A 72,089-nucleotide genomic window follows, 5' to 3' on the forward strand; every position below is an offset into this window, starting at 1 on the left:
ATAATTAGGGATGTAGAAAAAGTAACAAGTACACATCATATCATACCAGCAAAATGTGAACGAACGGATGAAACAGAGGAGCATTGACCCCCTCAGGCCTCTGCCCCCCGCCAAAGCATAGCACAACAAATGAAGCCTCTCAATTTCTACTCTCTCGTTAAGTTGGGTCAAGAGGTGGATAGACTTGGAGCTTGCATCCATCCCTCATCTAATTCTGCAACTGTTGAACCATCTTTTCCAATGTTGGACCAGGATATAAAACTTCCACATTCCAAATGGCAGTCAACCAACGTAGTTCTTCAGGGGGCATAAAAAAAAAATCACAACACTCGATGATCATACGTTGAAGCCTTGGCATTTCACCTTTCCCCGTATGGCAATGTACAACTTGCATTTTTGCCATTTTAAAGACTTCAAGTTGACAAAAACTACTTTCATCACAATCGAGGGTGATCTGATGATGGCCATCTCCTACTACTTTGAGTATTCGAAGGTTTGTAAGGCTACCCAACACTCTCATCACGCCACCACCAAATAAATTTGTGCCTACAAATATGGTTATCTTTGTGAGTGTCAAGTGGAATGAAGTTGGACTTGAAAGCAAAATAAGTTCATAAATCTTCATAGTTTGTAGATGTCGCAAGGGATGGAGGCTTGACAAAAGCCCTGACTCCGTCCATCTTATAGAATGCAATTCTAATTTTCGTACATTAGGAAATCTGGCCTTAGCAAAGAGACTCTCAATGTCTTTATTTATAGCTATACCAGTAAGGACTTGAAGATTCGGTAAAGTGACTGTATTGTCAGTTCTTGGTAGAGATGTTGGCCCATCCAAGTACAAATGTCTTAATTTTTGTAACTTCCATATCCCTTTAGGCAAGCTGTAAGGTTGAATTTATTCAACCATCTAATTGGCTTTATTCCATGCCAAATTTGCTTGTAATTCAGCATTTAGTAGCCCTGTATTTAGGTGGGTTTGATGTAAGGGTAGTGAGTGAGATAGAGTGAAGATTGCTCAAGAGTGTGCAAGAAAACAGAGACTCGCGGCTGGGACTCGCGGGTGACTCGCGGCTGCAAGCCGTCAGACGCAGCACACGTGCCAAGCATGCTGGAAGGTGAACAGTCATGCAAGCTGGAGCACTAAGGGCCAAGCATTCACCAACTGCTTGGAAAGCTTCTCACGAAGGTTTGAAAGCCCTAACTCCCGTACCCAATCCTATAAGAAAATCACCCCAAACGCAAGTGACGTGTGGGTGAAAAAGGGTACTCATGCATAAGCATTACAATATGTCCATGCATTAATACTTCCTATGCTTTGTGACAATGTTTGTTTGTTTTGCTTGCTGTTTTTGCTGTTGGTTGTTTGCTTGTCTACTTGTACATATTTTTAATTTTGTCTTATCAATCTTTTTGTTTCTTGTGTCAAAAATCCAAAAATCACATAAAAATTAGAAAATCAAAAAGCTTGATTGACTTTGTTGAGTTTTTGTCTCAAAACTTGTTTTGCCTTGTACCTTTGTGCTAATGGCTTTGTGCATTTTCGAGCATTACTTGTTTTCATGCACTCATATCACTGTGGAAAAAATCTTGAAATCTATGTGATTGTTGTAAATAGATCTTCAAACTTGTCATGAATGATTAGTGAATGGTTATGTTGATCTTGAGACATGCATAGACTTGTGTCTATATATCTTCCCACTCTTTATTTTTGTTTTGCTAAAAAGAGCTCACCAAATGTAAATCTCCAAATGAAAAGAGATATTGAGCTGCAAAAGCCTGTCGCACATTCTAGTATTCGACTAGGAAAAAGGGTAAGCGACTTTATATTAAAGAAAATGTTTATTCAAAAAGCCAAAGGCTTGTTCATTAATGTGAAATGTGAAATATCACTCTCACAATGAGAGGTGATTGCCTCAAAAGATCAAAAAGATCAAATGTTATGATTAAAAGTGGAGTCAAATGTAAAGCTCCAAGTTAAGTTATCAAGTTGTGTGGGAGGTCATATATACATACTTCTATAATTGAGATGGGTCACATGATCTAGTGCTAATTGTGTATGTCTTGGTTGAATTGATCATTGAAGCTTCACATTAGACTAAGGACTATCTCATTGTTGATATCTACACACAACACACAAGTTTATGTTCAATAAATGCCATATTCTTTTGTGTGATTGTACTTGATGAAATGTGTTTTCACATGCTCAATCTTTGTTAAATCAAGCACAAAAAGATTTTTGAGTGTTTTAGGTGTTTTTGGAAAGTATTTTGTTTGAAAAATCTGAAAACTTCAAAAATCCAGTTTTGCCCTGTTCTGGCGGCTAAGTCGCGGGTATGTCAAGTCGCGAGCCTCAGTTGCGTCCTCGCGGGTCATTTTTGGCGACTTGATCGCGAGTGGAAGGTCCGTTCGTGAGGGTTACTCAGAGATTTTTGCTGCTCAGCTCGCGATTCACTCGCGGGTAGACCTTCCAGTTGCGAAAAACACTTAGAAGAATTTTTCAAATTTTTGTCTTTGAGTGTCTTGGCGGCTTGAACTGGCGACTGTGTGGCGACTTAATCAAGTCGCGAAAAACGCGTGTTTGGCAGAAACAGGAGCAGTTTTTAAATCTTTTTCAGTTTTCCCTCGAACATTTATGACTGTTCATCTTCTCTCTAAACTATCTCCTTTCCAAACACTCAGTGAACCCATTTTCAAACCTCATTGGTGCTTCATTTCTTATCCAAATCATCAAGAAAAGGTATGGGTTTTGCTTTCTCAATCTCATTTTACCTTTTCCTGGATTTTTTTTTGTTACCGTTTGGATTGATATTGTGTTCGAAATATTTCTCTCTTTGTTAAATGGGTATGGCGTGTTATGTCTGCTATTGTTCTCATCTATTTACATGTTGAGTGGTCACAATGTGTTTTTCATTGTTCTGATATTTGCCTGTTATTGAGTCTGAAAATCTCTTCTTAAATGGGTTTGGTGTTTATTTGACTTGCTCATTTCACATGCTTGAGTATTGATGTTGGATTTCGGTATTGGTTACTGAGTTTTTTTTTTTACATAATGTGTGTCTCTCAACCATGTGCTCTAGTTTGGATGATTTGTTACTTCATGTTGAAATTTTTTCCATGTTCTTATCTCTTGTGGAGTGTTTTATGATATCTGCTCTAAATGTTCGAATGCTGTATCTGTTTGCATATCATGGTCATGGTAACCTGTCTCATTGACAGTTTTGTTAGTGTTTTGTCTTCCTATGCCTTTGTGCACTTTCACCATTTTGCTGCACCTGTCATTTTGTGCTCCTTTGTATTGTTGGAAGTTTGGTTGGGTCTGCACTATCTTCAGTTTGTATTTATGTATTGAAATTTTTTTTGCACTAAATCTTGTTGACATTTATCTTGTGTGGTACTGTTGTTTGGTTCTTTGCTGTGGGCCTGTTTTCTTGCAGATGTCTCGTCGATCTTCCAGGGGTAAAGACATTGTTGCTGACGAATCAGCAACACCAGTTGCTAAAAGGACTCGACTATCATCTCAGGCATCTCAAGACCCCAATGAGGATAGGTTCAGACTTCCGCTTAACTCACACGTCTACTCAAACGTTTTTGACAAGTCAACTACTATAGTGGAACGGGTGGTAGAGTTTAAAACCTTAGGGACCACTTTTATCCCTCGAATCTTTGAGAAATGAGATTGGGCAAACTTGTTTGGGAACTTTGATGATCCAATGGATGAGCTGGTTAAAGAATGCTTCTCCAATGCAACTGATCTTAGAGTTCAACTCATTTTCTGGGTCAGAGGAACAGAGTTTAGCGTTTCCCCAGACTCCATCGCAGATCTTCTCGGCATCACCAGACCTCAGAATGTGAATCTAACTCCTTACAATGAACGAACTCCAGAAGTTGAAGAAATTCTACAAATCCTAGGATCCGATCATGAAGTATCCAGTGCAGGAACATCCATCAGCACTGCAAAGTTTGCACCAGAGCTGACTACACTGAAGTTGATCATGTTCACCAATCTCTACCCACTGTCCAACACTACATTCATCAATCTTGGGAGAGCTCTATTCCTTTGTGACCTTATTACAGGAGCCCCCATTGATATATGTGCTCACATCTACTATACCTTGAGGAAGACCGCGTGTCGAACTGCAGCTCGAGGAATTATTCCATTTTCCAGTCTCATCATGAAGCTCATTCTTCGTGAAGGCATTATTCCTCCTGCAGATGGAAAAATGTTGACCCGGCAACGTCCTATTTCCTTGTTCACTCTTCAAGCTAGCAAAAGTCACTCCTCTAAATCACCAAGGAGTGCTTACATCTCTTCGGTTACTCCATCTGCCCCTGAATCAGAGACACCTGCACATACCACATCTACTTCGCGTGCTATTCCTGAAGCTTCACCGGCTAGTATTCCCGCAAGCACAGACTGCTCCTCATACTGATAGAGTTAGCAGTGTACTTGAGCATATTCAGAAACGCATTGATGAGCTTGTGGCACTTCTCTACTCCACAAATAACCATATCCAAATGCGTCTCGAGACTATGGAGAATCAGCTAGATGCTATTCAACGAAAGTTGGATAAGAGCCTTTAGCTATTCGTGACAAAAAGGGGGAGAGCATTCAGAAAGGGGGAGAAAGTTTCAAAGGGAAGTGTGCATAGTGATAGGGGGAGTACACACATACTTTTGTCATACTTTTGTTTTTAGTTTTATCCTCTAAACTTATAGGTTTAGGTTTATGTTTGTTGGACTATTTAATGTTTATATGGGTTTGATACACTGTGTTTTGGTGTATAGTTGTTTTTAACTCTTAACCTATACTCTTGGTTTAAACTTTAATATATTTTGATGATGTTATTCAGGATGTTTTGTGGTTTGTACCCATGTGCTTTTGTAAGCTTTTAGGGTTAATGTCTTATGCATGGTTTGTAGGCTTTATGGTTTGTACCTTGCTTATTGCAGCCTTTATGCTATGTTGAAATCAGTACTTTAATCTAAATGTCTTGCATTTTGGTTTATGTACTGTCACTCTTGTGCCCTTGTAGGATTGTTCCTAGATGCATATACCTTGTGTACTATGCATTGGTTGAGTGTTGAACATACAAGTGTCTTGCCTTGTGCTTGTTAACTTGTATGTCCTTGTGTTCATTCCAAGTGTGAATGAGCACTGTGATCACTACCTTGTGGTGTTCACTTAGTTGATCAAGCCATGGTTTGTTTCTTAACTCCATCTTTGCTTGATCACATATTGCTTGTTTCATATGCATTTTATGATTTTCTGCTTACAATGATCATGGTGTATTGTTGTGTTTCAGGAGTATTATGTCCATATGATTCAAGTGCTTCACAGCTTCTAGAGTTAGGTGTGAGTGAGTTTTGTTCAACTGTTCCTAACTCACATGTTAAGTCTAGAGTCTATTTTAGGGTTTTGTCACGGAATAGCCAAAGGGGGAGATTGTAAGGTTGAATTTATTCAACCATCTAATTGGCTTTATTCCGTGCCAAATTTGATTGTAATTCAGCATTTAGTAACCCTGTATTTCGGTGGGTTTGATGTAAGGGTAGTGAGTGAGATAGAGTGAAAATTGCTCAAGAGTGTGCAAGAAAATAGAGACTCGCGGCTGGGACTCGCAGGTGACTTGCGGCTGCAAGCCGCCAGACGTAGCACACGTGCCAAGCATGCTAGAAGGTAAACAGTCATGCAAATTGGAGCACTACAGGACAAAACAGGACAACTGGCCATACGGTTATCTCGCGACTGGATCTTGCGACTTAGTCAAGCTGCGAGGTCAAGCTGCGAGCCACCCCTGTTTTGTAAAACCTAACGTTTCACATTCCTCTCCCACTCCAGTATAAATACCCCTTTTACCCACGATTGTGAGAGAGCTTCCAGAGAGAATTTTGAGAGAGAAACCCTAAAGAAAAACAAGATTGATTCACCCACAATCTATACCTTAGAGTCTCTTCAAATTCCTCATCTCTCTTCCTCTCCATTGTCAAATCCTTGAGAGGCATTTTACCAAACCTGATTCTCACCATCATCACTACTGTGAGAGAGTTGTTTGGATTTCTGGGAAGCAGTTAGGAAGGAACCAATCTTCATTGGTTGATGCTACGGTCTAGTAGCGGAATCCGGGAAGCTAGAAAAGAAAAAGGTTCGGCGCAACCTCGTTGGAGCAAGAAGCTTGGAGGGCTTAGGTGCACTGGGTAGATTAGGCTTGGAGGGTCTATTGCTGTCCATGTATCCCAATTGTATTTTCTAGTGGATTGTTTACCGCTTGGAGGGCGATGGAGAGGTTTTTCGCTGAGGGCTTCGGTTTCCTCTTCGATAACACATCGCGTGTTGTCTTTGTGTTTGCATCTTCCTTCCTCTCTATCTTTGCCTTTTTATTATCTACTGTGGATTTTATTTTGTTTTGGCTTAGCTAGTTTTTAACCAATTTCATATTATAGCATATGTTAAGTTTCCGCACACTAGTTGTTTGACATATTGCTTGAATTGGTTGAGTTGTTATTTGGGGGTCTAAACGTTCAAAGGTGTTTATACACGTTTTTGAACTTTCACAAGCATTTTATTTTATAATTTGTCCTTTAAGAATTTCTCAGGTACAACGTCTCTAGATTCCAAAGGTTGCATATGGAATCTAGAATGACATGAAGCTCTCCTGATTAAATGCTCAAGTACCTCAAAAGGATCAGGTTTTCAATTTTGTTGGGGATCAAACAACAAATGCCTATATCACTAAGCTCCACCACCTGAACCAACTTGTTAGTTTCACATAGCCATTTTAAGTAGTTGCTTTTAACAAGAGGACTCTCGAGCTTGACAACCTCCCCAAAGCCTATGAAAGAATGACTATTTGAAGGCTCACAAGGGTTGGAAGAAATGTCTGGATGGTTGGCACTGTGGATGGAAATTCTACGGGATTTGCTCATAGGTGAAAGGTTAACATTTGAACGAACCTCAAGAAACTTCTCTTCAGCACTCACCGATATACAGAGGTGTCGTTGAAGATTATGGATACGACATGTTTTGACTCCTCCATCAAGCCTCTTCGCTGCTATTTGAATCAAGCTTTGAACAATGAATTCCTCCAAGTAGTCCTCAGCAACATCCTCCATATTTCTACTCCCAGTTTGCTGTATGAATCCCTCAGCTATCCAAAGTCGGATTAGTTGCATCACTAGTATCTCAAAGTCTTTTGGGTAGATACCAAAATATAGAAAGCATGGTTTCAAGTGTTGGGATAGGTGGTTGTAGCTTAAAGCCAATATATCTCTGCAAAATGATTTATTTTGATCCAGATACCAATTGACATGGCCAATCAATTTCAACCGTGTTTGATGTGTTTTCTCCTTATTTGCCAAAAAACCTCCCAATACCACAATTGCAAGTGGTAAACCATGGCAACTTTCTACAATTTGTCTCCCTAGAGTTTCAAGTTCCGGAGGACATGTATCTCCCTAAAACACCTTCTTAGAGAAGAGCTCCCAACTTTTATCTTGGTTAGGTAATTGGAGTTCATAAGGGGGAATATAAATACTATTATTATGACTACTTGCATGCAATGCTACTTCTTTTATTCTGCTAGTAATCAATATTCTACTTCCATTCAAGTTTTTAGGAAAGGCAGTACTTACCTCATTCCATACTTCAGTTTTCCAGATGTCGTCCATGACAAGTAGGTACCTCTTGTCTTTCAAGTAATGGAACAACGCACTTTTCAATTCATTGTCATTCAAATCTTGCAATCCTTCACCATTCTTTCTGTAAATACCTCACACGCAACTCGACAAGGAATTTCTCAATGTATGGTCTTGTATGTGTTCCAAGAACTCAAACAATGCCTTTCTGAATTCTTCATCATTCATTTCCACGGTAACTTTCAAGTCTTCAACTGTTGAAGATTCTAGAAATAATTCCAAGTTGGTAGACTTCTGTATATAGATTGATTGTAAATATATATGTTTCCTAGATTAGAGATTTGCTCTACTGGCTTGGAGATTTGTAGTCCTAAAATTTAGCATTCCAATTATGTATTGTGGCTATTTATGCCCACAATATTGTAAAAAGAAAAGTATGAATGAAAACCAAGTTTTGACTTTGTATCAGAGCCTTCCAAAAATTTCCATCACAGCAAACAACTACTCCCATACTACTCTGAACAACCATTGCAGTAAACAACTACCACCATATGGCTTCCGAATCCTCTACTCTTGAACCATCAATCCTAGTAATCCATATCCAATCTGAAAATTCTGGCTTCCATGTCGGTGTTGTCCTCACAGAAGTTAACTATGATTTATGGTCCCAAATATTAGAGATGCAAATCACAGGACGTGAGAAGCTCAAATATATTATGGGTAAAACTAAACCATCGAAGGAAACTGATGCTACCTATGCAAAGTGGTATGCAGAGAATCAGAAGGTCAAGGGTTGTTTGCTGACCTCCATGTCGCCAAAGATAATGAAGCGATATCTTAGACTGCATACCGCAAGGGAAATCTGGAGTGCTCTTGCCAAAGCATTCGATGATGGATTGGATGAGACACAACTCTTTGCACTAAATCAACGTGCCTTCACCACCAAACAAGCTAGTCGACCTCTATCAACTTATTATGGTGACTTTGTCGAAATTTTCCAAGAATTAGATTATCGTGATAAAGTTATCATGAAGGATCTTGATGATATTGTCACCTATAAGAAATTTGTTGTACGGTTGAGAGTGCACATCTTTCTTAGTGGTCTGGATGCAGAATTCGAATAGATTAGAGGTGAGGCTCTTTGAAAGGACCCCTCGATGGACCTCGATGACACCTATGCCTATGTCCATCGAGATGCTATACGCCGAGCTACCTTAAATGCTGAACCCGATAATCCTGAGTCTTTCGCTCTAATGGCTCGACGCTTTAAGCCCCAGCCTCAACAATTCGCTCAAAAGACTGATTCTGACCAAGCACGATCTCAGAAGGGCAGTTACGAAATAGGCGCTGCCAAACCCAAACGTTTGTACACTCACTATGGTGAGACAGGCCATACAAAGGCACGATGTTATGACTTAATTGGCTATCCAGATTGGTGGGATCCAGCAAAGGCACCGCGCAAGCACAATTCGAAGCCAAACCACAACCACCAAGCCTCTATTGCTGTGACCAAACCTTCCAATGATGTTACAGAAGCTTCCTCTTTGATTGCTACTTCAGGTAACATTGGTAAGGTTTTCCTTACTTCTGCATCAGATAGTAGTAGTACATGGATAATTGATTCTAGTGCTACAGATCACATGACCTTTGACAATTAGCATGCTCCGTCTATGAAATAGCCCACCACACATATAGTCTCTACCGCCAATGGCAATCCCTCACCTATGATTGGGGAATGTTCAATTCCTCTCTCAGATAATTTGAATCTTGATTCTATTTTAGTTGTACCTTTCCTCAACCATAATTTATTGTTTGTCGCTCAAATAACCAATGCGTTGTATTGTGTTGTGATTTTTTGGCCTAACCTTTGTGTTTTTAAGGACATTCGAACTCGGAAGACGATTGGTTGTGGTAATAGAAGGGGGAAGCTGTACTATCTGGATTTGAAGCCTACTAGCTCACATCAGTTGGCTCAAGCTCTTTCAATGAGTCAAATCGACAAGTCCTCCGAAATTTGGTTCTAGCACTGGCGCTTGGGTCATGCGTCTTTTGGATATTTAAAAATATTGTTCCCAAAGTTGTTTTCTCAATTAAATACTTCAGATTTCAAATGTAGTATTTGTGAACTTGCAAAAAGTCACCGCGTATCGTTCCCATTGAGTATGAATAAAAGTCCAGTACCTTTTATGTTGCTTCACTCTGATGTATGGGGGCCGACCAAAAACCCGTCCTTGAATGGTTCTCGTTGGTTTGTCTCATTTATTGATGATCACACTCGTATGACTTGGGTTTGCTTGATGAAATCAAAAAATGAATTTAGCTCCTTATTTCAGAAATTTCATAAGATGATTACCACTCAATACCAATCTCACATACAAGTTCTTCGCACTAATAATGGTGGAGAATTTGTTAATCAGGACCTGAAGAAGTACTTGCAAGAACATGGCATATCTCACTAGACAACTTGCCCTCTTTCCCCTCAGCAAAATGGGGTTGCAGAGCGCAAGAATCGCCACCTACTTGAAGTTGTACGAGCCTCTTTGTTTGGAGCTCACATGCCCACTAGTTATTGGGGTGAAGCGTTCAATATTGCGGCTTACCTTATTAGCCGTGTACCCTCAAGCTTGCTAAACTTTCAGACTCCCTTTAAAGTTCTTCATTCGATTGTAACCGCTCCTACTGCTCCGAATTTATCACCTAGAATTTTTGGATGCGTGGCATTTGTGCATGTTCCTAAGCCATTGTGTGATAAGTTGGAACCATGAGCCCTACGATATGTCTTTGTTGGCTATGCCTCACTTCAGAAAGGCCACTGCTGCTATCACCCCCCATCACGAAAAATGTTTGTCACCCTTGACATTGTCTTTCATGAAAATGACATGTACTATACTGTTCCCGAGTCCTCAATTCAGGGGGAGAGACGAAATGAATTGCAGACTCTAAATCTAAATCCTTCTTTGGACCATTTGGATACAAGTGGTGAATTTTTGGATAAAAGTGGTGAGTGTCCAGAAGAGGAAACCATGCTGCGTGTGCAACCTGTTCTCGACCAACCAGACGTTAGTTTGAATGAGGAAAATAATCAGAATCAGATGGAAGTGACTCCACTTCAAGTACCATCTAACTAATTTTTTTCTCAAGTTAATTCCTTTCCTAAACCCCAGGTACAACCCCAGGTACAACCCCAGGTACATTCTGAATCTCAATTCCTTCCAAAAGTACTACCTAATCGAGCCACTAGAGGTATGCCTAGAGTAAACTATGAACCTGTTCTTAGCTCCAAACCTAAGTATCCCACGAGAACTATGTATCCTACCATAGACTATCAAAAGAAAGTGAGTCATTTGCGAATCAATTATCTGCTGTATCTATTTCTACTAACATGCAGGAAGCTCTGGGAGATCCTAGGGGGAAGGAAGCTATGAATGAAGAAATGAAGCCACTTCAAAAGAACTCAACTTGGAAAGTTGTCAAGCTACCTGAAGGAAAGAAACCTATTGGATGTAGGTGGTTTTTCACAGTCAAATACAAGGCAGGTGGAACCATTGAACGATTCAAAGCCAGCTTAGTCGCCAAAGGGTACACTCAAACTTATGGAATTGACTACATGGAAACATTCGCACCAGTAGCAAAAATCAATACTATTCGTATTATTATATCCTTGGTAGTGAATCTTGACTGGCCATTGCACCAATTTGATGTGAAGAATGCCTTTTTGCATGGAGACCTACAAGAAGAAATATACATGGAGTTGCCCCCTGGATGTAATATGTAGTCAGAAAGTGGAAAACATGTCTGCAGATTAAAAAAGTCCCTATACGTTCTGAAGCAATCTCTGAGAACATGGTTTGGAAGGTTTACGAAGTTAATGAAAGCTTTTGGATACAAGTAGAGTAACTCAGATCATACTCTTTTTGTGAAGCATAAAAAAGGAATGATTACTTGTCTAATTGTGTATGTTGATTATGATAGTAATGGAAATGATTCAGAAGAAAGGAGAGCATTGTAGAACCATCTAGCTCGAGAATTTGAGATGAAGGACCTTGGTCCATTGAAATACTTCCTCGGTATTGAAGTGTCAAGACCAAAGGAAGGTGTCTTTCTATCTTAACAAAAATATGCCTTGGATTTACTAAGTGAGACTAGTATGACAGCATGTAGTCCAGTTAGCACTTCTATGGAAGAAAATTTGAAGCTAGGCATATATCCGAATCAAGTCCCAACCAACAAGGAGAGGTATCTAAGATTAGTTGGGAGACTAATGTATCTTGCACATACTCGGCTTGACTTGGCATATGCACTAAGTGCCATGAGCCAATTCATGCATTCTCCAAGCGAAGAACATATGAATGTAGTTACTCGCATTTTGTGCTACTTGAAGTCATCTCCAGGGAAAGGGATTATGTTTAAAAAGGGGAATAATCTGGATGTCAAAGGATACATTGATGTAGATTGGGTTGGATTAATCAAAGATAGGCGGTCTACAGTAGGATATTTCACTTTTGTATGAGGAAATTTGGTCACTTGGTGAAGCAAGAAGCAAGTTGTAGTTGCTCTATCTAGTGCTGAATTTGAGTTCAGAGGAATAGCTAAGGCAGTATGTGAATTATTACGGATCCGTAATTTATTAAAAGATCTGAATATTAAGCACGACAGCCCAATGAAGCTCTATTGTGATAACAAGGCAGCTTGTGATATTGCCCACAACCCAATTTAACACGATCGAACCAAACATGTGGAAGTTGATAGGCATTTCATCAAGGAAAAACTAGAAGAAAGGATCATTGAAACACCTCATGTCTCGTCTCAAGAACAACTTGCTGACCTACTCACCAAGGCTGTATCAAGTTGAGCATTTCATGATGGTCTCAACAAATTGGGAATGAGCGACATCTACGCACCAACTTGAGGGGGAGTGTTGAAGATTCTAGAAATAATTCCAAGTTGGTAGACTTCGTATATAGATTGATTGTAAATATATATGTTTCCTAGATTAGAGATTTGCTCTACTGGCTTGGAGATTTGTAGTCCTAAAATTTAGCATTCCAATTATGTATAGTGGCTATTTATGCCCATAATATTGTAAAAAGAAAAGTATGAATGAAAACCAAGTTTTGACTTCAACTAGTGTCCCTTTCAGTTTATCCTTGTTTAGATTATACTTAGTTTCCAAACCATGGAGTAATTTGTCTTTCAATTTGACTTTCAACATAAATTTTTTCAGTTTTGGCATTGGTGTCACATCCTTCAAAATTTCAAGTAACAGGTCTTGGATTCAAAGTAGTTGTTGAAAGTTCAATAAGTGTACAAAACACTAAGAACATTTAGATCCTCAAATTACAAATTATCAATTCAAACTTAATGTCAAACAATTAATGTGTGGAACATGAACATAAGCTTAAAACAGAATTGATAAACAATCTAACCAAATAAAATCATATCCACAGCAGAAATTAAATGGAAAAGATTAAGGGAAGAGAGATGCAAACACAAGCACAACACTCGATATGTTATCGGAGAGGAAACCGAAGCCCTCAACGTAAAACCTCTCTGCTGCCCTCCAAACAGTAAACAATCCACTAAAGAATGTAGTTGAGATACATGAATAGTAGAAGACCCTCTAAGCCTAATCTATCCAATGTACCTAAACCCTCCAAGCTTCTACTCCAATGAGGTTATGTCGAACCTATTTCTTCTTTAGCTTGCTAGATTTCGCTACTTGACCATAGCATCCACCAATATAAAATTGGTCCCTTCTTAACTACTTTCCAAACACCAAATGGCCTTCTCACAGATATGGCTATGGTGAGAAAAGGTTTTAGTGATGTATCTCTCAAGGATTTGACAATGGAGAGGAAGAGAGTAGAGGAATTTGAAGAGTCTCTATGTGAAGATTATGGATGAATCAATCTTGTTTTTCTCTAGGGTTTCTCTCTCAAAATTCTCTCTAGAAGCTCTCTCAATATCATGGGTATAAGGGTATATATATAGTAGGGTGAGAAGGAATGTGAAAAGTCAATTTTTTCCTAAATAGGGTGTTCTAGTGACTTGACCTCGCAACTGGGTTGAGTCGCGAGTTCAAGTCGTAAGCTAACGGCCTAGCCAGCCTGGGACATTTGTCCTATAGTGCAACAGTTGGCACGACTCTTTAACTTCTGGCATGCTTGGTATGTGTACAACTTTCTTTTGGCTTGCAAGCCGCAAGCCACCCACAAGATCCAGTCGCGAGTCCCTGCTTCTTTGCACAATCTTGAATATTTCTTCACACTCTCTCACACACTATCCTTACCTGATTCTCACCTAAATACAGGGTTACTAATTGCTAAAATACAAGCAAATTTGGCATTGAATAAAGCCAACAAGATGGTTGATAAAATTCAACCTTACAATCTGCCCCTTTGGCTATTCTGTGACAAAACCCTAAAACAAACTCTAAACTTAATATGTGAGTCGGGAACAGTTAAACAAAACTTACTCACACCTAACTCTAGAATCTGATAAGCTCTTGAATTATATGAACAAATAACTCCTGAAACATAATAACACAATTTGATCATTGTATGCAGTAAACTTGTAAGGCATATGAGGCAAGCACAACGCGATCAAGCAAAATGGACTAAGAAATAAACCATGACTTGACCAAATAGGCAATCACTATAAAATAGTGACCATAATGCTCATTCACACTTGGAATGAACATCCGGACATACAAGTTACTAAGCTTAATACAAATCACTTGCATGCCCAACACTCAACCAATGCACAATACTTAAAAGTATATGCATCTAGGAACAAAATCCTACTAGGGCACAAGAGTGAGAATACTTAAAGAAAATGCATAACATTTAGCTAGAAGTATTGACAACATAACATAAAGGCTGCATAAGCATGGTACAAACCATAAAAGCCTACAAATTCATTGAAACAAACCCTAAAAGCTTACAAAAGTAATATGGGCACAAACTGAAAGAAATACTGAAATAGCATAAGCTAATAAAAAGCAAAATGATAAACAGAAATATTGAACATAGGCCTGCTTGTTGAAATCTCCCCCTTTGACAGTCTTCTCCCCCTTTCATTGTTCTCCCCCTTTTTGTCATGGAATAGCTAGTCCATATCTTCTTCTAGCTTCCTTTGAATCTAATGCAATTGAGCTTGTAGGGAGGTGAATTGCATATCCCACCGAATGCTGTGATGATGTAAGATAGATGTGAGTCCAAACATCTTGGTGTTTAATTCGTGAACAAATGTCACAATGTTGTCGAGTTTGTCATCAAAGGAGAATGAGCTGGAGCACGAACCTCTGAGAGGTGTGTAAGTTTTTGATTTGGCTTTCTTCCAACTATGACCAATGCTAGCGTTGAATGTATGCATGGTGATTGGACTTGGTTTTGTGCAGGGAGAGACATCATCTATTGGCCAAATTCCTTTAAGCTTCAAAATTCTAGAAATGAACAGCAAAAAGGAACGCATATCCTTGACCCAGTTCGTAGAACCGTTTTGCACAGAATGTGAAAGATATGAGCATAGATGTCAATCTCTACATCAGAGATTAGGTCATGAAGAAAAAAGAAACGTCCAAGATTCATATACCCTGTGTTGAATAAAGGGTACAAGTTATGAAACATGACTATTGTAAGCACTCTCAATTTTGGAGGGAGAGAAGAAACACTGACGGAGTTTCCATTGGAAGAGAATTCCAAGTCTTGTCCAAGACCACCTCGAAGAAGTTCTTCGTCTGGACATAGATCATCATAAACTGGTGAGTTTTTAAGCATCGGTCTGTTGATGTGAAGGATCTCTACCAAGTATGTGGGAGAGACTGAGAAGCTTTTACTTCTAACCCAGCACTTGAGTTCTCCACCTTCCACAATTGCATTGGCTCAAAATTCTTTTACTAAATTCTCATAGGCGACATCAAGGTCGGAAAGAAGGTAATTCCAATCCTTATGGGTAAACCATTTTGGGATGTTGGTGTCAACAAGTGATGATTGATCAACAACCCTCTCAAGTAAAGGTGTAGCATCTCTGAAGTAATTGTCATGAGTTTGAAAAGCTGCATAGGATCTAAACTTGGTGGGATCGAACACTCCTGATGATGAACGAGTCCTTTTTGATCTAGGTGAGAGGTCATCAACATCAATGACAGGCTCTTTCCCTTTGTTACTACCTCCTTTCACAACTGCTCTCTTAAATGGAGACATTTTCACTCTGCATCATATTTCATAAAGAAAGAAACCCCATAATGCCACAAACATTATTAGCAACGGGTCAGTTCAAAAACAATGAAAACCTTAAAAACTAGAGATGTGCTAAACATGACAATGAGTGTGTATGTGTCACTAATAACCTGATATTATTTCAAGATAGAGTAGATCAGAAAATAGCCACCAAAACACACACAATGATTTCACCAGAAAAACATAAACCCACGTACAAACAAGAGATATACAGATATTAGAAAAAAATACACAATCCAAGAGGAATATGCAATAAATGTGAAAGAAAAAGAGTAAGTGACAAAAACCCAAACCTTTCCTTGACGATTGAAAGATGAAATGATGCAAGAACAGAGGTTGTTCGAGAGAGACACAGTGATTTTGAGAGTGAGTCAGGTAAGGAAGAAGATGAACAGTCAGAAATGTTTGAGAGAAAACTGAAAAGGTTTAAAAACTGACCAAGTTTGTCCAAAACACAAGATTTTCGCAACTGAGACAAGTCGCGAGCAAGTTGCCAGGACCAGCCGCTAGAACACTTATAATAAAAAAAAAAAAAAAATTCTAAGTGTTTTTCGCAACTGGAAGTTCCAATCGCGAGATAGTCGCGAACTGAGTTGCGAAAATCTCTATGTACCCCTCACGACTGGACCTTCCACTTGTGAGCAAGTCGCCAACCTAAGTCGCAAGAAGCATGAAAATCCAATTTTTTGAAAAATAATCTAAGTCCTTTTCACAACTAAAGCATTTACCCGCCAAAGAGTCACGAAAAATCTCTGTGATGGACTTGCAACTAGGGTGTACGACTAGTTCTACTCGCAACTGAGTCGCCAGAATAGGGCAAAGCAATTCTTGAAGTTTTTGACAATTTTTGTAAAAACAAAGTACTTTCCAAAAATAACTAAAACACTCAAAAATCTTTTTGTGATAGATCAACAAAGATAGAGTATGTGAAAATACATTTAATCAAGTATAATCACACGAATAAATATGGCATTCATTGAACATAAACATGTGTGTTGTGTGTGAATATCAAAGATGAGATAGTTCTTAGTCTAATGTGAAACTTCAATGATCAATTCAATCAAGACATACACAACTAGCACTAGATAATGTGATTCATCTCAATTATAAAAATATGCATATATGACCTCCCACAAAGGCTTGAGTACAATATCTTTGAAGCTTTTCATTTGGCTTGATGTTTGACATATCATCTGATCTTTTTGTATCACCACATCTCATTTTGAGATTAATGCCTGAAATTTTTGATATTTCACTTTAATGAGTTAGCCTTTGGCTTTTTGGGCATCATATATTTCTAATTTTTGGTCGCTTTCCCTTTTTCCCAGTCGAATACTAGTATGTGCGACAGAATTTTGCAGCTCAATATCTCTTTTCATTTGGAGATTTACATTTGGTGAGCTCTTTTAGCAAAAACAATAAAATAAAGTGTGGGAAGATATATAGACACAAGTCTATGCATGGCTCAAAATCAACAAAACCATTAACTAATCATTCATGTCAAGGTTGAAGATCTATTTACAATAGTCACAAAGATTTCAAAATTTCTCCCACAATGATATAAGTGCATAGGGAACAAGCTATGCTTGTAGATGCACAAAGTCATTTGCACAAGGGTACATGATAAAACATATTTTGAGACAAAACTTAACAATGTCGATCAATCTTTTTGGATTTTCTACTTTTTATGTGGTTTTTGGATTTTTGACACACAAGAAAGAAAAGATTGATAAGAAGCAATAATGTAAAAAAAAAAAAAAAAAAAAAAATGAAACAAACAAACAATTTTCAAATTTCATAATCAATAAACAAACCAACAGTCACACAACATAGGAAGTATTAATGCATGGACATGTGGTAATGCTTATATATGAGTACCCTTCATCACCCACACGTCGTGCGTTTGGGGTGATTTCCGTATAGGATTGGGTACGAGAGTTAGGACTTTCAACCCTTCTAGTGAAGCTTTCCAAGCAGTTGGTGAATGCACCAATCATCTTCATCACGTCGATCATTCCGAGATCAACATTTCGATCTCTTGATGACTCAACAGCCCAAATCCTCTTGTCGTTTCTTGGCCTTTGGTCACCAGCATTCCTTAATGCTTTCAGCTTATGACAATTGGGTCGGGTGTGCCCTCAAAGTCCACAGTGATGGCACACATGATTCGTTCTAGGACCTCTTTGCGATCGAGGAAGAGATTTTGATCTGCCTTCAAACCTAACCACAGAGTGATTATGGGGCTTGTTTAACACTCGCCGGTCAGTTACATTCTTCTTCTTCTCAATATTTGTCTTTTCAACAGTAGGGGCAACTACAACCGGCTCTTTGGCCTTTACAAACTTCACTTCTTTGGAGATGTTTACAGTTGAACTACTTTCTTCGATGTACTCTAATCCGGTTTTGTCGGATAAAGTCTTTTGAGAAGAAAGGACATCATCAAGCTTCTTTGTAAAGACTCACTCCACCTTGGCATTTGCTTGAATCACATCAAGCTCAAGGAATTTTATCTTGGTGTAAGCCTTGGTTAACTCGCCATTTAGCATCTCTATCTCACACTTGGCCTCCTTATATCTCACTAGATGATTTTTATAGACCTCTTCAGCTTTCTTCATCTTTTTCACAGCTACTTTGGCCACCCTAGCATATTCTCCTGACTTCTGAAGTAGAGAATTGTAGTTCTCTTTCCGACGAGCTGTATCTTCATCTTCTTTAGTATCTAATTCTTCTACAATTCCCATGAATTCCTCACCACTGTGCTCCCCAAGTTCTTCCACAAGCAAATTCAAGTCCTTCGAAGACTCAACATGAGCAACAGTCATGAATGTTGAGAAATTCCCTTCTTCATCACAACTATCCTCTCAATCAGAGATAGAGGAATATGAGTCACTGAGAGTGGTGGCATACACCTTGCCTTTCGATCTCAAATAATTAGGACATTCCTCTTTGAAATAGCCCTGTCCATTACACTCAAAACAAGTGACTTCTTGTGTAGATTGGGACTCCTTCCCTTCTCTCTTTTTGAAGTCTTTCTTTTCCTTTCCGGAACTCATTAATTTCCCTTTATCACCAAATTTCTCACTGTTTTTGAACTTTAGAAATTTGCAAAAATTCTTTGCGAGGTAGGTAACATCCTTTTCTACTGCATCTTCATCCGATGAGCCATGACCTTCTACCTTTTCATTTATTGTCTTAAGAGCCAGTGATTTGCTCTTTCTTTGATTTGATATTGAAAGTTCATACATTTAGAGAGAATTGATCAGCTCTTGGACTTTGATTTCATCAAGGTTTTTACTCTCCTCAATTGCAACCACCTTTGCACAGAAGCTCTCCAGCAATGAACGAAGAATTTTTCTTACAACTTTCAAGTCCTCCGTTTTCTCTCCTAAGTTAAACTTGCCAATGACCACTTCATTTAGCTTACTATAGAAAGAGTCAAAGGACTCTTCTTCACTCATCCTGAGCTCCTCAAACTGGGTAGTCAGCATTTGTAGCTTTATGTTCTTGACTTTCTTTGTATACTAATAAGTGGTTTCCAAAGTCTGCCATGCTTCCTAGGCAATGGTGATATGAGAAGTCCGATGGAATTCATCTTGGGACACACCACAAAAAAATTGTGTTAAGTGCTTTACCATTAGCATTTGATGCTGCGAGGACTGCCTTATCCCAAGTGGATTTGACTGCCTTTGGCTTTGTCCATCCTATTTCAACAGCATCCCAAACAACCTCATCTATAGAAAACAGAAATGCTCTCATCCTTACATTCCAAAAGGCATAGTTGCTGCCATCAAAATATGGTTGAGCATTTAAAGATTGAGACAAATCCATCTTAATATAGGGTCAAGGATCACACTATAGTAATGAAACCAATAAGAGTGTATCTGCTCTGATACCAATTGAAAGTTCAGTAAGTGTATAAAACACTAAGAATGTTTAGACCCCCAATTTTCAAATTACCAATTCAAGCTTAATGTCAAACAATTAATGTGTGGAACATGAACATAAGCTTAAAATAGAATTGATAAATAATCTAAACCAAATAAAATCATATCCACAGCAGAAATTAAGTGGAAAAGATTAAGGGAAGAGAGATGCAAATACATAGACAACACTCGATGTATTATTGAAAAGGAAATCGAAGCCTTTGGCGTAAAACCTCTCTGCCGTCCTTTAAACAATAAACAATCCACTAAAAAATGCAGTTGGGATACATAAACAACAGAAGACCCTCCAAGCCTAATCTACCCAATGTACCTAAGCCCTTCAAGCTCCTACTCCAATGAGGTTACGCCGAACCTATTTCTTCTTTAGCTTGCCAGATTCTGCTACTTGACCATAGCATCTACAAATATGAAATTGATCCCTTCTTAACTGCTTCCTAAACACCAAATGGCCTCCTCACAGATATGGGTATGGTGAGAAAAGGTTTTGGTAATGTACCTCTCAAGGATTTAACAATGGAGAGGAAGAGAATGGAGGAATTTGAAGAGTCTTTATGTGAAAATTGTGGATGAATCAATCTTGTTTTTCTCTAGGGTTTCTTTCTCAAAATTCTCTCTGGAAGCTCTCTTAATATCGTGGGTATAAGGGTATATAAAATATATATAATAGGTTGAGAAGGAATGTGAAAAGTCAGTTTTTTCCGAAACAGGGTGTTCTGGCGACTTGACCTTGCAACTGGGTTGAGTTGTGAGTTCAAGCCACGAGCTAACGGCCTAGCCAGCTTAGGACATTTGTCTTGTAGTACAATAGCTGGCATGACTCTTCAGCTTCTAACATGCTTGGTACATGTGCAATTTTTTGGCAGCTTGCAAGCCGTGAGCCACTCGTGAGATCTAGTCGTGAGTCCCTGCTTCTTTGCACAATCTTGAATATTTCTTTACACTCTCTCACACACTACCCTTATATGATTCCCACCTAAATACAGGGTTACTAATTGCTAAAATACAAATAAATTTGGCATGAAATAAAACCAATAGGATGGTTGATAAAATTCAACCTTACAATTGTAGATCTTCCTAGCAAGAGTGGTCTTATCTAGACCCCCCATGCCAATGATTGAAACAACGTTATGTTGCAAATTCCCTTCAATAAGCTGCTTCACCAATGCCTCTGTGTCATGACCAAAGCCCACCACATGATCTTCCTCTACATATCTCCTGCACCTGTGCAGTATCTCCTTGGCTTCTGCATCTCCTCCTGATGATTCACCTATTTCTATGCCATACTTGCTCCTATTGTTGTAAGTTTCCTTGATCAAGTTCTTGATGCTCTCTATCTTGTGTGCTACCTCATGAAGTGCGATTGCTTTGTCAAAGAAATGGATTACCTTCCTCGGCTTGCATCTTTTCCTGTGCTTGGTCATTGTTATGATGAATGTATCAATAACATCCTCAGCCTCATAGGCTACGTCCCTGATTTGGTTGACCAACTCCTTCACCAAGCCACTGTCATGCTGCTTCCCTTCAGTATTTTGGAGGAAGACGTTGACCAGAGAGAGCTCATTCTTAAGTAATTTGACTTGATCTCTACTCCAGCTAGCAAGTTTGATTCTTGGGAAAGCAGCTGAGTCAGGTTCTGCAATAGGAAAGTCACAACGGCGTCTGCCATATTTGCTTATTTCATTTCTTTGTGAGTAAAACACTAGAACTTGAACAAGAATTACAGATTTTTTTTTTTTTTCTTAGAGGGATAATCCGAAGGGTGAAGGAAAGTGTTTTATTCATGTTGACTCAATGTCATGTGGACTTCGAAGTTGGAAATGAAGGGTTGGAGTGAAGATGAAAATTCTTGGCAGGAACATTTTGTGGTGCAAATTCAATTATGTCCTGTCACCTGTGGGACCAATTTGCTTATGATAGAGACGCAATTTGCTATTATTTTGTTTCACAATGGTTGAAAGTTGAAACTAATTGCAGACCCATGCTAAAAGTAAAGGCACGCTATGAGAATGAAGGAGACACTGAGGTTTCTTATTAACTCTTGATTACATTGATATACAGTGCTGAAAGATTACCAACTAACAACTAACAACACTAACCTGCTAACTAATTAATCAAATGAGAAGCGCTACCTTCACAATATTTTCACTTCAAATTTAAGATAATAAGTTGCTATTGGTTCTAATTTAAACACACCATTGAATTAATTTTTTTGTCCACTAGTAATACTTAATAACAACTTGGGGCTTAAGATTTGCTGTTGAAGTATGATGAAAATGTTTGGACATAGCATTTTTCCTAATCAAATAGGTACACGTGGTAAACCAACTAACTCTGTCTACCCTCTATCGTTTCTCTCAAACAAAAAAAAAAAAAAAACTCTTGTCTGTACTCCATACAAAAAATGACACGGTGGAGATCAAAGACTAAATGTAACAACTTGTAGCACAGCTCCAGTTCTTGTGAGAAGCTGAATGATATGTCTTAAATACCCAGTTGGCTACACGACTTGTAGTTTCTTTTGCTTTCCTTGAAGGTATTGTAGGACGGCCAACGAGGAGGATAAGGAAAAAGACATGTCACTATGTTAGTGTGTTTTTCCTTTCTAATTTCCTTTTCACTTTTCCATTTGGAAATCCAGATCATTACTTGCTGGTGATCTATAATAAGTTGTCACCAAACACCCAAATGACACAGATGGTACAAGTTATTGTAGATGGAAAAGGCCTCAGTGGCCTTGACCTGAAGGTGATGACTAAAAAAAACAGCTTTACTAATAAAATATAGGATTTTCTTTGACTGCTTATTTTTGTTAGTGTTGGAACTAATCATGGTTTTTTCCCAGACTGATCCCGGTGTGCTGATTGTTTATGCTGGATTTGGTTCTCTAATGTTCACAACTTGCATCAGTTTTCTTTTCTATCTAATTCACAGGTATAACTGTTTTTTTTCCTCGATAGAGGTTGGCTGTATACCTCTATATCTGAATTATGAGTTTTCAAAAAAAAAAAATTAAAAAAAAAAAAAAAAAAAAAAACAAACAAACAAACAAACATATACCCGAATTATGATCAATATTCATAATAATGTTATATTTGGTCATACTGAGTAACTGATCTTGCTATTCTCACTAAAGGTAATTTACGTTCTAGCACCTATTATAACAATCATGTCTTTCGCTTTTACATTTAAAAAATGACATCTTTAATAATTTTCAAAATTGTTTACTGAGGTTCTAGACTTAAGAATGGTTATAAAAATTAACAAAGCGTATTTCTAGCATCGGTACTTTTACACTGTAAGGGTGCACAGATTTGTTAAATTGCTCATTTTCTTTTCAATTAATAATTTCATTTTGGTTTGATATTGCCATTGTTGAAACCATGATTCCAATTTAATACATACTCATCTGTTCCACGATTTTCTTTCTTGAACATCCAAAAGATTTGGGCCTTACAAGATGGAACTATGATTTTCGTTGGAGGAAAAACTAGTCGAGAATTTCCAGAGGAGATGAACCGCTGACCTGATCGGGTTCCAGAAATGGTTGAATCATCTCGTTCCAAGGAGCCTGATAAAGTTTAAAATTGCATTTAGATGAAAGATGCAATTTTAAACTTTGAAGTATAGCAAAAAAGTGGCTTGAATACAATCTGATGTCCGGCGCACAAATTAAGGACACCACTCCATCCCAATTGAGCTAAACTTTGGCACAGAAGGTTCAGTGCCCATTATTTCAGAACCAATTTTTATTACTTGGATTCAACTTTCCTTTCCTACTTGATGTAAAAAATAAAATAAAAAAAGACGAAAATCTATCCGAGGAAAAAAAAAGGAGATTAATATAACATAATTGAACTCAAACACATATTAATTATGCTATTCAATACAGTATTGTCCCCGTCTCAAGATTATACCTTCCCCCAAACCAAAACGGATTTATCACCATAGGTCCATAGACAAAACAAAACAAAACAAAAAAAAAAAAAAAAAACAAAACAAAAACAAAAAAAAAAAAACAAAACAGTAAAGGCTTAAACAGCTAGGATGATCAGGGAAGAGAGAAACAATGACCACTCAGGCCAAAGCATAGCACAACAGATCAACTACTTATCTCACTTAGTTGTTGGGAATGGATTCAGAGGTGGATCAACTACTTATCTCAATTACATCCATCCCTCATCAGCAACTGTCGAAGCATATTCACCAATTCTGGATCGGGATGTAAAACTTCTACATCCCTCAAAGCACTCAAGCACCATAATTCATCCAGGGGCATCGTTTTAAAGTTGCAACGCTCGATGACCAAACATTGTAGCCTTGGCATTGCACCTTTCTCCATAGTCCATTTTGAATCAGTTACTTCTGCCATTTTGAGGACTTCAAGTTGACAAAAACTACTTTCATTACAATCGAGTGTGAGCCTGCCACATGCAACTACTTTGAGTATCCGAAGGTTGGTAAGGCTACCCAACACTCCCTAGGAGATGGCGCACAACCTTTTAAATCTAGCAAGGTTGGCACACAACCTTTTAAATCTAGCAAGGTTATCTTTGTTAACTGGAGTGAAATTTTATTTGAGAGAACAATAATAAATTCACAAAGCTTCAAAGTCTGTAGATGACGCAAAGGATGGATGCTTGACAATGACAAAACCACTGAGTCTATGTCTATAATGTTGAAGTGGGCCGTGTGTGTGGCTTGAATTGCCACAAGCCCAAGTCTACCTAAGTCGGTCACTATTGACCAAATTTAACTAGGAATAACAATTCCTATTAATAGCCAACTTTGACACACACACACACACACACACACACACACACACACACATATATATATATATTAGGTTTGAGATGTAGTGCAAGCCGTGAGCAATAGTAATGATTCCCAATAACCTAGTAAGTGCAGCCGTGTGAGAGAGTTAGGGTGCGATTGGGAATTGGGTTTCTTGAGAGTGTTCTTCTATACTATTGTATTTTCCCTGATAATAGTGAAATTCCTACAACTCCGTGGATGTAGGAAAATTGCCGAACCACGTAAATATTGTCTTGTGCGTGTGATTATTTTTTCTTTGGCATGTGTTTTCTCTATTTGTTTTGTTTGTCACAGGTTGGGATTTCAGTGTAATTCCCTACAACGAGTATTAGAGCCTAGGGTTAGGTTTGAGTGGGAGCAATGGCAGAGGAAGCAGGAAAGGCGTCTGAAATAGAAAAGTTTGATGGCACAGACTTCGCATATTGGAGGATGCAGATTGAAGATTATCTCTATGGGAGGAAATTGCATCTACCTCTTTTGGGGACAAAACCTGAGGCTATGAAGTCTGAGGAATGGGCTCTTCTTGACAGACAAGTACTAGGAGTTATCAGGTTAACTTTGTCTGGTATGTATGAAAAGCTGTCAGCAAACAGTAAGGTGCACTTGATGAAGAAACTGTTCAATCTGAAGATGGCAGAGAATGCATCAGTAGCACAACATCTGAACGAATTTAACACTATCACAAATCAATTATCGTCTGTAGAAATTGATTTTGATGATGAGATCCGTGGACTGATCATTTTGGCTTCTTTGCCAAACAGTTGGGAGGCAATGAGGATGGTAGTAAGTAATTCTACAGGAAAAGAAAAGCTCAAGTATAATGATATACGAGATTTAATTCTAGCTGAGGAGATTCGCAGAAGAGATGCAGGTGAAACCTCAGGATCTGGTTCTACCCTAAACCTTGAGACAAGAGGCAGAGGTAATAATAGAAATTCAAATCGGGGCAGATCAAAATACAAAAATTCTAATCAGAACAGAAGTAAATCTAGATCAAGCCAACAAGTACAATGCTGGAATTATGGGAAAATAGGTCGCTTTAGGAACCAATGCAAAAGTCCTAAGAAGAAGAATGGAGATGATTCTGCTAATACTGTAACAGAAGAGGTACAAGATGCATTACTTCTTGCAGTAGACAGTCGACTTGATGATTGGGTTTTGGATTCAGAAGATTCGTTTCATACCACTCCACAACAAGAAATCATACAGGATTATATTGCAAGTGATTTTGATAAGGTGTATTTGGTTGATAGTTCAGCCTTGGATGTTATAGGTATGAAAGACGTCCGGATATTGTTGCCCAATGGATCTGTTTGGTTACTGGAGAAGGTTTGACATATTGCTAACTTAAGGAGGAATCTGATTTTTGTTGGACAACTTGATGATGAAGAGCATGCAATACTATTTGTTGGTGGTACTTGGAAGGTTACAAAGGGAGCTAGGGTATTGGCTCGTGGAAAGAAAACTGGTACTTTGTACATAACCTCAAGTCTAAGAGACAAAATTGCAGTTACTGATGCAAGTACTGATACAAGTCTATGGCATCACAGACTTGGTCACATGAGTGAGAAAGGGATGAAGATGTTGTTATCAAAAGGAAAACTACCAGAATTGAAGTCCATTGATTTTGACATGTGTGAAAGTTGCATCTTAGGAAAGCAGAAAAAAGTGAGCTTCTTGAAAACTGGCAGTACACCGAAGGCTGAAAAATTAGAGTTAGTACACACTAATTTGTGGGGGCCTTCTCCGGTTACATCCCTTGGAGGTTCAAGGTACTATATGACTTTCATTGATGACTCAAGCAGAAAGGTATGAGTTTATTTTCTGAAAAATAAATCTAATGTATTTGAAACTTTTAAGAAGTGGAAGGCCATGGTTGAGACAGAAACAGGTTTGAAAAAAAAATGTTTGAGGTCAGATGATGGAGGAGAGTACATAGATAGAGGGTTTAGTGAGTATTGTGCTGCACAGGGAATTAGGATGGAGAAGACCATTCTTGGGATACCACAGCAGAATAGTGTGGCTGAGTGCATGAATAGAACTCTCAATGAGCATGCTAGGAGTATGAGGTTCCATGCTGGATTACCATAAACTTTTTGGATTGACGCTGTTAACACTACAGCTTACTTGATAAACCGAGAACCATCAGTTCCCATGGAGTTCAAACTTTCTGAGGAAGTTTGGAGTGGTAAAGAGGTAAAGTTTTCACATTTAAAAGTTTTTGGTTGTGTTTCTTATGTTCATATTGATTCTGATACTCGTAGTAAATTTGATGCAAAGTCTAAAATATGTTTTTTCATTAGTTATGGTGATGAGAAATTTGTCTATAGGTTTTGGGATGAACAAAACAGGAAAATCATCAGAAGTAGAAATGTGATATCTAATGAACAGGTTATGTACAAGGACATGTCAACTGTAGTGTCAGATTTTACAGAGATAAATCAAAAGAAATTTGAGTTTGTCAACTTAGATGAATTGACTGAAGGTACTGTCCAGAAAAGGGGTGAAGAAGATAAGGAGAATGTAAATTCACAGGTAGATCTGAGTACACCTATAGCTGAAGTCCGCGGATCTTCTAAGAACATTAGACCTCCACAACGTTATTCACCCACTCTAAATTATCTCCTATTGACTGATGGTGATAAGCCAGAATGTTATGATGAAGCCTTGCAAGATAAGAATTCAAGCAAGTGGGAGTTAGCCATGAAGGATGAGATGGATTCCTTGTTGAGGAATCAGACATGGGAACTGACTGAATTGCCAGTAGGAAAGAAGGTTTTGCACAACAAGTGGGTATATAGAATAAAGAATGAGCATGATGGTAGCAAATGTTATAGGGCCAGATTAGTTGTTAAAAGGTTCCAGCAAAAGGAGGGCATTGACTACACAGAGATATTTTCTCCAGTTGTGAAGATGTCAACAATCAGACTGGTACTGGGAATGGTGGCTGCAGAAAACTTACATCTTGAGCAGTTAGATATAAAGACGACATTTCTTCATGGTGACTTGGAGGAAGACCTTTACATGATTCAGGTAGAAGGGTTCATTGTTTAAGGACAAGAGAATCTAGTTTGCAAACTGAGAAAGAGCTTGTATGGCCTAAAACAAGCTCCAAGACAGTGGTACAAGAAATTTCACAGTTTTATGCATAGAATTGGGTTCAAGAGATATGAAACTGATCACTATTGCTATGTTAAGTTTTCTGGCAATTCTTATATCATATTACTGTTGTATATGGATGATATGCTTATTGAAGGGTCTAGCATTGAGGAGATTAATAATCTAAAGAAGCAATTGTCCAAACAGTTTGTAATGAAGGATTTGGGAGCTACAAAGCAAATCCTTGGTATGAGAATCATTAGAGACAAGGCTAATGGTACATTGAAACTTTTATAGTTAGAGAATGTGAAGAAAGTTCTCAGCAGGTTCAACACGAATGAAGCTGAACCAGTGAGCACACCCTTGGGTAGTCATTTCAAACTAAGTAAAGAATAGTCACCGAAGACAGAGGAAGAAATGGACCATATGAGCAAGGTGCCCTATGCCTCAGCTATTGGTAGCTTGATGTATGCTATGGTATGTACACGGACAGACATTGCACATGCAGTGGGAGTTATGAGCAGATTCATGAGTAGGCCTGGAAAGCAACATTGGGAGGCAGTCAAGTGGATTCTGAGATATTTGAAAGGTTCATCAGATACATGTCTTTGCTTCACAGGTGCAAGTTTGAAACTGCAGGATTATGTAGATGCTGATTTTGCTAGTAATATTGATAGTAGAAAGAGTACTACTAGGTTTGTTTTTACTCTGGGTGGTACAGCTATATCATGGGCTTCAAATCTGCAAAAGATTGTCACTTTGTCTACTACAGAAACTGAGTATGTTGCAGCAACTGAAGCTGGAAAGGAGATGATTTGGCTACATGGTTTCTTAGATGAATTGGGTAAGAAGCAGGAGATGGGCATTCTATACAGTGACAGTCAGAGTGTAATCTTTCTTGCCAAAAATTTGGCTTTTCATTCAAAGTCGAAGCACATATAGACAAAATACCACTTCATCCGTTATCTTATTGAAGATAAGCTGGTAATACCTGAGAAGATTTGTGGATCTAAGAACCCGGTAGACATATTAACTAAAGGTGTCACTATTGTAAAGCTAAAACTATGTGCAACTTCAGTTGGCATTCTAGCTTGAGGACAGGAGGATGAGTTGTAGGGATGAGGGATTGTGTTATGGAGGATTGTGGTTGATGTTTGTAGCTTGTGAGCCCTCAAGGGCTAAGGTAGAGGCAACGGAGGAGTTTGCTCATGTAGCTTGATCAATTCAAGCCATGGTGGAGATTTGTTGAAGTGGGCCGTGTGTGTGGCTTGAATTGCCACAAGCCCATGTCTACCTAAGTCAGTCACTATTGACCGAATTTAACTAGGAATAACAATTCCTAGTAACAGCCGACTTTGACATATATATATATATATATATATATATATATTAGGTTTGGGATGTAGTGCAAGCCATGAGCAATAGTAATGATTCCCAATAACCTAGTAAGTGCAACCGTGTGAGAGAGTCAAGGTGTAATTAGGAATTGCATTTCTTGAGAGTGTTCTTCTACACTATTGTATTTTCCCTGATAATAGTGAAATCCCTGCAACTCTGTGGATGTAGGTAAATTGCCGAACCACATAAATATTGTCTTGTGCATGTGATTGTTTTTTCTTTGGTGTGTGTTTTCTCTATTTGTTTTGTTTGTCACAGGTTGGGATTTCGGTGTAATTCCCTACATATAAACCCTCCTGAGGCTGAGGGATGCAATCCTAATTTTCTTAGGTTAGGAAATCTGGCCCTGGCAAAGAGACGCATACTATTGAGATTTAAATCTATACAAGTTAGGACTTGAAGATTGGGTAAACCCGCTTTATTGTCAGTTCTAGGTAGAGATGTTGGCCCATTTAAGTAAAAATATCTCAAATTTTGTAACTTCCATATCCCCTTGGGCAAGCATTTAATTTAAAATTTCTCATATCCAACGTCTCAAGATTCCAAAGGTTGCATATAGAATTTGGAATGACATGACGCACAACAGAAGAAATGCTCAAGTACCTCAGAAGAACCAGGTCTTCAATCCTTTTTGAGGATTACACAACAAATGGCCATATTACTAAGTTCTACCACCCAGACCAACTTGTTACTTTACATAGCCATTTTGAAAGTTCAAATCTGTGTAAAAACACCCTTGAACGTTTACACCCCCAATTTACAAATTAACCAATTCAAGCATTATGTCAAACAACTAGTGTGCGGAAAATAAACATATGCTATAATATAGAATTGGATAAACTATCTAAACTAAAATAAAATCACAACCCATAGCAGATAATAAAAGGCAAAGATAAAAGGGAAGGAAGATGCAAACACAAAGACAACACGCGATGTGTTATCGAAGAGGAAACCGAAGCCCTCGGCATAAAACCTCTCCGCCGCCCTCCAAGCGATAAACGATCCACTAGAAAATGTAGTTGGGATACAAGGACAGCAATAGACCCTCCAAGCCTAATCTACCTAGTGCACCTAAGCCCTCCAAGCTTCTTGCTCCAATGAGGTTGCGCCGAACCTTTTTCTTTTCTAGCTTCCCGAATTCCGCTACTAGACCGTAGCATCAACCAATGTAGATTGGTTCCTTCCTAACTGCTTCCTAAAAATCCAAACAGCCCTCTCACAGTGATGAATATGGTGAGAACAAGGTTTGGTAAAATGCCTCTCAAGGATTTGACAATGGAGAGGAAGAGAGTTGAGGAATTTGAAGAGACTCTAATGTATAGATTGTGGGTGAAACAATCTTGTTTTTCTTTAGGGTTTCTCTCTCAAAATTTTGTCTGGAAGCTCTCTTTCTTTTGTGGGTAATAGGGGTATTTATACTGGAGTGGGAGAGGAATATGAAATGTCAGGATTTACAAAACAGGGGTGGCTCACGGCTTGACCTCGCGACTTGACTGAGTCGCGAGATCTAGTCGCGAAATAACCGTATGGCCAGTTGTCCTGTTTTGTCCTGTAGTACTCCAGCTAGAATGACTGTTCACCTTCTAGCATGCTTGGCACGTGTGCTGCGTTTGGCGGCTTGCAGTCGCGAGTCATCCGTGAGGCCCAGCCGCGAGTCTCTGTTTTCTTGCACACTCTTGAGCAAACTTCACTCTATCTCACTCACTACCCTTACAACAAACCCACCTAAATACAGGGTTACTAAATGCTGAAATACAAGCAAATTTGACACGGAATAAAGCCAATTAGATGGTTGAATAAATTCAACCTTATAATCTCCCCCTTTGGCTATTCCGTGACAAAACCCTAAAACAGACTCTAGACTTAACATGTGAGTTGGGAACAGTTGAACAAAACGCACTCACACCTAACTCTAGAAGCTGTGAAGCACTTGAATCACAAGAACATGAAACTTCTGAAACATAACAATACACCATGATCATTGTATACAGAAAAGCATGAAATACATATGAAACAAGCTAAAGGTGATCAAGCAAAGATGAAGTGATGAATCAAATCATGGCTTGATCAACCAAGTGAACATCACAAGGTAGTGATCACAATGCTCATTCACACTTGGAATGAACACATGAACATACAAGTTAACAAGAATAAGACAAGATACTTGTATGCTCAACACTCAACCAATGCATAATACACTAAGTATATGCATCTAGGAACAATCCTACAAGGGCACAAGAGTGACAGTACATAAATCAAAATGCAAGACATTTAGATAGAGGTACTGATTTCAACATAGCATAAAAGGCTGCATTAAGCAAGGTACAAACCATAAAGCCTACAAAATATGCATAAAAACATTAACCCTAAAAGCTTACATAAGCATATGGGTACAAAACCAATATATCCTGAAAAACATCAACAATATATATAAAATATTAAACCAAGATTGTAAGTTATGAGTTAGAAACAAAAATACACCAAAGCCATAGTGTATTAAACCTATAGACACAACACATTATCCAAAACATAAGGGCAAGATAAACTATGCTCCCCCTTAACATAATGCTCCCCCTCAAGGTCTGTTTCTCAAAAATTTCTCCTCCTTTTTGATCGAAATGGCCAAAGGGTCAATGCCCATGATGTGTGGTGAAGTTGTCGAATTTTGCAGAGAGAATATCCAACTGGTCCTGCATGGCTATCATCCTCTCAGACTGTTCTGTCTGTACTTTCCTGAGTCCATCAAGTTTATCCAAGATTACTTGAAATGCGTCTTGAGGTCCAGCTAAAGAAGTTGATGCTCTAGTCCTCTTGCCACTCCTTCTGGGTGTTGAAGTTGATGCCTGGCCTGCTGCCTCTGTCTCAGTCTCCATTGGAACACCTTTATCTTGTTCAGCCCCTTCTTCATCTACATCACCCGGAAGCCGTACTTGTATCCTTATAATGGTTTGCTTGTTGATTGCCGAGGGTGTTGGCATTAAGCTGAGGTCTTGAGGAATTGGAATTCCTTTTGCCCTGAAAATCCGCATGAGAAGGCTAGGAAAAATCAGCTTAGCTCGGGAAGTTATTCTGGTCTCGTCCATGATTGTATCAAATATATGAGAGCTGATATCAATGAATGTTTTCTCTTTTAGCTCCATAAGAAAAATGGCTCTGGCATTGTTGATTGTAGTGAGCTTCTTCACAGGATACAAGTTGTGCATCATCATGATGGTGAGGCACCTCATGTCAACTGGAAAAGCAGTAGTATTGAGACACTTTCCTTCTCTATGTCCACCAATGCGGTTTTGAACAGTTTCTATAGACATTATTCTGTCTTTGTAGTTGGTAAACTCATGCTCGTCTAAACCCTCAAGACCAAGGACCCTATCAATATCACGAGCATCTAGAGTGAATTCATGCCCTCTTACCCAACAATCTAGCTCATCTTCCCTAATCTTCACATTAGAGTAAAATTCTCTTATTAGAGGCTCACACACACCCCGTAATCCACTTAACAACTTTTCCTAGCCTCTGCCCTCAAAACATGTGGGAATAAATCTATCTTTTAGGTCCACTAAATCCACAAATCTCTCTTGAATTATGGTTCCCTTCATGAAAGAATCTTTGTATCTCTCAAAGTGTTAAACCGACCTAAACAGATTAGAATCCATTTTCAATCGTTTGTCAGCTTTCTTTGCAGGAGTTTTCTTCTTTGGAGGTGAGGGAGTCATCTGTGAACAATCAGAAGAGGCCACAACAACATAGTACAATACATATGTAGAACAAATCAGAACTATGTTAGTGACAAGAACAAAAATGCCACCACTCAGATGAACTAAAGCAATTAAACCCTATGCTATTGAAATCAACCACACAGATGAACAAGCTTAAAAAAATGGATACACAAAAACAACTGGTATAATGCATCTACATCCGAAAGACAAATATGTGTCAATGAGACCTACAATGTGATGAGAATGACATGACTCATACATAGCATAGCAAAACTCACAGATGTTCTCAATAGATTTACACAAAAGAACATGCACATTCAGCACAGTAAACTTCACATCCACAATAGGAATATTTTGAATCAACTCAACATCACAAGTTCAAATAACAAAAGAAACTTAGCTAAGCACATGATGAAGACCAAAAAAAATTTCAAACTCAAGCAACAGCATCTACATGCTAAGCATGAACATAGAGTAGTAGCCGAAACACAAACCCAACTCAAAAACATAAACAAATGCAAATAATCAAGGGGAAAAACACAAAATCAAGTAGATAGGAGTTCAAGAATGAAAACCCATACCTGTTACTTGAAGATTTTGAATAGAAATGAAGCAACAAAGAGGTTCGAAAATGGAGGCACGGTGAGAATGGGTAAGAGCAGTTGAGAGAGACAATGAACAGTCACAAAAAGTTTGAGGGAAAAACTGAAAAAGATTTAAAAACTGCCCCAATTTTTGCCAAACATGCGTTTTTCGCGACTGAAATGAGTCGCCACATAGTAGCCAGTTTAAACCGCCAAAAACACTCAAAGACAAAAGTTTGAAAAAAAAATTTCTAAGTGTTTTTCACGACTGGAAGGTCTTCCCGCGAGGGAGTCGCGAGCTGAGCCGCGAAAATCTCTGAGTAACCTTCGCGACTGGACCTTCCACTCGCGAACAAGTCGCCAAAAATGACCCATGAAGACGCGACTGAGGCTCGCGACTTGATTTACCCGCGACTGAGTCGCCAAAACAGGGAAAAATTGGATTTTTGAAATTTTCAGAATTTTTAAACAAAATACTTTCCAAAAATACCTAAAACACTCAAAAATCTTTTTATGTTTGAATTAATAAAGATTGAGCATGTGAAAACACATTTCATCAAGTACAATCACACAAATGATTATGGCATTTATTGAACATGAACTTGTGTGTTGTGTGTGGATATCGACAATGAGATAGTCCTTAGTCTAATGTGAAGCTTCAATGATCAATTTAACCAAGGCATACACAATTAGCAATAGATCATGTGATCTATCTCAATTATAGAAATATGTATATATGACCTCCCACAAAACTTGATAACATATCTTGGAGCTTTACATTTGACTCCACTTTCATTCAAAACATTTGATCATTTTGATCTTTTGAGACAATCACCTTTCATTGTGAGAGTCATATTTGATATTTCACTTTGATGAACTCACCTTTGGCTTTTTGAATAAACAATCACTTTAATTTTAGGTCGCTTACCTTTTTTCCTAGTCGAAAACTAGAATGTGTGACAGGCTTTTGCAACTCAATATCTCTTTTCATTTGGAGATTTACATTTGGTGAGCTCTTTTTAGCAAAAACAAAAATAAAGAGTGGGAAGATATATAGACACAAATCTATGCATGTCTCAAGATCATCATAACCAGTCATTAATCATTCATGACAAATTTGAAGATCTATTTACAACAATCACATAAATTTCAAGATTTCTCCCATAGTGATATGAGTGCAAAGAAACAAGCAATGCTCGAAAATGCACAAAGCCATTAGCACGAAGGTACAAGACAAAACAAGTTTTGAGACAAAAGCTCAACAATGACAATCAAACTTTTTGATTTTCTAATTTTTATGTGATTTTTGGATTTTTGACACTAGAAGAAAAAGATTAATAAAAAAAAAAATTCAAAAGTATGCACAAGTAGACAAGCAAACAACCATCAGCAAAAACAACAAGCAAACAAACAAACATCGTCGCGAAGCATAGGAAGTATTAATGCATGGACATGTTGTAATGCTTATGCATGAGTACCCTTTTTCACCCACACGTCACTTGCATTTGGGGTGATTTCCTTATAGGATTGGGTACGGGAGTTACAGCTTTCAAACCTTCGTGAGAAGCTTTCCAAGCAGTTGGTGAATGCACCAATCATCTTCATCACGTTCATCATTCCGGGATCACCATTTTGATCTCTAAATTGTTCACCTGCCCAATTTCTTTTATCATTTCTAGGTCCTCGTGACCTTTGAGGAGTTGCACTATTCTTTACTCTCAACTTTTGGCAATTTGGTCGAGTATGCCCTTGAAGTCCGCAATGATGGCACACATAGGTAGCTCTAGGACCTCTTTGTGGTCGTGGATGTGACTTGGCACGAGATTCAGACCTGCCCACATACTGATTGCGGGGATTCAACAACCGTTGGTTCTCCACATTTTTCTTCTCCTCCATCTTGAGCTTCTCAACAGTAAGGTCAACTTCAACTGGATCTTTAGCCTTTACAAACTTCACTTCTTTAGTGACAGTTCCAGATGAGCTACTTCCTCTAGTATATCCCAATCCGGATTTGTCTGAAAAACTCTTTTGAGATGAAATAACATCATCTAACTTCTTGGTGGTGACCTTCTCTATTTTAGCATTTGCTTGCACAACCTCTTGCTCAAGAAATCTCACTTTTTTGTAAGTTTCGGACAGTTCACCATTCAGTGTTTCTATCTCACATTTGGCCTCCCTATATCGGATTAGGAGACTTTTGTAATCCTCCTCTGCCTTCTTCATTTTTCTCACAGCAGCCTTGGCCACCCTTGTGTACTCACCCGACTTCTCCAGGAGTGAGTTATAATTCTCTTGAAGATTGGCTGTGCTTACATCTTCTTCAGCATTTGATTCTTCAACAATTCCCAGTGATTCTTCATCACTATGTTCTCCAAGGTCTCGTACAAGTAGATTCAACTCGTCTGAAGACTCAACATGAGTAATAGTCATAAAAGCTGAGTAGTTCCCCTTTCCATCACAGCTTTCTTCAGATTCTGAGTCGGATGAATCCGAGTCATTCAATGTTGTGGCATACACTTTGCCTTTCGATTTTAAATAATTTGGACATTCTTTCTTACTCTTAAAGTGTTCATATCCGTTACATTCGAAACAAGTGACACCTTGTGTAGGTTGGGATTCTTTTCCATCTTTCTTTTTGAATTCCATTTTCTCCCTTCCTGAACTTTGGAATTTTATTTTATCACCAAACTTGCCATTATTTTTGAGTTTCAAGAACTTTCTGAAATTTTTAACAAGGTATGCAACATCTTTGTCAACCACATCTTCTCCCGATGAGTCTTGATCTTCTACCTTCTCATTAATGGTCTTAAGAGCAAGAGATTTACTCTTCCATTAATTTGGCAACGACATTTCATAAGTCTGAAGAGAACCAACCAGCTCCTGGACTTTGATGTCATTAAGGTCCTTGCTCTCTTCAATCGCTGTCACTTTAGCACGAAAACTTTCAGGCAATGATCGGAGGATCTTCCTTACAATCTTAGAATCCTCCGTTTTCTCTCCCAAATTGAACTTGCTGACAACCACCACATTTAGCTTCTCATAGAAAGAGTCAAAGGACTCATCCTCACTCATTTTGAGCTCCTCAAACCGAGTTGTCAGTATTTGTAACTTAGTATCTTTCACTTTCTTCGTGCCTTCGTAGGTGGTTTCCAATATCTCCCATGCTTCTTTGGCAACGGTAATGTGGGAGATCCTGTGAAATTCATCTAGAGACACACCACAGAAAATAGCATTGAGTGCTTTACTGTTAGCATTAGATGCAGCAAGTGCTGCCTTATCCCATCTGGATTTGGCTGCCTCAGGTCTGGTCCAACCAATCTCAACAGCATCCCAAACAGATTCATCAATTGAGCAAAGAAATGCTCTTATGCGAACCTTCCAAAAAACATAATTACTACCATCAAAATATGGAGGTGCATTTAGGGATTGAGACCGATCCATCTCAATAGGGAGTTAAGGATCACACAATGGTATTGAAACCAATAAAAGTGTACCCGCTCTGATACCAAATGAAAGTTCAAATCTGTGTAAAAACACCCTTGAATGTTTAGACCCTTAATTTACAAATTAACCAATTCAAGCATTATGTCAAACAACTAGTGTGCGGAAAATGAACATATGCTATAATATAGAATTGGATAAACTATCTAAACTAAAATAAAATCACAACCTATAGCAGATAATAAAAGATAAAGATAAAAGGGAAGGAAGATGCAAACATAAAGACAACACGCGATGTGTTATCGAAGAGCAAAACGAAGCCCTCGGCATAAAACCTCTCCGCTGCCCTCCAAGCGATAAACAATCCAGTTGGGATACAAGGACAGCAATAGACCCTCCAAGTCTAATCTACCCAGTGCATCTAAGCCCTCCAAGCTTCTTGCTCCAACGAGGTTGTGCCGAACCTTTTTCTTTTCTAACTTCCCGGATTCCGCTACTAGACCGTAGCATCAACCAATGTAGATTGGTTCCTTCCTAACTGCTTCCCAGAAATCCAAACAGCCCTCTCACAGTGATGAATATGGTGAGAACAAGGTTTGGTAAAATGCCTCTCAAGGATTTGATAATGGAGAGGAAGAGAGTTGAGGAATTTGAAGAGACTCTAATGTATAGATTGTGGGTGAAACAATCTTATTTTTCTTTAGGGTTTCTCTCTCAAAATTCTCTCTGGAAGCTCTCTTTCTTTTGTGGGTAATAGGGGTATTTATACTGGAGTGGGAGAGGAATATGAAACGTCAGAATTTACAAAACAGGGGTGGCTCGCAGCTTGACCTTGCGACTTGACTGAGTCGCGAGATCCAGTCGCGAGATAACTGTATGGCCAGTTGTCCTGTTTTGTCCTGTAGTGCTCCAACTAGCATGACTGTTCACCTTCTGGCATGCTTGGCACGTGTGCTACGTTTGGCGGCTTGCAGTCGCGAGTCACCCGCGAGGCCCAACCGCGAGTCTCTGTTTTCTTGCACACTCTTGAGCAAACTTCACTCTATCTCACTCACTACCCTTACAACAAACCCACCTAAATACAGGGTTACTAAATGCTGAAATACAAGCAAATTTGGCACGGAATAAAGTCAATTAGATGGTTGAATAAATTCAACCTTACACATTTCAAGTAGTAGCCTTTGTCAAGAGGACTCTAGAGCCCGACACCCCCCCAACCCCCCCCCCCCCCCCCACAAAAAAAAAAGCCCATTACAGAATGAATATTTGAAGACTCACAAGGGTTGGAAGAAATGTATGGATGGTTGGCAAAGTGAATGGAAATTCTACGACATATGCTCATGGGTGAAAGCTTAATATCTGAACAAACCTCAAGAAACTTCTCTTCAGCACTTTCCGATATACAAAGGTCTCGTAAAAGATCATGGATTCGAAATGTTTTGACTCCTCCGTCTAGCATTTTTGTTGCCACTTGAATCAAGCTCCAATCAATAAGTTCCTCCAAGTAGTCTTCGGCAACATCCTCTATATTTCTATTCCCGATTTGTTGAATGAATCCCTCAGCTATCCAAAGTCGGAGAAGTTGCCTCACTAGTATCTCAAAGTCTTCTAGGTAGATACCAAAATATAGAAAGCATGGTTTCAAGCGTTAGGTAAGTGATTGTAGCTTAGAGCCAATATGTCCATGCAACTTGATCCATTCTCAGTCAAATACGAATTGACATGGCCAACATATTTTGATCATGTTCGATGTGTTTTCTCCTTATTGGCCAAAAGACCGCCCAATACCACAATAGCAAGCCGTAAACCATTACACTTTTCACAATTTGTCTCCCTAGAGTTTCAAGTTCTAGAGGATTGATATGTTGCACCTGATTGCTGTTGTATGCTGCTTGATATGAATTGTATTTTCCTTTCTTCCACATCAGGGACGAGTGATGGGCAGACAAAAGTTGTCAGAGAGGGGACAATGGTGTGGCATATGCTTGGAACTTGAGGGAACAGAAGTGGGATAAGGTAATTTACAATTCCATTCTAACAACTATATCAACAGTTAGATTTATGGTTTTATTTGCAATGCAACATTAAGTGGTTGCCTCTCTGGCGCTTGATATACTCTTTCCTTTTCTTCCTTTCTTTTTTGTGGTGTTTCTTAGAATCCTATGCTTTGCAAGTTTGTTCATTTTCTTAAAAATTTTAATCTCTTGTATAGCAGATGACTGTGACAGCAAATTTTTTGTTTTTTTCCCCTCGATTGTGAATAAAAAACTAAGAAGTGGATAGAAAGGTTACAGGTCCAGTTTGCTGTGTGATATTTACAGCCACTGCCTATGTCCCTCTTCACCAAAATTTCCCCCTTATCTCTGACTTAGTTATGGTGTTTGTATTTTCATAACCCATTTACTTAATTTTATGGATGGTAGTGAAGTTTATGGGGAGTCTTTTTAATGCAATCTCTCAGTTGCGGGATTCTAAAAATGTGCTCTATCTAGTAGTCTTGACTTATACTTGTTGAGTGAGGTGTCTTGCACTTTCATGCCAATGGCTTTAAGATTGTCCATATTCCTATTCTACTTATTTGTGTTGAATTCCCCTCTTTTCACACATGTTTAAATTGACATTTGGAACGAGTTTTGAGCTGGACCATTAAAGATTTATGCATTTAATTTTATATATTAGTGCATTTAGTTTGTTTTCCGAGTACCTTTACATTTGCGGTTTTTGTTTGCACTTTAGTTCCCTCTCTCTAATATTTGAATTTTTAAAATTAGTCCTATGTTTTTTTTTTTTTTTTTCAGATTGGTGAAGTTGTTGACGGACCGGATGATAACCTGAGGCGTCCTGTTCTTGATGGGATTGAATATGACTATGGTCAGAATCTTAATTATGTTCTTTGACAACTTTAATATGGTTGACCATTTGTCTATATCATTTATTTATTTTTTGGTAATAAGTAACGATTCAGTCTTTTATTCTGTTGTTACTCAGTATTTGATGTCGATATTGGAGATGGGGAGCCTATTCGTAAGTTGCCCTACAATCGATCAGGTATTTTTTTTCTTGGTCCTGTTTTCCTGTGGTTGATTATAATTGCAATATCTGTTGCTCTTCATTTTCCTTTCCACTTTACACATACACCTGATGGGTCTTGAACCATGACTTCACCCCCCACCTTAGTTTAGTTTTACAAGGGAATGGCACTTGAGCTAGAAGAGTTCACTGGCTTTCCACCTTGTTGCATTATAATTATAATTTTGTGGTCCCAATTTCTCTGAGTATTCTCTCTCTACTCGGTATGATGTTCATGTCTTACTCTAGTATCAAATAAATGAAGGCACTCATCTCCCTTGATGATATTAGGCCTCAATTGTTGTTTGTTTAACTTACTACATCATTGACATCTAATGAATCATGAATGTAATTGTTAATTCAAAAAACAATGACATAAAATTTGATATTTCAGATAATCCTTATGCTACTGCTGACAAATGGCTTCTCAAGGAGAATCTACCTCTTTCCTATCGACAACAAATTGTAGAGTTTATACTCCAAAATTCTGGACAAAAGGACTTCACCCTGGATTCATCATTTCGTGATCCCTTTACTGGCTGTAAGTACAATATTTTTATGGAACTATGACATGAACATTTGAGATAATTGATGTAGTCGCTTCCTTTTTGCTTGTCTAATGTTTTCTGTTTTTCATTTCAGCTAGTGCTTATATACCTGGAGCAACTTCCAGTATGTCTGGTACGTATTTATATTAGTTAAAAATTAAAAATTGTTGTTACTGTATTTTACTTTCTCTTGCATATGCTAATATGTATTGAATGCCTGACTTACTTCACAACCTCCAATATAAGACTATGGCTCTAATGTTTTTTCATATTCTTGTTTATATAGCAGCTGTTTCAGCAAAACCCACTTTCAAGCACATTCCTAAGGTATGCTGTTACAGTGTAGTGTTAATAGGTTTGGATATATCAGTCAAGGGGTTTAAGATGCATTTCTAGGAATTGCATGTCCATTCTTAGGGAACTTGTAAAAAAGTATATATTGAGTGATTGTAAAAGCTCATGTATTATATTTTATTTGTTTCACATGAAACATTACCTAGTGAATGCAATGTACTTTTTTAGAATTTTTTTTCTGTAATCCTCCAGCCAAAAGAGGCTCTTTGGCTTCCCTACTTGACTATTATGGCTCTACTCCATTATGGTTGGGATTAACACCTTTTCACTTGGAGTTGTAGACTCTAGGTTTTTATTTTCCTCTTAAATAATTATATGTTTATTACTCTTTTTATTGTATTTCTGTTAGAATGTTATGCTTGTATTTATACCCTCTGATATTTTATGAAACTTTTCTCTTTGGTATTGATCCTCAGTTGTACGAGGGAGTTATGAGGGTTTTTTTCCTTTTTCTTTTTTGGTTGTCTATAGAAGTTTCTCACTGTGCTGATTGTGTTTTCATTCTTTCACACATTTTTTTCGCTGTTCGTTGTTTGGGAGATATGTCATGTAATTGGGCTCTATGGCTGTTTTGAGGCGAGTTTTACCCCCTTGAGCATTTTGGGCTGTGTATTTTGATATTCTATTTCTGTATTCCAGGACTATATCTCTATAGGGGTCGTTGTTTGAGTATCTGATATATTGCTGGTTGGGTTCGTCAATTGGGTGACTTTAAAAGATGCATGCTCCTTCTTTACATCTCTCAAGTACTTTGGTGTCTCTTTTCACCCTGTCATTTACTTGTCATTCTTTGTCTATCATTTTGTTTCCAGAAAGGAATGACAAAGTAAATGACAAAGTAAATTCTACTTTGTCAGGAAAAGGAGAACTTATCTTTGACTGAGCTCCTGATTAATTTCTACTCTACCACGAAGTAAACTCCTGATTAACTTGGATTTACTTACATCATATGAGGAAATATCCTCAAATTATATATATATATATATATATATTAAAAGAGTTATAATCCTGAATTCTTAAATGAACTGGTTGTTGAGGCTTACAGTCAAAGCTTTTGTTATGAGGCATGCTTCTTTCTTTATGGATAGTTTTTTACCAAATTCTATCTTGACTGTTGACCTTGTGTGCTCAACACAGGTGTACTATCAGAAATAATCAAGAAAGTCACAACAAACCCAGCTATTCCTGCAAACCTTTTAACGAGTATCCGTACTGTAACTAATCTATTCAAAAATTCATGTTTCTACGACTGGTTACAAAAGCATCGTAGTGAGGTTGGGACTCGCTTCTTCGTTGTTATTTTCTGAGTTTGATCGTGCATGCCAAGCAATGGCCTTTGTTTGAATGTGGTTTTGAGCACTGTGTGCTCTCTATGTGCAGTGGGTGGGTGTTGGTGTATGTGTCTATTAGATATGGTATGGATATATGGTATTAACACTGTTGCTGACAGGCACTTAATGTGTTCTACATAATATAGTTTTTACCTGTGCTTTTTATACTTTATGTGCTAATTTATTGTTCCCTTGAAACCTTTCTCAGGATTACATTGGAAATCTCATGTTTTATAACTGGCTTTGACCTTTTCTTCACTAAACCTTCTTGTTTCTAGAAGAATACTAGCTTGTATATTGATGTTCCAAATATTTTTTCTTTGATAATTTCATTATCATTATTATTATTAAAAAAAAAAAGATATACTCACTTAGTTTAAAAAATCCCTGGAGTATTTTGTTACACATCTTTTGTTGGGTAGAAATGCAAAGGGTACTCGATAAATCAGTTAGAGAAAACATTTCCCTTTTTTCAGGCCTTTTACTTGGATGATTGTTAAGGCAATAACTGCACAGCTTGTCACACTGAGCATGTTTTTGGTTCGTATATTCAATTGCTTCTCGTATTTATTTATTTAACTGATTTTGCAGATTCTCAATGCGTTTTCAAGTTGTTATTCATCGCCAAGTAAGAATTTGCAGTTGTCTTACTCCACTTTAATACTCAAGTAAGTAATTGTTTTACTGTAAATTTGCCAGCATAGTGTTTCTTTTAGTGGATTCTTGAGCAACAGTGAAAAGTGGAGTTGGTCAAAGGTTCTTTAGAATTTGTTTTGTGATTCCTGGAATTTATGTTTTCACAGTTAATTTATTGTCATCTCCCTATCGTTGTACTTTTCACTACAACCACTTATTATCTTGTTAGTCCAGTTTTCAGTATTGAGAGAATTTATGTGTTTTTCCATCCACTTACAAAAATTATGGAAACAAACTGCACTATCATTTACAGATGCTCTCTCTGTTCAACCAGCTTGGTCTGACTTTGAAAAGGTCCCGTCCTTTCACGTCATGATTGGGTCAAGCAGGTGTGATCATGAGTAAAAGGAGAGGATTTTTTCTCCACGTGGGACAGCCCTCACCTTTGATAGAGTAGATCATTTAACGCCTTTGTCACAAATCATTTTTGACCTATTGGTTCAAGTGGCATAGCCGCATAGGTGGTCTTTTTTATGCATATTGTAGTACTAGTCGCTAACCCGTGCGATGCATGGAAATAATTACCAAATGATTTCAGGGAAAAAAAAAGTCATAACCTTTCATATTAGATATATCGAAATGTGTCTATTGGAAGGTCATAACTCTTCATATTAGATATATATTAAAGGTGTCTATTTAACGAAAATATGCCTATTGAATAAAAATGTGCAAATTGAATGAAAATGTGTCTATTGAATAAAAATGTGTCTATTGACTGAAAATATGCACACTGAATGAAAATGTGCATATTGAAGAGTCATAAACATTTCGGTATGAATAGTATTTCATATTCATTTGGTAATTTTTTCTCAACTTCTTCTTTTTCATCTTTTTTAGAAACACAAGAAACTTGTGGACTTTTTTCAAAATTGCTATTTGTAGAACCCAATAAATTTGGTTGTGTCATGGGGAGAATTTTGTGCCCATACACTATTGCACATAAAAAGCCAAAAAATATAATTGGACTAAGAACCAGTTATATATAAACTATAAATTAATATGGTGCGAAAATCTAATTCAAACTCAAAATAAATTTCAACTAAAACATAAAAATATTTTTATTACAGTAGTCAACGATGAAACAATAAGAAGAATAAATTGTGAAGTGCAAATATGCCAAACACACATTAAATGCCACATGTTTGATTTTAACTGCCGTTATACCTTGATTTTACCACCAAAGTCTGGCCATTCCAAGCATGGTAATACAATCTTATACAAATTAGAACACAAGTAATAAAACTGATAAAACTGCCAACAACACAGAATAGTTAATAGGGTATATATTAATATTGAAGACAACGTTTCAACCAATAACAATACACAATACCATTCTTTGAGCAAAATATTAACATAAAGCAAATGCGCAAGATTCAATTTTTTACAATGGCCAACAATTAAAGTATCAGTATAAAGAGGTATCTACTTCTTGATTATAGTGTCGAAGTCATGGCCATTTCATAAATTATAATACAATCTCACTCTATATTATGGCCATAAGAAAATATTAAAACAACCTGTAATACTGCTTTAAACCAAATCTCCATTGCAACTACCCGATTCAAACCCAAATGTTGAAATTCGAATGGAGATGAGGAAATACAAAACAATAACTCCAATAACTCCAATAACCAAATATACTTAAATAAATAATCAAAGCCATTAAGCCAAAAAAATGCGAATTTAAACTCATTTTACAGTCAAACGTTACACAAATAACAATATATATGTTGTGTAACTTTGGCACACAAAGTAAGGCAAAAAGTATGTAACCGAATAGTATAACACCATCTTCTAAAAAAAAAAGAAGAATAGTATAACATCATGATCAATACTTAGAGCAATTTCTCAATCACGGTTGACCAAATTAGTTTCTAACCTTTTCATCAAGGGAATGTAGCGCCAATAATGTTGTTTTCTTATTTCTGTACTCCTCTGGCAGAAAAGAAACTGGGAGAAATAAGAAGTGAATGTAAATGCACAAAGAGAGAGTTAAAAGATATAGTAACGGTAGTAAAATTGTATTGAAACGGTTTGTTTAATCCACCAAATGAAAAGATACAACCGTTATGTTTTTAAATGTAGGCATGTGGCATAAATTTATGTAACTACATGGCGCAATGAGGAGCGGTCAACAAAAAGTCAAATGGTTCGGCTATTAGTTATTACTAGTCGTTAACCTGTGCAATGCACGAGAAAGATATTGAGTACAATCTAAAATTTAATTTTGGTTTATTTTACTACAACACCAAAATTGAATTCGTAAAATAAAATCATGTAGCTAAAACATTTGCTAACAGCTATACGTTTCAAACATTTATTAAACTATATATTATTATTATTATTATTATTATTATTATTATTATTATTACTAGTCGCTAACCCGTGCGATGCACCGGAAAATTCCAAAAGAGAGAACTCCAACACTTACGCTTACTTATTACACAATCTAGAAACTGTCCTACAAGATATATGTCCTACCTATTTTACAAAGAGCATGAATTTGTTCTAACACATCCGGAATCTCCTTCAAGCATGGTTCCTACAACCCAATTGATGCCAGCAATTGAGTTGGCAAACTCCACAATCAAATCCCCGATCCACAATTCATGACAAGAGTGTAACACTCAATAGAGCATGGCAGCCATCCACAATGGGTTTCCTTGGCAATGAATTAATTATGGACTATAACAGGAGAACCATGACTATCTCTAAATATAATGCCCAAACCTGCATAATAGATGGCTTTGAAAAAAGGCTAGTGCCATGTCTAGTTTTGAGATAAGGGAAACATGAGCTGGAATTGTTGGGCTCACTTAATATTTTAGCTTATGTTTTTGAGCAAAGTAAAGTTTAAAGATATTTTGGGTTGGTAAGCAAATAAAGTTATTTTGGTATACGTGGGATAAGAATAAGTTGTCATCAGGAAAAAAAGAGTATTATTATTGTATTTATCCTCATTTGTGAGTATTAAATATTTATCCTTATCAATTCCTTTTGAATGGTTCAACAATCTTTTCTTGCTTAAGGCCACATTTTGTCTTTCCTTGATTGGCTCTTCATTCACCTCCTTAAAGAGAAGTTCTAATTTCATACAACACTGGAAATTTCAAGTAGAAAAATAGCAAGCATATCTTTGGAAGTCTATATTCAATATCTAAAAAGGCTAGTGTTCATTGATCTTTAAAATAGAATTACAAAACCTTATAAGAAAAACATATTAGTCTAACAACAAATGACAATGTACACTTCAATGCAATGTGCATTTCTTGTATGCCAAAATAAAATAAACAAACAGCTACTCAAAAACAAAGCAGGATTGCAATAGCATATTTGCTGCACCTTTTTTTTTTTTTTTTTTTTTTTTTTTTTGCACAAAGCCATAATTGAGACATGTTTTTTTGTTTGGATAAAATTGCCCACCTATAATTTAAATACGTACAATATCATAAGCCCTCTCTTTGTTCTTTGTATGGTACTTTAATTATTAAAAGAAATACATAATTTTTCATTGGTGAATATATGCAATACCTACAATGTAACAACTATTTCAATAACAAAGTGTGAAATAATTTTTTAAAAGAAACATACACACACAAGCTCCAACTGACAACTAACTTGTCAAACCCTAAAACCATTTATGACCCATTTTCTAAAAACATTCATGCATTTATCGTCAACAACCAAACAACTCCAACTCTCAATAATCATGACCAACCACAACCTACCAAATTTGGAAAAAGAAACCATTTTCCCATATACTTTTTTCATGAGAAACAAAGAAAAGAAAAGTTGTGATCTCTCTTCATAATTTGGTCTTCGATTTGTTATACCAATGACATATATTCAAGCAAAGACAATGTCTTGAGGGATCAAATAGTATTTGTGACACCAAGTGGGTAGAGATTGTTTATGACATTGTCATTTACAGACATAGTTTTGAAACCCGAACCATTCAAAGAATCATAAAAGGGAGAGATTGAAGGTTTTTAAAGTCGAACTGAGGTCGAACCATAATGACATCATAATTAATTTAATAATTATTTAAAAAATAAATAAATATATTAAATTAGTAAAAATATAAAAAAAAATTGACTAAAATAATTCAAATAAATATAAATATCTATATTTCAAATGTTTTTTTTTTTTTTTTATATATATCATAACTTTCATAAGACAAATAAGTAATATTAAATCAAAAGCAAACATAAATAAATATTGAGTATCTCAATCAATGGATATATACATATATATATGAAATTAATAACTTAAACTTTTTGTTAGGGTTTAATATTCTACTACTTTTTATGCAAGTATTTATTAATTACCCAATATTATTTTATTATGCCCAACCCCATTAATCACTTATCAAGTTATTAAAAAAAAAAAAAAACAAAAAACAAAAACTGAAAAGGGGCGGACATTGGTTTGTTCGCCCATTAAAAAACCAATTAAGTAAAAACAGTCCAAGGCAATTTACAAAAGAAATAAGTGGTTGAATGGGTCGCACAACCAATCCATCTTCTGCAACAGCCAAAACCTTCACCATGACAGTAAAGCAAAGAAGACCTGCAGAAATGGAGAAAATGTAGCGAGAGCGAGAGAGACAAAGACAATCTCATGGTTTAATAGCATCTCATGGCAGTTGAAGCTTCAACAATGGCTGTAAGTACACAAAATAATATATATATATATATATATATATATATCTGATCTGAACCTGTGAGAACCGAATCACAGATTGTTCAAGCACTTCTTTAACGTTGACAATGTTTTGGTTTGGAGGTTGAAGGGCTTTGTTTCTAAGAGCTTTTGTTTTTGTTTTTGTTTTGTTTGTTTGTTTGTTTGTTTTGTTTTTGTTTTGGTCTGTTTGTTTGCTGAGAACCCCACAACAAATATCCATGGCTTTAAATATGATAATTTCGTGGGCGCTTATTAGTGGGAAGGATTGGATTTTGCATTGGTATAGGTTAGGTTGATAGGCTCTTTATCTATGGAGGCAAAGAGATTGCAAATATATATATATAGAAAAATAAAGCAGTGGGTGTTTTATTTCCAATAAGCAACAATTGAATGTTTTGAAAAACCTCTTGATCGGGAATAGGAAGAATCGCCATTAATCAAGAGACAGATTTGAAGGAGGTCTGAATTAATGCTCAATTAGTTGAAAGAATAGCAAAATTTTAATTACAAGAGGAAGAGATAATGCGTACCTAGGAGATGAACAGGTATGAAGAAGTGATTTTTTTAGCAAAGTGGCAATTGAACAGGAACGAAGAAGTGATTCAGAGGAGATGAAGAGGCCAAGGAGGGAAGAGAGAGAGTTTGGCGTTAGAAAGGTGAAATTCTGAAGTTTAGAAAGTGTGAAAGGCAAGAAGAGCAAAAGGAGGAGAGGAGACAGAGGGGTTAGCATTAAAGACAACATTAACATAAGATTGGGCTTTATGGTGCAGAGTTGGAAATCATTTCTTTTTAGTAGTATTTTAAAATTATGAGAAATATTTAGAAAAAGTATTTTTAAATTATGGGAAAATTTTAGAAAAAATAAGGGAAATGACAAGACTGCTGATGTGGCTCAACTGGAGCGTAGCAACATTAAATGCTACGCTTCAGCTTTTAGTAATATATAGATTATTATATCAACTTAACAGTTAAATATATGATATTCAATGAAATCTTCTAGTATTGAAAGGTTCAATATTGTTTTGCCATGTGGGCCTTAGAAACCTGGAGGCAATATTGTGGTTGTGTTCATAGCTATATCCAAAGTCCAACCAAAAGGATCCAATGAATGTCTTTGTGTTCAGTAAAGCAGACCATGCAAAATCAATACATCAAACTAAGAACACAAATGCAAATATAACTAAATTTTATCTTTTAAAAATCCATGAAAACAGAAGTTTGTCACTTTTAGAATATGAAAAACATCTTGTTTGAACCAAGTTCTTTCGCAACTTTAAAAAAAAAAAAAAAAATGTTCTTTGCCAACTATCATATATGCAAGAAGAGCAAACACACAATAAGGCAATGCAACTCAACCTCCAAATACCATGCATGTACAGATTAAAAAATATATACAACTTATTTCAACCCCATTACAACTTTATTCTCCTTGATTATATCATGTTCCAAATTCAAATGCAGCAATGAAAACATAAACTAAAGCAATAATATAGCACAAGACCAAACTCATTTGGTAGTGGAGGTTAGAGAGAATTTACTTTGTTGCATAAGTAGAAAAGATTAAATTTCAATAACAAAATTTTATTCAGAAATTGAGTCCTAAAATCTGAAAAAGGAAAACCCAAGATTCAGAGAGAAGAGGAAAAAGTTAATCTAAATCAAATTATTCATTGGGGAATTTAAACAAACACATAGAGGACAAACACAAAGATGTCAATAACAATGAACAAACACAAAATCTTTACACCCACAATGCTAATTGCTTACACACAGATACTTTCATGAAATCAAAAGTTGATGAAGTTACCAAGTTTTATCCAAAATCACATAATAAAGATAGTTTTTTTTTTTTTATAAAAATAAAAAATAAAAAAATAAAAAGAGAAGAAGAGGTTTGTTCACCCAAATTATAAGCCATGTTCACCCAAATCCATTCATGTTCATTTGATCTGCCTAGGAACAGCCATTTGCTTTATATCTTTAATGCGTTATAGATATGAGTACAATATAAAATTTAATTTAGACCGCTAACTTTCAGCACAGTACTCCTAATGATGCAAGGCTGGAACCTATGGAAATTATCTTGTGAAATCTTTCATGGACACTAAGAACATCAAAATCGGAGTTTGGAAACATTGTTTTTTTCTATTGCCAAAGCAAACATGGCGTAATTTAGAAAATTGACTGTAGTTGTATAAATCAAAACATACAATGGAAAAACAATGTTTCTACCAAATTAGTGGAAGGTTACCGTAGGGATTTTGTGGGTTACTCTGTTTTTTCTCCACAATCTTCACTATAAGTAGTTACCCACTGAAACGGTGTGGGTTTGAAAGAGTTAGACCAACTAATGCAAGAGTAAGCAAGACCAACTAATGTTTGTGAAGAAAAGAATTACCAATAGCAGTAGCATCAAGGACACTCTGTTTTTGGTTCACAATGTTCGCTGAGTTTGTTCTTGCAGCAGGGAAAAAAAAAAAACAGAAAATGGAAAAACAAAAAGAAGAAAACACAACATAATCAGCGTATATAAATAATAATAAGTAGTTACCGACTGAAACTAAATAAGTCACCACCGAAAAGATACATTGTTCTACTTTTTTTAATGGTAGACATGGCATTAATTTATGTAGCCACATGGTGCAATAAGATAAGGACAACAAAAAGTCAAACGTTTTGGCTATTAGTTATTATATAGATATAGATTATAGTCATTCAAAGAGTAAAGAAAGGTAGAAGTTAGGCATATATTTTTATACTAAGAGTAATTATATATATATATATATATATATATATAAAAACTTTTTGTGTGTCATTTTTAAACTACCTTGTTAGTTAAGTTGCCTAACTTTTAGTTCTCTGGTGAGCTTGACAGTTACGCTGTGCTTTTAATTGAAAAGAAGGATCAAGAAGATCAATCTCAAGTTCTTTCAGCAGCTCTTGTGGTATGTTTTGATTACATTACTAGCCAAATGCTTAGCCTTTTGTTTTAGATGGATTACATTGTTTCTGGATGTTCTCAAGAAATGTCAATCTTCATATTCATGCATCATAGTACTTTTTTTTTTTTTCCTTTTCTTTTAACAGATTGTGGAAGAGGAAATTCTAGAAGTTGATTCGGAATTCCATGTTTTAGTTGCCATTGGATCTCTGGTATCTTTTTATTTTGGTCTTGTTCGCTTGTATCTGTCGATTAATCTGTTTATGTTTATGCTGAATAGTAGGTCAATTCACTGGAGATTTGGCCATATAATTTTTAGACTTTTAAAAAGTATGCTTTCATTTTTGGAATACAGATATTTTTTATATATGAATTGATTGGTCCAGAGGGAAAATGATTTGATATTTCTCACTTGAAAATGGTCAAACTTGTAATTTTGAGTGTGCTAGATAAAGCTTGAGCTGTACATTGAAACCAAAGTTCTGTGCTGGCACTTCATAATTCTTTTTGTGAATGCTAAAACAATTGTGAAAAAATTAACAAAAATAGGCCATCGATGGTCACTCACTGCTTTATAAAAATCTTCTGTCCTAGCCTAACCATTATGTTAGATAAAATGTAATCAATAAAGGAGTAGGCCAAGATTATTTATTTATTTATTTTTCTCTTTTCTTCATCTCATATTTGTTGGTGAAATATTGGGGTCATGCTTGAAACAAGGATGCTCAATGGTGCACAATAATATGTTGTGAGATCTGGGAAATATAACACCTTTTTTTGGAAACACAAAAACTCATTGCCCTGAGCAAAGTTTCATATGCATGCAAGAGGAAGTGTAAAGCAGTATATAATATTGTATATGATGTCATGGGTTCATTAAGCTGGATGTGATGTTAAGCACGAACTGGGTAAGGGTTTGGAATTTAGTGAGAAAGACTCAACAAACTTAACTGAAGCATAGACTTACTGCACTGAAATAAATTTTTGGTATCAAATATGTTTTTGTATAATATTTTACCATTGAATTGGCCAATTGGCTTAATTAGTAATTTAATTGCTGTGTTTCATAATACAGATGCTTGATGGTCTTGTGAGAAAAATTGCCTTGGACCTTGATGTTGAGGACATTGCCAAAGCGGCAAAGGCCTCTAAAGACGCCAAAATTGCTGAAGTTGGGGTTGACATTGAACTGTTAACTAAACAGAGTTGAATCTCTCAAGTCCCTCGTAACTAAACAGTTTTCTCTGGATATTTTGTATCTTTGTTGCTTGTTCAGAGTGTTCACCATCTTGAACACGATGTTTAGTTCTTTCAATAAAAGTCTTATTACCTATAATTTTTTTTTTATTTAATCTTTGTTGACATGTTAATTTTATCTTTTATCACTTTTTTTTTTTTTAAATATAAATTTTTGTTAAGTGTCCCATAGGCGTAGTGTACTTGGGCCTCGCCCCATTTTCTTTTTAAAGTGAAAATTTTATTTTAGTGTTAAAAAAATAATTTGAAATGCATATCACACGTAAGTAGTCTAGGAGATGCATTAATGTGCATGTGTGTGATATACAAGCACAAAAAAATGCTGAACACACACAGTTCCATTGGATAGTGCTATGATTCTAGAGTCTTCACATTGATTAAATATAAACTTAACAATGTGTAGCTCTTGGGCACCCTTTCCTTGCAAGCTGATTTTCAAGGGTGAGTTCTACCCATGGGTATCTATTAGGTAGCTTCCACCATATGGTTTCTTGTATTTCATCTTCTCTAATAGTGTGATGCTTAGCAATTTTTAAAGTGCGATGTTTAGCAATTTATGATGGTCTCTAGCTTTCTGTGATTTTGTCATACGCAGACATGTATTATCAATTGTATCAACTGATCTAAGTGTCAGCTGAACATGATAAGATGCAATACACCCCACCCTGTGTTGGCAAGACATTCTGTTTAACAACTTAATATACAATAATAGAATGGGGATGGAAGAGAGCCTTAAGTTATTTAACTATTTTTGGGGGATTTTGTTGGAAGCTTCCTACGATAACACTACTCTCTATATGTATGCAATGTCATACATGGTCTATGTGGCTACGATTGAATGAATAAGATGGTCATATATAGATCAAAATGGCGGAGAGGGATTCTTGAGGCCAACCCCAACTAATTTGGGATTTAACTTAAAAGCCTATTATGCTGAGTTTAGTATATGTTGATGATTCTTAATTTTCCTCTTTCCCCAGGTTTGAATAAATAATGACAGCTTGAAGTGAATCTAAAATAGAAGATGAACCTTAGAGCATCCACACTGGTAGCAGGAAAGTTGATGTTTCCTTTAGAGCATCCACATTGGTATTGCTAAATAGCTATATTGCTATTTTAGCACCACCAAATACCAAAATGTGCCCTACAATGGTGGAGCCAAATCTATATTTTTTGGCTCCACAGTTACAGTGAATAGCCATAAATAGCTGAAAGGTAATTTTTTTATTTTATTTGTGCGTTCACACTACTTTTGATTATTTTACTCATTTCTTCTTCTTTTCTCTCTCCTCACTCTCTCTCCATCTGCTTCTCTCTTCCACCATGCTGATCTGCACGAGCCTAGCCGGCACAAATCCATCGCCGCTAACCCACGCTTCAATCAGCCATCACTGTTGACCCACGCTCCACCATCAACCACGCTCATCGCATTAACCCACTTTGCCACTCCTTATCAGTCTAACTCCCCTACCTTACGCCACCAAATTAACCCAATGATCCGGTAAGTAATCCACACTACATCACCTCCGCTATAAACAAAAACAATCCAACTCACAACCATAACTACATGCAACCACCACAAAACACAAACCCACATCACAAATCACAAATCTACGGCAGATTGGTTAGAGTAGAGAAAAGGATCACAAACCCACGACACAACCCACAAACCCGCGACCTCAATTGAAGAATGCCGGCGTTCTCAGCGGCCCAAGAGGCCCTCATCCACGATAGGATCCTTGAGAGCTTTGACGAGTTCTTCTCTAGCGTTGGCGAGGAAGGTTTCGGGATGGTGATGGGTGGGAAGGAGAGAGTGGAGACGAGACTTGTTGGGAAATGAAGGGAGGGAAGTGGGAAGTGAGAGTGGAGACTGGAGAAAGGCATGGCATAGAGATAGAGAGAAAGAAATAAATTAATAAAATAATGTAGTAGATATATTATTTTATTGTGATGTTTATATTATTTTATTATGTTGAAAACTAAAATAGATCCACTAATGCTAGATGTTTTATAAAGTGAATAGGAAAAATAGAGAGAGCTTTTATGGTGCCAAATAGTTAAAATAGGTTAAAATTTAAGCACGAAAGGATTACCACCACCATAGAGTAACCTGTCATTCAGCATGGTTAAATAAGCTTAAACATGTTTACTTACTGTTTTGCTTGTGGCATTGAATTTGCTTCATTAAAATAGATTAGCAGATTATTTTGCGTAGTCTATGCAAGTCAGTGTAGTGAATGAAGCAGTATAAAGTGTCCACACAGGCTTTATAGTTCCACGCTACCACCGACCTGCTCAGTACATTGGTAATTTTTTTACGAAAAAAGATATGCAGAAGATAGTGCACCTAGGTTATAGGGAGGGACGGAGCACTTGAGGCTCCAATTTACATTTTCTACTTTTTTTTATGAACAATAACTTAATGAAGCAAATTTTACATTTTCTACTTATTCACTGAATTTAATAGTACTGGAATATCAAAGTTTGCACAAGAACTTAACGTTCAAAAAGGGTACACTAATTGTCTAATTGATCAATCATATAACATAGCGTTCCACAAACTAACTTTTCTTCTTTATAATTTTTTAGAATACAACAGAAAGCAGACTAAATTTTGTTAAAATGTGTGGTTTACATATTTACATACAAAGCCTTTCTTGTTAATGAAACACAGGCCATAAGTTTAGCAAACCCAAAAGAAGGGAATCATAAAGAACCATGCCAAATTTTATTTCCAATTGGCATAAAACTTTTTGGTCACTCCATAACAACATTCTATTCAATGGAATCTGAACTTTCCTCTCCTTCAAATGCAGATGCCTTGGCACTATCCGCTTCTCCAAACTAAACCCAAAATGCTACAGAAACTTCTTCAATTCCTCCACACTCCTTTCCATCTTATCCACCAAATACTTGAACTTTGGCCACAAGTTATTATCAATATATAACCAAACATGGCAGGCAATCTAACACAAGCCCTCTCAGCTTCCTCCTGAGAGAAACCAATGCTCCTCACGAACCCAATTTTTTCTCTCAGCTTGTTAGCTCGTGTGTTCAAAAGATGCGCATTAAAACTACTCGGGGAGCTCAAATTCTCCATCCCCAGCTGCCTTAGATAATCCAGAGTGGGCTGGAGACAGAACTCAATGTCTAGAAAGAGAAGGTGAGTGCAGTGGAGGATTAAGCTGCGTGATTCTTCGGTGGTGGCAGGTAACTTGGTGGCCAGGAAATCAAAAATTGGAGCAAAGTCAGTGGGGTCACAGTTTGTGGTGAAGAGTTGTGGGCAAAGGTAAGTGTTGATGTTGGGCCCCATGTGGCTTGAATTACCAAGCCCAATTCGTTCTTATAAACCAAATACAAGCAGTAGTAGGAAACCGAATACAAGTAGGATTGTAACTCCTTGTAATAGCTGACCTATGACACATATATATATATATATATATATTAGGTTTGTGTTATAGGGCAAGTTGAGAGAGTAATTCCTAAAAACCTAACAACAGCCGCATAAGAAGAAAGAATAGTGTTTTCTTGTCTTGTGGGTAAGAGAGAGTTAGGGTGTATTGGGATTTGAGTTTCTTGAGAGTGTTCTTGTACACTATTTTATCTCCCTATTTTTTTATAGTGAAATTTCTCCGTCGTCTCCGTGGAGATAGGCAATTTGTCGAACCACGTAAGTTCTTGTGTTCTTTGTGTGTGCCTGTTATTTGATTTCCGCTTATTTACTGTTATTGATTTAAGTCCTAGGGTGCTATCTGCACAACAAGTGGTATCAGAGCCAGGTTAGGATTCAATCCTTTGAATACAGTAAAGATGTCAAGCACAAAGTATGATGTAGAGAAGTTTTGTGGTAAGGGAAATTTTTCACTTTGGCAAAGGCGAATGAAGGATCTCCTAATTCAACAAAGAGTTCACAAGGCCTTGCTTGGGAAAGAGAAGAAACCGGAAACGATGAAGGATGTAGAATGGGTAGAGATGGATGAGAAAGCAGCTAGCGCTATTCGTCTCAACCTAGGTGATGAGGTCATTCACAACAGCCTAGAAGCAAAGACCGCAAAGGAGGTTTGGGAAAAACTAGAAGGTTTTTATATGAGACAGAATCTGACGAACAAGTTGTACGTGAAGAAGCAACTGTATAGTTTGCATATGAAGGAAGGTTCAGATCTGTTGGAGCATCTCAACACGTTTAACAGGTTGAACACCCAACTGTCAAGTTTTGGGGTGAATTTTAAGGACGAAGATAAAGCGTTACTCTTATTAGCGTCGCTTCCTACTTCTTTTGATCATCTCATGACTACGTTGACGTACGGGAAATAAATTATAGTACTCGAGGAGGTGACTAGTGCTCTCTTGTCACACATAAAGATGAAGCAAGATAGTGATGGTTCTCAGGTTGATGGACTTATTGTAAAGTCTGAGTCGAGCAATAGGCGTAGAAGTAGGTCAAGAGGACGAAACTCCAATAGGAACATATCACAATCTAAATCACATGCAAAGAAAGATGTAGAGTGCTTTTATTGTCACAAGAAAGGGCACTATAAGAATCAGTGTAAAGAGTTGAAAGAGCATTTAGAGGAGAAGAAGAATGGAAAGAAGCCCCTAGAATCAGTTAGTATTGCTGAAGAAATGTCAGATGACAATGAAGTTGGTGCAGATTTACTTTCAGTCTCATCTGGTAACAATGTTCTACTGGAATCTTGGGTATTAGATTCAACATGATCATATCACATGACTCCAAAGAAAGATTTGTTTGACACGTATAAGCCTTACAACAGTGGTATGGTCCAAATGGGTAATAATGCTACATGCCTGGTTATTGGAATTGGTACCGTGAAGATCAAGATGTTTGATGGAGTTGTGAGAGTTCTTAATAATGTCAGACATGTTCCAGATCTTAGAAAGAATTTAATTTCTTTAGGAGTGTTGGATGATTTGGGCTATTTGTACTCATCAAAGGGTGGAATCATGAAGATTACCAAAGGTGCTTTAATGGTGATGAAGGGATAGAAAATAAGCACACTTTACAGATTGATTGGGAACACAGTTGTAGGAAGAGTTGCAATCACCACTTCGATGGAGTCCAACACTGACGACACAAAATTATGGTATATGTGACTTGGCCATATTGGTGAACGTGGTATGTTAGAGCTGCACAAGAGAAATTTATTGAAAGCGGTGAAGACATGCAAGCTAGACTTCTGCAAGTATTGTGTGTTTGGGAAGCAGCATAGAGTCAGTTTCAAGACAGGCTCTCATATAAGTAAGGGTGTTCTTGACTACATTCATTCAGATGTTTGGGGTCCAGTATTGGTTTCTTCTCATGGTGGTGCTCAATATTTCATCAGTTTCATTGATGACTACTCTGGATTTATTTTATGAAGCATAAGTCTGATGTGTTTGGCATATTTAAAAAGTGGAAAGCACAAGTTGAGAATCAGACTGGCAGGAAAATAAAATACCTTAGAACAAATAATGGACTAGAGTATAGAGATAAAGAATTCATAAGATTTTGTGAATTAGAAGGCATTACTCGTCACTTCATAGTTAAAAGAACTCCACAGCAGAATGGGGTTGCAGAGAAAATGAACAGAACCTTAGCAGAAAGAGCCAGATGCATAAGATTGAATGTAGAGTTGCCTAAGGTGTTCTGGGTAGAGACAGTTAACACAGCAAGCTTCATTATTAATAAATCTCCATCTTTAGCCATAGATTTCAAGATTCCAGAAGAGGTATGGTCAGGTAGACCTATTGATTATTCAAGTCTAAAAATCTTTGGTTGTCCAGCTTATGTGCATGTGCAGAGTGGAGAGCGTTCTAAATTGGATTCGAGGTCAAGAAAATGCATATTTATTGGTTTTGAAAAAGGTGTTAAAGGCTACAGGCTTTGGGATTCAAACTCAAAGAAAACGGTGACCAACAAAGATGTCATATTTGATGATGCCTTTATGTTGAAATAGAATGAAGCAGAGACATATGATGATAGTCCACATGAGAAATTAACTGTTGAGGTGGAGTTTGACGAGAATAATTCACCCAGTGATAAGGCTGATGTTGAGATTGATCCATAGCAGCAACAAGAAGAGTCTTATTCAATTGCTAATGGTAGAGAGAAGCGGGTTCACAAAGCACCACAGAGATATGGGTTTGAAGACATGGTTAGCTTTGATCTCATAACTAGCAGTGGAGATCCATTGTCTTATAGGGATGTAGAAGAGATGGGGTCACTATAGAAGAATAAGACTTGAGAATCCTCTAGTATGTTGACAAAGCCAGTTCCAACAAATAAGTTCAAGAGCTACTTGGACTTGGTTGATGTTTGCAGCTTGTAAGCCCTTAAGGGCTAAGGTGGAGGCGATGGAGGAGTTTGCTAGTGTAGCTTGATCAATTCAAGCCAAGGTGGAGATTTGTTGATGTTGGGCCCCGTGTGGTTTGAATTACCAAGCCCAATTCGTTCTTATAAACCAAAAACAAGCAGTATTAGGAAACCGAATACAAGTTGGATTGTGGATTGTAACTCCTTGTAATAGCCGACCTATGACATATATATATATATACACATTAGATTTGTGTTATAGGGCAAGTTGAGAGAGTAATTCCTAAAAACCTAGCAGCAGCCGCATAAGAAGAAAGAATAGTGTTTTCTTGTCTTGTGGGTGAGAGAGAGTTAGGGTATATTGGGATTTGAGTTTCTTGAGAGTGTTCTTGTACACTATTTATCTCCCTATTTTTTTTATAGTGAAATTTCTCCATCATCTCCGTGGAGGTAGGCAGTTTGTCGAGCCACGTAAATTCTTGTGTTCTTTGTGTGTGCTTGTTATTTGATTTCCGCTTATTTACTGTTATTGATTTAAGTCCTGGGATGCTATCTACACAACAGTAAGTGAGTCTAGGTGTTAGTGTCTGTGTTGGTCGAGGGGGGCTTCTTGTTGTGAATGATGCCAAGGGCTTTAAGGTAGCGGAGGTTGTCATGGTGGGATGTATGGAACATGATGTATAGAGGAGATGAAGGAGTTTTGTTGGGTTCTGAGGTTTTGGTAGGAATGGAGGAGCAAGAAAGGGTTGGGAGTGAGAGAGTGTGAAGCACTGTGTTTTGTCGTTTATGTATGTATGCGTGTGTTTTGGGGTTTTAGAGGCAAATGTAATAAACGTGTTATGGGGAAGGGATAGGAGTTTGTGTTTTGTGGTTGTTCTTTTGTTTTGAGGAGGATAAGGAAGATGATTGGTGGGGCCATACTCTAAACAATGGTTACTGGTAAGCAAATTTGAATACATTTAAAAAAAAAAAATTATTTAATGAAGAAAATAGTTATCGTATTCTCATACAACTTATAGACTTTTTAAAATCAAATTTTCATGCTCTAAAAGAATGTAAAAAGTTGTAGATACAACTCATAAAAAAAAAAAAATTAAAAAAAAAAAATTGTAGATACAAATACAATTTTTAGAAGTAATATGTTGTAACTTAACTGGTTAAGCATGCTAGTTAAAATATACTAGAATACTGATTTGGATAAAATAGTATATTGATTTGGCGGTGGGAATTAACAATTTACTAAAATACTAATTTGATTAAATTAGAATACCGATTTGGATAAAATAGAATACTACTTTGGAGTGAGAGTGAACAATGTACAAAGATACTAATTTGATTGACATAAGATACTGCTTTGGATAAAATAGTATACTGATTCGGAGTGGAGTCAACAATCTACTAGAATACTTGTAGAAGTGAAAATTCTCGACCTATCACAAGCCGACACATCATACTACCAAGTTCACAAAATACGGCCAATTACAAAGCGCCACATATTGCTACTAGGTTTCGCTATTACTATCCAAAAACCAATAGAAATTTGCGAAGTGGCATTGAAATAAAAGCATAAAATGTATGCAAAAAACCAATCACACATCGGCGCATGTAAGCAATGATGTAGTATATATTTGCATAATATTTTACCTTTGATCTAGCCAATTGGATTAATTAGTAATTTAATTGCTGTGTTTCATAATACAGATGCTTGATGGTCTTATGAGAAAAATTGCCTTGGACATTGATGTTGAGGACATTGCCAAAGCAGCAAAGGCCTCTAAAGACGCCTAAATTGCTGAAGTCAGGGTTGACATTGAACTGTTAACTAAACAAAGTTGAATCTCTCAAGTCCCTGGTAACTAAACAGTTTTCACTGGATATTTTGTATCTTTGTTGCTTGTTTAGAGTGTCCACCCATCATGAACACGATGTTTAGTTATTTCAATAAAAGTCTTATTACCTATAACATATATATATATATATATATATATATATATTTGGGTAACTTTGTTGACATGTTTGTTTTATCTTTTATCTTTTTTTTTTTTAATATAAATTTTTTTTAAGTGTCCCATAGGCATAGTGTACTCCCAGTGTACTTGGGCCTCACCTCATTTTCTTTTTATAAGTGAAAATTTTATTTAAGTTTTAAAACAAAATAATTTTGAAATGCATATCACATGTAAGTAGATTGGGAGATGCATTAGTGTGCATGTGTGTGATATAAAAGCACAAAAAAAAATGTTGAACATGCAGTTTCATTGGATAGAGTTATGATCCTAGTGTCCCACATTGATTAAGTGTAAGCTTAACCATGTGTAGCTCTTGGGCACCCTTCCCTTGCAAGTTGGTTTTCATGGGTGAGTTCTACCCATGAGTATCTATTAGATAGCTTCCACCATGTGGTTTCTTGTATTCATCTTCTCTAGTAATGTGATGCTTAGCAATTTGATGCTTAGCAATTTATGATGGTCTCAGCATTTTTTCATACGCAGACATGTATTATCATTTGCATCAACTGATCTGAGTGTCAGCTGAACATGATAAGACGCAATATATCCCCATCCTGTGTTGGCAAGCCATTCTGTTTAACAATTTAATGTACAATAATAGAAATTTGTTCAACTTGTGGACAGCCCTAGGTTTTCCTATCACTATCTAGAACCCAATAGAAATTTCCCAAGTGTCGTTGAAATAAAAGCATAAAAAGCATGCAAAAAACTAATCATACATCAGCATGTGTAAGTAGTGACGTAAGCCGCCCGTTGCATGTAAGCAATAACATAAGCAATCCAATCGGGTGCTAACATGTGTCACCTTGAAAATCAAGACATTTCGGCCATTCAAAAGATGCCATGTGTCTTGGAGAAAAAGTATTAAACCTCTTCCAATCAGACTGTGACACATGTCACCAATAAGACTTCACCACGTGTCGCTCACCCATCCCCAAACTCCTATAAACAGAAGCCTCCTAAGGCATTTGGACACACCAACACATCTTGGGACACATACTAAGACATCTTGGGACACACCAAGGCATCCAAAGCATAAGTAGCATCAAAGAAGATTCAGAAGCACTCAAAAGTACAAAAACTCTGTAGGAATCAAGCCTCAAAGCCTTTAAGAACTTCAACCACAAAATCGAAAAACATTCAAAGCAGAACCATCCAAACTATCTTCCTAGATCTTAAAGTTTGTTGGAATCAAGCTCAAAAGCCTCCAAAACCCTCAAGAAATCGTAAATCAGTGAAGCTATACAGATTCAAGCCTCAAAAGCCTCAAAGAACTCCTATCACAAAACCTTCGAAGACAAAGAACATGAAGAACAAAGAATTTCTAACAAGCTTATAGCCAAAGATTCATTGTAATTCTATTTGAAGGGTCTTTGATCCATCCTTCAACCAAATTGAAGGATATTTGGTGTTTGAGTCAAAATCACATTATTACAATTCCAATCAACAAGTCTTTCAAGGAGATCGAATCAGAAGATCACTCTTTTGTAATTTCAGAGAATTATACCATATATTCGTCAATACAAATCCATATTTGTGAAAATATTTTACTTGTTTGATTTATTTCAAACTAAAATTTTAGTCGTCCACAATATTCATTTGATTAAAATACTTGGCTGCTATAAATTGTGGAATTCCTTGACTGATTTCAACCGAAATTGACAAAGAGCATTTTTATAAAGAAAGCAAAAGAAGTCTCGTGCATTCAACCCCAACAAGTGATTGATCAAAAGGTTTGTCAATTCTCCCCTCACTTTATTTTTGCAATCAATTTCAAAAGCCAAGTCTATCAGATTATGTTCTTACTCGCCCTTAGATTTTTTTTTGGCCAAGTCTTCAACCTTATATAACCAGCTGTGTGGACTTGCAAGCGGGGGAACTGGTTCTAGCCCCCACAAATATATTATACATCATATGCTATATAATAAAAATTGGACTTAAAAGCCGTAGTTGCGCTACGTGACTTCACCAAATTGTAGAAATTTTGTTAGATTTATATACATATATATATATATATATATATATATATATGTATATATATAATTTTTTTTGTTCTTATCATCTTCTCCTCTAATTTCTAAGTTTATAAAAATTTCAATTTGAATACAATTCAAATTCTTCATCTAATTATTATATTATTAATTTATCTATAATTTCTAAGTGATTTATTTAATTTGCAATAGAAGATCTACTTCATTTATGATTTATGAGTTCTAGCATTCTAGGAGATTAGAATTTTGGTTTTACACTAATTGTTCACATCATCATTATTATTATTATTATTTTTAAATCATAGTACGTGTATACAACTACTAATATCAACCTTTAATTTTATTTTTTAATTTTTTAGAACACCTCATGGATAGACACAAAATTGTAATTGCTATCTTTTGTTTAAGTTACACATGATTCTTCATCTAATCCTTTTTTATTTTTACATAAATTATATTACTACACGTCCAAAAATAGCAATATTATTTGTATTTTTTAGATTTTCAAAAAAATAAACATAAATTATATTGTAATCTTAAAAAAAAAACATAAATTATGTCGTATATATACGTTAAAATCAACTTAAAATTTTTTGCATTATTTGTTCATATTTTTTCGATTTTCAAAAAAAAAAAAAGATATAATATTTTGTTCTTATGTTCTTTTCCTATAATTCATACGTCCACAAATTAGACTAGCATTAGACTTTTTGTTCATATCAACTTCTTCAATGTATAGTGTATATATATCAAATAATTCATAATAAATACCTACTATATGATTTTTTGTTCTTCTCTTCTTCTGCTTACAACCTTACAGGTATGTGTTTGTTTACGCTAATTTTTTATATATTTGTTTACTTTATTTTCTTTCATCAAATTGAATAGGTTTTGTGTAATTTTTGTCTCTTTTTTTTTTAACCTAAATTTATTAAGTTTTATTTGGTTCATGTAACATAATACTCACAGCTCAACCAAACACGAACTCGACATGCAACCATAGTTTTAAAAACTGAACCGAATCAGCTGGTCCAACCAGTTCAATAGGGAACTAGCCTTTAATCCAGTCCAGTTATGGCAGAAAATCGAAAATAGCCTAAAAACCGGTAAATAGTGAAAACCGACCGGTTCAACCTGAGAATCAGAAACCGGCGTGAACGAACCAGTTACTGACCAGTTTGTCATTTTTTGTCCTTTCCCACCTAAAACTACATCATTTAACCCCTAACCCTAAGTCCTAAGCCTAACACTCTCACACTCTCATCTTAGTTCTCACTTCTCACTTTCAATGTTCTTTAACTTCTCTCACACCTAGGGACGGAGCTAGGACTTGGAGTGAGGGGGGGCAGTTTTATTGTTAGTTTTATGTAGTGGCTTCGGCTTTCGGCTCTATTGCTTAGCCAGCAAAGGTTTTCTTTTTTTATTTTCTTTTATTTTTATGTGTGTGTAGATTGTGTCTTTTGTTAGTAAGAACAAAATTATTTTGTTTAAAGTTTTTTAAAGGGCTAAGTTGTTTATTTTTGGTAAAATTTGTTGATTAGTCTCAATTTTTTTTTCTTTTAAGATCTATAAATTTGTTTATGACTTTAAAAGGAGGAAAATACTAGATCTACAAATTTTTGTTGTGATTAGTGGTTGTTAGTAAGTAAAAAGGTGATGCAAGTGGTGGACCCAGATGCAAACCAGTAAGAATTTGCTACCTCAATAGTCTGTAAAAATGTTGTAAAAAAGTTTGTTGCTGTAGCATTTCTCTTATAAAGATCAATAAGTTAGACAAAATGTAATTTTATTGAATGAAGTTGCAAAAATTAGTACCTAAATATATAGTTATATAGTTATATTATTTTTTTAAAAAAAAATTACGGGGGGCCATTGCCCCCCCTAGTCCATGAATGGCTCCGTCTATGCTTACGCCTCTCAACTCTCAAGTCTCACTGTCTCACACCTCTCACCGCTCATGCACGCCTCTCTACCACGCCCTCTCGCGCCGCTCACTCTCTCTGCCTCCCTGAATATCATGCAAGCTGCCACGCCTACGATCACACCCTCAAGCATAATGGCACTGACGTCTACCAAGTCCACAAAGTATGGCCAATTACAAAGTGCCACGTATTGCTACTAGGTTCCGCTATTACTATCCAAAAACCAAGAGAAATTTGCCAAGTGGCATTGAAATAAAAGTATAAAAAACATGTAAAAAACCAATCACACATCAATGAGTGTAAGCAGTGATGTAATATATATTTGTATAATATTTTACCTTTGATCTGGCCAATTGGATTAATTAGTAATTTAATTGCTGTGTTTCATAATACAGATGCTAGATGGTCTTGTGAGAAAAATTGCCTTGGACATTGATGTTGAGGACATTACCAGTATCAATGCCGAATTCTGGGCTTTTAGAGATGGTCTCAGGCTTGCCTCACAGATGGGAATCACACATTTGGCCGTGGAATTGGATGCCAAAGTGGTTGTAGATCTTGTTTTATCAAGGAAAACCCCTAACAGTTCATACACTTCACTCTTAAATGATTGCAGGTACCTACTCAATCAGTTTCAGTGGACCAAGATCAGACATGTATATAGGGAGGCCAACAGAGGAACGGACTGCCTTGCCAAGAAAGCTTGTGACTTGGTTAATGATGTTGTAAACGATTTTGTTCTATTAAATGCTCCCCCTTCTCTTGATCTTGATGTAATTTTGAGCTCTGATGTTCACGGTCCTTTAAGGCCCACTACCAATACGCTGCCTTTTGTAACTAGTTAATCTAATATAATTCAGCCTCTTGACCAAAAAAAAAAAAAAAATAGATGTTGAGGACATTGCCAAAGCAGCAAAGGCCTCTAAAGACGCCCAAATTGCTGAAGTTGTGGCTGACATTGAACTGTTAACTAAACAGAGTTGAATCTCTCAAGTCCCTGGTAACTAAACAGTTTTCTCCGTATATTTTGTATCTTTGTTGCCTGTTCAAAGTGTTCACCATCATGAACACGATGTTCAGTTATTTCAATAAAAGTCTTATTGCCTATAAATTTTTTTTTTTTTGGGTATCTTTGTCGACATGTTTGTTTTATCTTTTATCTTTTTTTTTTTTTTTTAATATAAATTTTTGTTAAGTGTCCCATAGGCGTAGTGTACTCCCAGTGTACTTGGGCCTCACCTTATTTTCTTTTTATAAGTGAAAATTTTATTTTAGTGTTAAAAACAAAATATTTTTGTAATGCAAATCACATATAAGTAGACTGAGAGATGCATTAGTGTGCATGTGTGCGATATACAAGCACACAAAAAATGCTGAACACACAATTCCGTTGAATAGTGTTATGATCTTAGTGTTCTACATTGATTAAGTGTAATCCCTTCCCTTTCAAGTTGGTTTTCATGGATGAGTTCTACCCATAGGTATCTATTAGATAGCTTCCACCGTGTGGTTTCTTGGATTCATCTTCTCTAGTAGCATGATGCTTAGCAATTTATGATGGTCTCAGCATTTTGTCATACGCAGACATGTATTATCATTTGCATCAACTGATCTGAGTGTCAGCTAAACATGATAAGATGCAATATATCCCCACCCTGTGTTGGCAAGCCATTCTTTTTAACAACTGAATGTACAATAATAGAATGGGAATTGAAGAAACTCAGAGCCATAAGGTATTTAACTATTATTGGAGGATTTTGTTGGAAGCTTCCTACGATAGCACTACTCTCTCTATATACGCACATGTATGCACAGTCATACATGGTCTATGTGGCTATGATTGAATGAATAAGATGGTCATATGTAGGCCAAAATGGCGGAGAGGAATTCTTGAGGCCAACCCTGACTAATTTGGGATTTAACTTAAAAGCCTATTATGTTGAGTTAAGTATATGTTGATGATTCTTAATTTTCCTCTTTCCCCAGGTTGGAATAAATAATGACAGCTTGAAGTGAATCTAAAATAGAAGATGAACATTCTGGTAGGTTAATTGGACCTTAGAGTTCACAGAAATCACAGTGAAGAACCGGGCCTCTGTCTACTTGGTGCATGCGCTGAATACTAACATGCCAAAAAGGATCCTCCAATCGATGAAGCACTAGAAATCTTAGCATGGATGGATCCAATATTCTATTCGAAAATCGGTAAATGTTCTTTCACACACCCTTTTTTACATATTTCCAACAACCGAAAAAAAAAAAAAAAACAAAACAAAACAAACACACACAAACACAAACAGATGGTCTCTACTCCTATTATCCCAAAGCATCCAAAATATAATTCTCATAATAAAAAACAAGTTTTTCCCAAAATTAAAAGGTTGGAAGTTTTATGGACTTGTTCAAAGAGTGAGCTCGAAACCACACCTAGCTTACGATAACCACGTCATGGTGCGCAACCCACGATTCACATTGCCACGCAATCGACCCATGTCTCGCTGCACGTTCTCCCTCAATCGATCCATGTCCTCGCGCATTTGACCCATGTCTCGCTCCACGTCCTCTCGCAATCGCTGCATGTCCTCTCGCAATTGACCCACGTCTTCATGTAAACAAAGCGTGGCACGCTGCACGCCCTCCATCAACATAACCAATCTAGCAGCCTCCTCTACTCGGGAACGATGCGCGTCCTCCACCAACATAACCAATCTAGCAGCCTCCTCTACTCGGGAACGATGCGTGTCTTCCATCAACATAACCAATCTAGCAGCATCCTCTACTCGAGAACGATTCTTTCGTTTGTTTTGTGTATTAGCAATAGCAGGATCTTCTTTAGGCACTATAAAAAAAATAAATTAACTAATTAGTAAAATAAATTAAATTATAGACTTGACTGTTCAAATTGAAACACAAAATTTCAGAATTATATACCTTCATAGGCTTGATTGTTCCCTATATCAAAAGATATGCTGCTTCCCTCATCAAATTCCTTCGGGTCCTGAAACCTGCAAACGCAAACATACATAAAAATATGCGGTTTAGTTTTATGTGAAGTTAGTTTTCTAGACTTTCTAACACAAACCAACCAAATGGTATAAGAGATGGAGGGCAAACGTCTGCATGATTCACTGTCACTGTTGGGGAAGACAATAATATACAGCCCTGTGGAAGGAGTTTTATATAGTTACCTTTGTCCACGAACGGGAGTTTATATGGTTGGCTACTATAGAGACTAGGGGATAGACTCTTACTTGCTCCCAAATCTACTGCTTTTTGATCCTAATAGATCCTTCTTTTTCAAGCCATAGTAGCCAATCTCAACCCTAAAGCAGCCCATCACAAACTAAAACTAATATCTTGTAAATAATTATTAGTCTATATATCACGTGGCATAATTTATAATATTCTTCATTAAAAAAAATTAAATAAATAATAGAAGAAGAGGAAGAATGAAGGATTACTCACATGGCATAATTTATAATATTCTTCAATAATTTAAAAAAAAAAAAATAGAAGAAGAGGAAGAATGAAGGATTTACTCACATTGTTGTGTACTCATGTGGCATAATTTATAATATTCTTCATTAAAAAAAAATAAAAAAAAAAAAATAGAAGAAGAGGAAGAATGAAGGATTACTCACATTGTTATGGTTTTCTTGGTAGCAATAGCGCAAACTGAAAATTATGATTTTCTTGGTAGTGATAGCGCAAACTATGAAAATTATAGAGATGACTTCCTTGGTAAGAGATTAGGAGTCTATAGTCTAAACCCACTAAGAGAGAATTTTGTGGGAGAGATGTGTGTGTGGATTTTCTCTTTATAGAGAAACGAATAGGATTTCTGTCGAGAGGGAGAGACGTGAGGGGGAGAGACGTGTGTGAATATAGACAAATAGAATTCTGAATTTTTTGATAGATGATAGAGTTTTTATGTAACTTAAAGATTATCCATAAATCAATTTGATTTGAGAAAATATATCTAAAGAATTAAATTTGATAAGATAAAATTAATTAAACTTTTGTGTCTATCTACAGAATTGATAAAGCCGTGGAGGAAAAATTGATAAGATAAAAATAACATTGTTATTTTTAGAAGGAACGAGATGTAAAAATTTCATAAAGTTGACATGAAAAAAAAAAAAGTTTACCCCTCAAATACGACAAAATAATAATAATAATGAAAAGAAGAAGTTGATACGAAAAATAATGTTTAATAAAAATCAAATATGAAACATTTATAATAATAAAAAGTGTTAAAACAACAGAGAATTTCATCTTTAAAAAATTATTTCAATTTATAATTTAGTGCAACCACATATTTTCAATTCAATTTTTAATTAAAGAGAGAATTATTGATATGAACAAAATCCTGGCTACAAAAGAAAATTTTCTCATTAAAAAATATTTTACTAAAAATTTGATAACAACAATTCAATAAATAATATATTAAACAACAATTCATCTGCACCACAAATGCCATGATGAAATCTCAAAATCAAAGGGTTTTTTTTTTTTTTTGAGAAACTAAAATCAAAGGTTAATAACTCTGATTATACAAGCTCTTCTCTATGATGTATTTATGACTTTTCTAATTAATGAAGTTTTTGTTTGCTAATAATCACAAAAAAAAAAAAAAATCAAAATCAAAGGTTAATAACTCTGATTGTACTACGCCGAAATGAATTAAAGTTAGTAATCCAATTGGTTTGACACACACAGATGCCTTAATCTATTAGTAGTCTTTTGTTTTGTAAAAGACATAAATTTTATACAAACTTATTGGCTATTGCACGAGAGGACTTGTTCTATATGAAAGAGGAAATATTAATCAACGATCAGAACAAATAACTGAATAAGTAGTAAAATTATTGTTACGTAAAAAAAATAAAAAAAAAAAAAAAATAGTAGCTAACTCGTGCAAAATACCAAATAGTTAGCAAAGATTAAATATTTTTCACTTGTTTGTTTTTGAAAATAATAGGAAAAAAAAAATCTTCACTTTATTCCTGGATCTGTCCCTGAATGAATCACAACCTCTAAATTTTTGACTGTACGGCAAGGCCATCTCGTCTTACTACTTATCAAAACACTTACAAGTCATCTGATCTTACTACTTATTAAAAAAACTTACGTACGTGACTTAGAGCATCCACAGCAGACGTTGTAAAAAAAATGCCATTGTGAAACATCAAAAGCCTATTTTATTATTTTACAACATCTCATTTATCAAATATTTTATCCTTCAATTTTATACATTAAAATAATATTTACAACATATTAAAATAATATATTAAATTCCTCCCTTCATCATCATCAACCACCATCGCAACAACAACCAGAAAAATTGTTGCGGCCACAATCACCAAAAAAAAAAAAAACACAACCACCAAAATCAACCCACAACCGTTGCCGAATCCACCACCAAAACAAAAAAACAAAGACAAAAACAGATCAGAAATCATCATCATCATTAACCACCACTGCAACAACAACAACAACAACAACCAGAAAAATGGTTGCGGCCACAATCACTAGAAAAAAAAATAAAAAATAAAACCCACAACCACCAAAATCAACCGCCGCCGAATCCACCACCAAAACAAAAAAACAAAGACAAAAACAGATCAGAACAGAGATCGGCACCACCACCGATTCGCCCACCAGCCGCCCACCCACTACCACCGATTCGCATACCGCCATAACCCACAACCCGAACCCACCCACCACCGATCTGCCCATCTTAACCCACCCACCGCCATAACCCACAACCCGAACCTACCCACCACCAATCTGCCCATCCGAACCCACCCATTAAACCACAGCCAAAAAAGGTGAACGGAAAAAAGAAAAAAGGAAAAAAAAAAAAAAGAACCCGATGCAAAATAGAGAAGACAAATGAACGGTGACATCGAGTGGTGGTCTTTGGTGAGATCGGCGGCGTTGAGTGGCGGCCATTGGTGATTGGCGTGCTGTGAAAGACGAATAGAGAAGACAGAGATGAGAGAGAATACAGAGTTGAGAAGACAGAGAGAGAGTGATATCTGTGATGAGGAGAGAGAAAACAAGAATAAAATAATAATATATATTATGCAACATCTGTCCATACCCTGCCAAAATTGTGATAGTACTATAGCATGTTGTAAAAGTTTAGCATATTTAACACATCTGATAAAGGGGCATTTTTGGTGTTTGGTGTGGCAAATGTGCCAAATATTTGGCATTTGGCACATTTGCCACACCTGCTATGGATGCTCTTATCTATATATATATATGATGATTATATCTATATCTAGATCTAGATCTATATCTATATAATAACTAATAGTCAAAATATTTGACTTTTTGTTGACTACTCTTAGCTGAAACATTTAACTTTTTGTTGACCATTTCTTTTTACTCCACGTGGCTACAATTTTCTAATTCATTAGATACAACGTTCTTCATCTTAAAAGTTTCTCAAAAAAAATTAATTTCCTCTCAAAGAAAAAAATACAACATTTTGGACTGTTGGGTAGCCATTACAAACCCGTTTCATATTCCTACATATAAAAGACTATTAAAAAAAAAAAAAAAAAAATCAAAAAAAAAAATTTATCTCCTCCCTATACGCTCCTCTCTCTTTCTTTCTCTCACTCTCTTGTAAAATGTATTTCCTATGCACAATTTTGAAACAATTTCTCTCTATTTGGTTGAAAAACTCAGAAAAAAAAAAAAAAATCAGATTTTATATACAAAAATTTTGATTTTCTATTTCTAAAATCCGATAAAAATAAAATAAAATAAAATCTGACCATCTCTATCATCATGCCTCCCGAAATTTGACAATCTCCTTCAAAATCTTTCCTCATTGCCCCATCATATTTTTTATTCCGGTTACCATTAGATTGAATGAAAGCGATGACCAGCAGATGATAGCAAGGCTAAACAGATTCGAGATTCTCAATCAGATGGGCGGATAGGCATGCCCAACCTAGCCAACAGATGGATTTGCTCGAAGTCACGCTCAACCTAGATTTTTATGAAGTTTCTGAGGTAAATGGTTCTGTCTAATTGTTTATCCCCAAGTCTATGCATCTCTTGGATATGAGTTTTAGATCAGTTTATTGTTTTAGTATGTGTAAGTAATATAATTTTCAAAACATGTCCTTATGATTGCACATACAAACATAGATGATTTTGAAAGAATTGGAAATAGCGTTTTTTTTTTTTTTTGGCTTGGAACTGTAATTATTGTGTTGTCTGTTTCGACTATACTCTTGATTAGAGTCGTTTGTTGTTAAAATTGTTATTTGACTATGTTTTGGAGGCATTATGGTATTCTATTATTGTTGAAATTCTAGGTAGTTCTTTTGACAGCAATGTAGTTCTTTGATCACATTATATGTAGGGAATGGTTGCAATAATAATGCATGATGTGTGTTTAATAAAATGTCTCAAAAAACCTGCACTGCACATTGTTTTGAATAACTTTCTGCATTGTTTTGAATCTAAAATAGAAGATGAACATTCTGGAAGGTTGATTGGACCTGAGTTCACAGAAATTACAGTGAAGAACCGGGCCTCTGTCTACTTGGTGCATACGTTGAATACTAACATGCCAAAAAGGATCCTCTGATCGATGAAGATACAGGGATACTTTTTTCTTGGGTTGGTAAAAAAAAACATGAAAGTCTAAATTTAGTTAATAATTTTGTGTCGGGCCCAAGGAATTTCTTAATGGTACCAAATTGTGCAGCAATGTTTTTTTCTTGTGTTCCGGGGCCCCAGTCCATATTTGTTGACCATTAATGGAACGTTTTTCAAATAGATGGAGAATGTAGCTAAATGGCCGGCATTCCTGGATATTCATGGCCTGTTCTTTATGTATGTGTGGTCGTGCTCGCTTTGTAGATGTAATCATAGTGAAGATGTAACGGGTAGCAGGAAAGTTGATGTTTCCTTCAGTAGGTTAAAATTTAAACATGAAAGGATTACCACGACCATAGAGTAACCTGTCATTCAGCACGGTTAAATAAGCTTAAACATGTTTACTTACTGGTTTGCTTGCTGCATTGAATTTGCTTCATTAAAAATAGATTTTCAAATTATTTTGCACAGTCTATGCAAATCAGT

General features: G+C 36.5%; 2 protein-coding genes and 1 pseudogene across 2 annotated transcripts; 1 reads left to right on the forward strand and 2 right to left on the reverse strand.

The window, feature by feature from the left end:
- The first annotated feature begins 38,544 nt into the window (after positions 1-38,544).
- On the forward strand, positions 38,545-51,698 carry LOC115966891. Its single transcript, XM_031086031.1, has 11 exons — positions 38,545-38,668; positions 38,812-38,882; positions 39,665-39,737; positions 39,855-39,914; positions 40,330-40,476; positions 40,578-40,616; positions 40,770-40,810; positions 42,760-42,836; positions 50,423-50,492; positions 50,635-50,700; positions 51,564-51,698. The coding sequence occupies exons 1-11, from the start codon at positions 38,545-38,547 to the stop codon at positions 51,696-51,698; spliced, it is 903 nt and encodes a 300-aa protein (XP_030941891.1).
- A 2,775-nt stretch (positions 51,699-54,473) lies between these two features.
- On the reverse strand, positions 54,474-55,058 carry LOC115966892 (annotated as a pseudogene).
- Positions 55,059-66,117: 11,059 nt separating this feature from the next.
- On the reverse strand, positions 66,118-67,770 carry LOC115967737. The gene is made up of 3 exons (XM_031086867.1): positions 67,619-67,770; positions 66,909-66,982; positions 66,118-66,816 (listed from the first exon to the last, which is right to left on the reverse strand). Coding segments are annotated over exons 1-3 (483 nt in total). The 5' UTR covers positions 67,621-67,770; the 3' UTR covers positions 66,118-66,409.
- Between the last annotated feature and the right edge of the window lie 4,319 nt (positions 67,771-72,089).

The sequence above is a fragment of the Quercus lobata genome, chromosome 11, assembly GCF_001633185.2.
Source record: "Quercus lobata isolate SW786 chromosome 11, ValleyOak3.0 Primary Assembly, whole genome shotgun sequence".
NCBI lineage: Eukaryota > Viridiplantae > Streptophyta > Magnoliopsida > Fagales > Fagaceae > Quercus > Quercus lobata.

Excerpts from the sequence above, each read along its gene's own strand:
- LOC115966891 (XM_031086031.1), top strand. The coding sequence starts at position 38,545 with ATGTCCATGCAACTTGATCCATTCTCAGTCAAATACGAATTGACATGG. Across the intron at positions 42,837-50,422 it reads TACTCCACTTTAATACTCAA|TTACGCTGTGCTTTTAATTG; the intron begins GTAAGTAATTGT and ends TGAGCTTGACAG. Across the intron at positions 50,493-50,634 it reads TTCTTTCAGCAGCTCTTGTG|ATTGTGGAAGAGGAAATTCT; the intron begins GTATGTTTTGAT and ends TTCTTTTAACAG.
- LOC115967737 (XM_031086867.1), bottom strand. Across the intron at positions 66,817-66,908 it reads GAACAATCAAGCCTATGAAG|TGCCTAAAGAAGATCCTGCT; the intron begins GTATATAATTCT and ends TTTTTTTTATAG.